The sequence below is a fragment of the Leucoraja erinacea genome, unplaced genomic scaffold (genome assembly GCF_028641065.1).
Source record: "Leucoraja erinacea ecotype New England unplaced genomic scaffold, Leri_hhj_1 Leri_801S, whole genome shotgun sequence".
Taxonomy (NCBI): domain Eukaryota; kingdom Metazoa; phylum Chordata; class Chondrichthyes; order Rajiformes; family Rajidae; genus Leucoraja; species Leucoraja erinaceus.
The window spans coordinates 77-72,165 of record NW_026576731.1 but is presented as its reverse complement, the minus strand read 5'-3'; the positions used below and the strand labels follow the sequence as shown (position 1 = coordinate 72,165).

Below are 72,089 nucleotides of genomic sequence, written 5' to 3'. Positions count from 1 at the left end.
GCCAGATCTAAAAGGACCTTTAAAATTCTTTCAAGAGCTTTAAAGACACTTGGAAACCGAAATCGATGGAGGACATTGGATAAAACTGTGATCTTTTGGGGTTTTTTTTTTTTTTTTTTTTTTTTTTTTTTTTTTGCTTTTTTTTTTTTACTAATCATTAGTATCATATGTATATTCATATCTAACTATATAGGTAACAACTAATACTTATTAAATATCCATATTTCCACTAAAATTATTAACATTAACATTTCTTATAAAAAGTTAATACTGTATATGATTGATAACAATGATCAATAATTAATAGTCTTCGATTAACGTAGAAATGAATTACATACTTATATTATATAGGAAGATATGTAAGAGGTAAATTAACCTATATCATAATAAAGTTTGACGGTTTTTTTTTGCTTTATTTTTCAATTTAAAATTATTTTGCTGTTCTTGAACCTTTCTGCAGGGTTACGTGTTTATATATGTATGCATATGGGTATATATATATATATATATATATATATATATGTGTGTATATATATTGTGTGTGTGTATGTATGGCTAGGTAAATAAGTTTGTTACTCCCAAAGAAGTTGATTGAATGTTAGAAATAATCTTTTTTTTTTCTCTTCTTCGGGCACGGAGCTGGGAATTTTTTCTTTTTACAAAGGCTACGGAAGTCTTTAGAATTCTAGCCACGTTAGTGTGGCTATCACTAACTACACTAATTGTAGATGTAGTTCTTTTTCCTTCACCCTACACTAACCAACTCTATCACTTTTCTCACTTTAAATATTTTTATAACTTAATGTTTGAATGGAAAAATAAGACTAATACAAGGAGATGTGATCGGAAGAACGATGTAATCGATTTTAAATTCATCTATTTGAGGTTCGGGAGCAGGGTCAGGTTCTATGTGTTGTACCTTCTGCTCGGTTATAGACCACCTTAGAAGCAATATGCAAGATGCTAACATGACAAGAAGGGGTCAGGGAATAACATTTTGTAGTTGGAATGTCAAGGGAATCAATGAACCAATTAAGAGAAGTAAAGTTTTGGCACACCTAAATTTAATCAAAACAGATATAATATTTCTTCAAGAAACACACCTTAAAAAGGAATCTCAACATAGACTTAAAGCTAAGTGGATCGCTGAATCATATCATTCCTCTTTTTCCCACAAGTCCAGAGGAGTTACAATAGTAATTCGTAAAGGAATACCTTTTACAATCTCTTCAACAATAGTGGATATTGATGGTAGATATATTATATTAGTTGGAGAGTTAAATGGAGAAAAAGTGATCCTTCTTAATGTTTATGGGCCTAATTTCGATAACCCCACTTTTTTTAACAAAACATTTAATAAAATTCCTGAATTTACACAATATAAATTAATAATTGGAGGAGACTTCAATTGTACATTAGACTCATACTTAGATAGATCATCAAGGCAAAAAAAAGCAACATCTCAATCAAGTGTATTTTTAAATTCATTTATTAATACCACTAATATTAAGGATGTCTGGAGAATAGAAAACCCAACCGGACGGGAATATTCATTTTACTCACCAGTACACAAAACATACTCAAGAATAGATTATTTTTTAGTTGACTCTACGTTTATCCCATTTACTTATAATTCAAAATACCATAACATTATAATCTCAGATCACGCACCGGTAACATTCATGATTAAATTAAATGGAATGTCCGAGAAACAAGCATATTGGAGATTTAACCCACAAATTTTGAACGAAAGATCATGCCAGGAATATATTATTAAACAGATTCAAATATTTTTTGAGGTAAATGACAACCCTGACACACCTATTTCTCTTATGTGGGAAACGTTCAAAGCGTATGTTCGAGGTACATTAATTTCTGCCCAAGCATTTTATAATAAAGAAAACAGGATTAAACAACAAGCACTGGAAAGTGAAATCAAGCAACTAGATATAGAAAATGCGAGAATACCATCTACGTTAAAACATAATAAAATTGCTGTATTGAAATATAAATTAAATAAAATGTATTCAGAACAAGTAATAAAACTTTATCAAAAAACCAAACAATTACATTTTGAATTTGGAGACAAACCACAAAAATTATTAGCACGCCAGTTACGAAAAATGGAAGGGGAAAAAATAATTCATAAAATTAGAACAGAGACAGGAGAATTATTAAAAATGCCCAAGGATATAAATGATAGATTTCTCCAATACTATCATAACCTTTATTCAACTAAAACCGTAGCACAATCAGAAGGAATAGCAGATTTTTTAATAAAATGTAATCTAAAAGGTTTAGATTCAAACGATAGAGAACTATTAGAAAGGGAGATTACGATAAAGGATATTGAGGAGTCTATTGGCTCTCTAAAAAATGGTAAAGCAGTAGGACCAGATGGTTTAGGTTCCGAATTTTACAAAAAAATTTATGATTTGCTTTGCCCACGCTTACAAAGACTGTATGAGTATATCTATACTCAACAGAAACTTCCAGACACTTTAAATGAATCTATAATAACACTTATTCCTAAAGCTGATAAAGATCCGGAAGACCCGGGATCATACAGAGCAATTGCACTTCTGAATACAGACCAGAAAATATTAACTAAAATACTAGCGCGTAGATTAAGTACAGTGATGAATAAATTAATACACCCTGACCAAACAGGCTTTATTCAGAAACGGTATTCATATTATAATCTAAGAAGATTATTTAATATTATATATTCCAAGAGAATTATTAATGAAGATCTAGCAATAATCTCACTTGACGCTGAAAAAGCATTTGATCAGGTCGAATGGCCTTATTTATTTTCGGTGATGGAAAAGATGCAGCTAGGGGAGAAATTTTGTACATGGATAAAACTGTTATATACAAATCCCACGGCTAGAATACTTACTAACCAAAGGTTGTCATCTAAATTTAGTCTATCTAGAGGTTGTAGACAAGGATGCCCGTTATCTCCATTATTATTTGCACTTGCTATTGAGCCACTGGCAGAAAGAATTAGGGGGCATCCGGAAATACACGGGTATAACACTAAGGACACAGTGAATAAAATTTCTCTATACGCAGATGACGTATTAATTTACATTACAAAACCAGAAATTAGTATCCCAAACTTATTAAAGCTAATAAACCAATTCGGTGCACTTTCAGGATACAGAATAAATTGGAATAAAAGTGAAATTATGCCAATAAGGGAACATAACAAACAGATAATACAACAATTTCCATTTAAAATAGTAAATGAAAAATTTAAATATCTAGGTATTTATGTAACTAAGATATATACATCATTATTTAAAGCAAATTTCCCCCCATTATTGAATAAACTACATAAGAATATCCAATACTGGAAAACACTACCTATTTCAATGGTTGGCAAAATTAATGCCATAAAAATGATTTTTTTACCGCAAATATTATACCTTTTTCAGACGATTCCGATATACCTGGCAAAAAACTTTTTTTTTAAATTGGACTCTATTGTTAATGATTTTATCTGGGATTATAAGAATCACAGGATAAACAAAAGACACCTGTGTAAATCAAAAAGTAATGGAGGCTTGGTTTTACCTAACTTTTTGTTTTATTTCTGGGCAGTTAATATTAAAAATATGAATTTCTGGTTGGAAGAAATAGACCAGCAACCAGACTGGTTAAAAATGGAAAAGGAAGATTGTCTACCTTTTGATATTGGTTCGATATTATTTGCTACGTCTAAATTAAACAAAAAAATTTATAGGGAAAACCCTATAATATTTAGTGCTATAAGAATTTGGAAACAATTAAAAAAGACATTAAAATTAGATAACTTATCACTTTTTCTTCCAATTGTGAATAATCCTTTGTTTAAGCCTTCATGGTTAGACGGGGGTTTTACACAATGGAAGAATTATGGAATTAAAAATATGGGACAACTTTACAAGGAAGGCACCTTTCTGACATTTCAGGAGTTGCAACAGACTTATGGACTTCGAGGAAATGATTATTTCAGATATCTTCAACTTAGAGATTATGTAAAATCGAATTCTCAAAATTTTCGAATTAGAAACTCAGAAATTCTTGATGAATGTTGGAACAAACATCCTAATACAGAAAAATTAATATCTTATATATATAATATCTTATTAGACAGTGACATTCCTTCGACGGACTTACACAGACAAACATGGGAAAAAGAATTAAATCAAGTAATAACGAAAGACACTTGGGAAGAAAGTTTACAACACATACATCAGTGTTCACTAAACGCCAGACATTCTCTAATACAATTTAAAGTAATACATAGGTTACATTATTCAAAAACAAAATTACATAAAATTTTTCAACATATCTCACCTATATGTGATAAATGTCAACATTTAGAAGCTACATTATCGCATATGTTTGCAAACTGTACAAAAATTAAAAAATTCTGGGTAAATATTTTTAGTATAATATCCAAAGTAACCAACACACAATTGGAACCAAATCCAAAATTAATAATACTCGGAATATTAGAATTAAATCAAACATTTAGAATAACACAAAGAAACTTTATTGATTATAGTTTAATAACAGGAAAAAAATTAATTCTAAAATTTTGGAAAGGCCCTACGGCCCCCACAATCAAAATGTGGATTATAGAAATGACGGAGACCTTAAACGTGGAAAGAATCAGATTTTCCCTGTTGGACAAACAGGAATTATTCGTTGGAACATGGTCTCCTTTTATTGATTACTTAAAGGGTCAGAATAGTTCAGCACAGGAACCTGACTAGCACTCGGGCTAAAGATTGGATGAAATGCTACACTCTGAAATGTACGAACATATCTCGAACGATGTTTTTTATTTTTAATAAATTTTTCCATTCTTCTTTAACTATCTCTTTCCCCCTTTTTTTTTTTTTTTTTTTTTTTTTTTTTTTTCCTTTTTTTTTCTTCCTTTACTTCTTCTATCTCTTTAGTTTTATCTAGTTTAAAAAAAATGAAGAAAAAGGCAAAAAGTATTGGAGACAATGTAATAATAACTGACAATATTATCAATTTAAAAATGTAAGACAGTAATGATGTAATAGTCTCTTGGTGCATCTTCCTTCCTTCCAACATCGAGATGTGGCCTTGCAGAACGGCCCATGGATCATGTGCTTGAGTACCAATTTATGCAGCTCAGGATCTGCTTGTGGGTCTGGAATTTCAGCTTGCACAAATCTTTCATATTGTTGAGGTCTTCGCTTACTCGCTTCATCAAGCCAAAGCAGACAATGGAAACGAGGCAGGCCACTCTTCTGATATTCCATAGTCAAGATGAAAGCAATACAGTTTCCAAAGAAGCCATCTGGTCCGGTGATGGTCTTGATGAATATTTTTCATTTCAGCTCGAATACTCTTGCTACTAATTCCGGTCTATCAGACGGCTGCTGATTTGGAAAGAGGCGCTGTCGAATCTCGCTCCAATTGGATTTGCAGGTCATTGTAATGAGAAATGCAGCAGTGCCATACTTCCGAACATACATCATGGCGTCCTGGCATCGTCCCATCATATATCTGGGACCACCGACAAATGTTGAAGAGAGGATGATGCGCCTTCCAATGTTTTCCAAGTCATCATCATCATGTAATGCATCCGTCAGTCCTTTGTACGTCGTTGACCTCAACGATACCTGATTCATGTGAATATAATTCAGTCTATCACCTTCCATTTTAGCCGCCATATCTACAAGATATTGTTGGAAGAGTCGTCCTCCTCTCAAAAGCTGGTTGAATTCATTGTCACGATTCATGATCCTATATGCATAATATCGCATTAGTGTCAATTTTCTGCCGGTACTCATTTGGAGTTGTGAATGCCATCCGTCATCACCAAGTGGAAAGAAAAGGATGTATTGAAAACTGTCATAAGACCTATGGGACTGAAATGATTTGCAGACCTCCTTCTGCTCCTCCTCTTCCTCTCAAGACAATGTGGCGTGAGGTTGCCACAGGCTCATTACTGTTTGCTATGAGGACGGCAACTTCATTTGCAGTTTGCGTGTTAAAACCTCGTTCATGTTGGAAAGGTGGCCGATAATTGGGATCAATAACGATTGATGCCTCTGGTAAATCTCTAATTCTCTCCATCGCCATCACAAGTGAATGAATGTAAGGGTTGTTTAGTCTTATCATGTTTTCAAACATTTCAACAGTGTCCCTTTGAATACCAGCATCTTGGAGTATACTCATTCGCAACTCAATGCTATCTTGTGGGTCCATGAAATAGATTTATAAGAATTTACTTTGTTGATCTTGGTCAGGCATCAAAGAACCAATGAAATGATGAATCTGGCCTTGAATGATCACTGAAGGATTCCATCCATGTGATACCACTTCCTTGGCACCAAATGACGTGAATTGAAAGAGACAATTGTATTGTCTAATATTCTTTTGGAACTCATGTGCTTGTGGCGTGTCACCTGTATACAAATTAATGAGTGCATTCGGGAGTGTTTTCAGAGGAGCAATGTTGACCTTACCCTTCATGCAGCAAAAGTTGGTCGTTTCTGCTGAGTAGCGTTCAGCTCGACAATGAAGGCAAACATTGGTCATTTGACCAACATCAGCATTAATATTTCTTATGTCGTGCATTTTGTTGTTCATCCAGCCTTCTAGTTCTTTCATCTCCCATCTCTGCACCACTTCTCATTTGTATTCTTTCTTGATGTTCCTCAAGATGTTGAGTTGTTTCTTGATGCATTTCTTGAGTTCTTCTCTCCTGCTCCCTCTCTCATTTATTTCTGCGACCGTTGATTTATTTCTGGCTCTGTCTCTAGAGTTCTTCTCTGCTGCTCCCTCTCTCATTTATTACTGAGACGTTGACTTGTTTCCGGCTCTGTCTCTCGAGTCCTTCTCTCCTGCTCCCTCTCTTGTTTATCTCTGAGACGTTGAGTTCTTTCTGGCTGCGTCTCTTTATCCCTTCTCTCCTCCTCCCTCTCTCGTTTATCACTGAGACTTTGAGTTCTTTCTTGATGCATCTCTTCAGCCTTTCTCTTGCGCTCTCTCTCTCGTTTTTCTCTGAGACGTTGAGTTGTTTTTTGCTGCATCTCATGTGAAATTCTCTCCCGCTGTCTCCCCTGACTATCTTGCAGACACTGAGATGTTTCAGGCTGTGTCTCTTGTGCCCTTCTCTCCTGGTTCGTTTCATGTGTACTTATTTCCCGCTGTGTAACCTGACTATCTTGGAGACACTGAGATGTTTCTGGCTGTGTCTGTTGTGCCCTTCTCTCCTTGTTTATCTCTGGATTATATCGGAGATGTTGTGTTCTTTCTTGCTGAGTCAGTTGTTCTTTTCTCCTCTTCATTACTTCTCGATGTCTCATTTTCTCATCACACGACCGCCCTGTATGTTTATTCCTTCCTCTTGGCATGATTTGAAAACAGAATCTCAGTTGGCAATGAAGACTGGATTAAGTTATTCAAAATGGAATTTTTCCAAATTAAAAAAAGCTCAAACACACTCTCAGTTACCAATGATGACAGATGAATTTATTCAAAATGGTAGCTTTCAGATCAAATGAAATAAATCGCAAAGAAATTGTTTTGAAATCTCAGTTGTCAATGAAAACAGATAAACTTCTTGAAAATTGAGCCTTTCCTCTAGAATGAAATCAATCACAATGAAACCTGTTGTCAATTACAATGAAATGTTTTTTTAAATATGTTATTTATTTTAAATAAATTTAAACGTCAATTAAAAATCAAAAAAATGCTGTATATGAAATGAAATGTCTTTAAGAATTAAAGACAATCGTTAAGAATTTTAAAATTTCAAAATTGTAAAGATGTAACAAACTGGGAAAATTTAATGAAAATGTTTTAACTATATTTTTTAAAAATCAAAAAAAATTAAACGTTGACAAAGTGAAAAAGCAATGATTTAGAATCTAAGCTGTCAATGAAAAGACAGAACATTTATTTAAAAAAACGGTATTTAAAAGTCAATCAAAAATTTTAAAAATGCTGTTTTTGAAATTGAATGTTGTCTTTAAGAATTAAAGACAATCGTTAAGAATTTAGAAATTTCAAAATGTTAAAGATGTAACAAATGGGGAAACTTTAAAACTATCTTTAAGAAAAACAAAAAAGTCAACGATGACAGTGAAAAAACAATGATTTTGAAACTAAGATGTCAATGAAAAGACAGCAAATTTATTTTAAAAAAAAACCTTATTTAAAATTAAAAGTTTGTGTTAAAAAGTAGTAATGTTAAGTGAGAAATAATTCAATTCAATGAAAAACAAATAAAGAATTTAACAATGAAATGAAATCAAATGTTAATGTAAAAAAATAATCTTTTAAATGAAATGCACTTTTCACCAAGCATTCGCCCCCACAAAGATCAGAGCGTCTGCTTGAATGGAGAGCGCGTGTCCGCCTCCACAAACAGTGACTGACACGAAACTAACTTTAAAAAAAAGTCAACCATGACAAGGTGAAATAACAATGATTTTACTTCGGAGTCACGTGAGTGACTACGTGAAGAACCCACCCAGCGCGCAGGCGCGGCATTACGTCAGCAGTGCAACAGCGGCAGCAGCTGGAGCCAGGCTCTCCAGCTGCAGCATAAAGACGAGACCTCAGGTAAGTGCCTTTTTTGTTTCAGAGTCGCGCTAGAGAGAATAATGGCCTCTCGCAAGCGACCAGCCAGGAGGACTGCCTGCCCTACTCCACCCGAGGACGGGTCCATAGCGGGACGGCAGCCTCTCGCAGCGGAGGAGCTTTTTCAACGCTCCCGCTCACCCGACACCGAGCCGCCCCCAGTGCTGCAAATCTCGACGCCCCGCACAGGGAGGAAGGCGACACAGAAAACCGACCGGCCGGTGTCCTCCGATGATTCGGAGGAACGGGAACACTCTCCCCCACCGAAAAGGGGAGACGTTCGGATGAGCTGCATGAGGCAGCTCCTCGAACGTTATGATTAATGAGGAGATGCGGCATCTCCCAGGAGGACGGGCTTTGGCCTCCTCCTCTCCACACCCTTCTGTACCCTCTATATTCGAGGGCAGTAAGGGAGGCCAGGACTGGGCTGGCCTATCCCAAGGGCAGGCGGAGGATATCGTCAGCATGCCGGGCGTGCCGGAAGAAGAGCTACTGGGTGTAGTGGGCCGATATGCGGCACCACCAACAACTGGGATGGTGTTGCCACCCAGAATGGCGGCAACTATAAACAGGCTGTCCAACAACCCGCTGCAGGACAAGGCTGTCCAGCAGGCCCTTGACAACTACATCGCGCCCGAAAAATTGCGAGGCGCTGAAGGTCAAGACGGTAAATGGGCAGATCTGGAACCAGCTGGGGCAGCACATAAGGGCTCAGGAGGTAAAAATGCAGCGAGTCCTGAAGCTACACTCAGCAGCCCGTCACCGCCCGCCTTTGCTCGGTCAGTTGGGGAGGAAGACCTGACCATACCCCAGCAAGATGCCCTCGCACTGATGTGCGGCACCACGTACGAGCTAAACAACCTACGGCGGGACAACATCAGGCCTGCCCTCAACCCAACATATGCGGGCCTCTGTAAAGCTCCAGCGCCCGAACGACAGGCGCTGCTATTTGGTGCGGATCTGCCCAAAAGGCTCAAGGAGTTGGAAGAGGCGGCAAAACCAGTAGGCCTCATGAGGGCAGGGCCAGGACCGAGCAGGGCGAAGACACCCAGTTGGCCGCACGCCTCGGCAGCCACCAGCAGATACCGAGCTGGTGAAAGCCTGGTGACCGCCTCCCACTACCCCCAGTGCTCTTTTTTAGAGCGGGGCCCAGGGCGGAGCCGTGGGAAGATGCGCCGCCCCACCGCAGCACCAACACGGACAACCTTGGGCCAGACCCACCGGAAACGACCCCACAAGTGAACATGGAGGTAGGTGGGTCTGGTTCCTGTCAACATACACAGACAAAGGGTGTAGTATTAACAGGGGGACGTTTGAGGTTCTTCAAGCATGTTTGGTGCTCCCTTACTAACAATCAGTTTATACTCAACAGTATTAGTGGATACAAGATTGAATTCAAACCAGGCGTAGAACCGCCAGTTCAGCACATGCCCCAAAGGGTGTTCCTTCCCTCGGCAGTTGAGAAGGTAGAAGGACAAGCTGAACTTGATCGGCTCGTGGCTAAAGGCATCATAGAAATGACCACACACGAGCCGCAAGAATTTGTATCAAATATTTTTCTCAAAACTAAAAAAGATGGTGGATGTCGCATTATTATTGACCTGACATCACTTAATCAGTCTGTTGAGTATCAACATTTCAAAATGGAGACATTTGTCACTGCCAGACAACTGATCTCCAAGGGATACTACATGGCAAGCATAGATATCAAAGATGCTTACTCTTTGGTACCCATTCATAAAGATTACTTTAAATATCTGAAATTTATCTGGAGGGGCCAGCTATGGCAGTACCGAGCTTTGCCCAATGGTTTAACGACAGCTCCCAGACTATTTACGAAAATTCTTAAAGTGGCCATGAAGAAATTGAGAGAATTAAAACATTTAGTAGTGGCCTATCTGGACGATGTTCTCATATTAGGAAGAACACGGGATCAAGCTGTCGCAGGAGTGTTAGCCACTAAACAACTCCTTGAAACTTTGGGTTTTATCCTCCACCCAGATAAATCAATATTGGAGCCTACTACTAACATGGATTACTTAGGCTTCACTATTGACACGATTCACATGACTGTCACTCTGCCCAGAAACAAAACAGTTTCACTCATTGAAGCTTGTAGCCATTTAATTGCCACACCGCAACCTAGAATACGGCATGTAGCCAGAGTTATTGGCTCTATAGTAGCAGCATTTCCGGCTGCCCAACATGGGCCCTTGCATTATCAAAATCTCCAAAGAGCAAGGACTCATGCATTACGCCTTCATAGGGGGCATTATGATCGCAAAATGGATTTACCCGCTGAAGCCAAATTAGAACTTCAGTGGTGGGTTGACAATATTTGGCACAGTCACAGTCCTATCACCGTAACCAATCCTAACATAACCATTGCAACGGATGCCAGTGCTTTAGGCTGGGGAGCTACTAACTCCAAAGACAGCACAGGTGGCAGATGGACTAATTCAGAGGCATCGCTACTACACTCACTGGGCATTAACTTTTTGGAAATGCTCGCCGCCTTTTATGGGCTAAAAGCATATGCATCTGGTATGCGACACGTGCATGTTAGAATTATGATCGACAACACTACGGCAGTATCTTATATCCAGCACATGGGTGGCATTAAATCAGTATCATGCGACAAATTAACTGCTATAATCTGGCAATGGTGTGTCGAGAGACATATTTGGCTATCAGCTGCCTATTTACCAGGCAAGCTAAATTTAGTGGCGGACACCAGGTCACGAAAATTCAACGACAACATCGAATGGATGTTGGACCCAAAATCATTTGCTAAAATTATCAAGCAATATGGTACGCCAGATATAGATTTGTTTGCGTCTAGGTTAAATCACCAACTACCCATGTATGTGGCTTGGGAACCAGACCCAGAGGCAGCAGCGGTAGATGCCTTCACGCTGGACTGGGGAAATTTTCTTTTCCTATGCTTTCCCTCCCTTCTGCCTCATCAGTCGGGTACTCCAGAAAATTCAGGCAGACTCAGCCTCTGGCATTCTGGTCGTGCCCGACTGGCCTACCCAACCATGGTTCCCAATGTTCCACGACATGGTGGTAGAGACACCAATGGTCCTTCAACACCACCCCCAATTATTGACTCACCCGGTAACTGGCATTAGCCATCCATGCCACCAAAAATTGAAACTCCTGGTTTCCAGATTTTGAACAGGCCTTACCGGGGATTGGGGTTATCAGACAGAACAATCACCACCATGTCGGCATCCCTGCGAGTTTCCACCAAGAAACAGTACCTGACCTTCATCAGGAAATGGGAACAGTACTGTCTGGACGCAGGGACATCCTACACGACGACTTCGATCTCGGATGTGCTGGAGTTCCTGGCCCACCTGCACCATGATCTCAAGATGAGCTACAGTGCCATCAACACGGCTCGGAGCGCACTGTCCGCATATCTAATGCCGATAGAACAGCATAGTGTGGGATCCCACCCTCTAGTCATCAGACTCCTTAAGGGGATCTTTAATACCAAACCCCCTACGCCTAGATACACTCACATGTGGGATGTGAGTGTAGTTCTCACACACCTTCGAGGTTGGCCTCCGGTGGGATCCCTGAGCCTGGAACAGGCCACTTACAAAACCCTCATGCTCATGGCGCTTGTCTCAGCTCAAAGGGTCCAGTCGCTCCATCAGCTTAATCTAAACTACATGGTGACCACCCCCCAGATACCATTACTTTCACTATGCCGGGGTTGGTAAAACAAAGTAGACCAGGTACATCAAACTCCCCGATGATCTTCCGGGCTTACCCTCCAGAACCTAGGCTGTGTGTGGTGACCCACCTTCAACATTATCTAGACACTACCCAAACGCTAAGAGGGAGAGAGAAAGCCTTATGGGTTAGCCACAGGAAGCCTTTTGGACGGGTAACCAGCCAAACATTATCCAGATGGTTGAAACAGGTCCTCAGCATGGCAGGGATTAACACTAATGTTTTTAAATCCCATTCAACCAGGGCAGCGTCCACCTCAGCGGCGGATAGGATGCAGGTTCCCCTCTCGACCACATCCTCAGAGCAGCGGGATGGTCAAGGGAATCGACATTCCAACGATTTTACAACAAACCGCTGATGGAACAGGACGTCTTTGCGGATACTGTTTTACAAACCGCAAAGTTATGATTTAAAGCCCATGGGAGCTATTTTGTTTTTGTTATAGTTAATAAATATTTCTTTTATAACTAAACAAACTTGTTGGTCTCTAGCTACCACTTCCTCCCGCGATGACCTTTCGGCAGTGAGTGATATAACTGTTACACGGTTTGAAATCACAGACCTTTGAAGTCTTCACGTAGTCACTCACGTGACTCCGAAGTAAAATAGTAAGATTAAACGAGTACTTACCAGTACGAAGTTTGATCTGTATTTTATGAGGAGTTACGATGAGGGATTACGTGCCCTCCGCTCCCACCCTCATTATATAGATCAAATTCGGACTAATGTCTCGTTGGTCTTCACTATCTTTACTTCAACTAGTGTCTATCTGTGATTCCACACCGCTGCTTGGAAGTATGCCGCGCCTGCGCGCTGGGTGGGTTCTTCACGTAATCCCTCATCGTAACTCCTCATAAAATACAGATCAAACTTCGTACTGGTAAGTACTCGTTTAATCTTACTATTTTCGTTAACAAAGACAATCGTTAAGAATTTAGAAATGTCAAAATGGTAAAGATGTAACAAATGGGGAAAAGTTTACGTTAGAAAAAGTTTTTTTGAGAGGAAGGGGAGGAAGAGGGGGAGAGGAAGGGGGGAGAGAGGGAGGGAGGGAGGGGAGTTGACATTATTAATGTTAAAAAGTAATGTTAAGTGAGAAATAATTCAATTTAATGAAAAACAAATAAAGAATGTAACAATAAAATGTTAATGTTAAAAATGAAATGCACTCTTGAAGATTTATAATGAAGTTAAATGAGAAAATTCAATGTAATAAAAATAAGGAAATTAACAATGAAATGCAATCAAATGTTAATTAAAAAAAATCTTTAAAATAAAATGCACTCTAAGATTTATAATGATCAGGTAAATGAGAAACAAATAAATTCAATCCAATAAAATTAAAGCTGATTCTTATCGTCAGACAAATGCAATTCAGGACTTTTCTCTTCACAAGCAAAGTCAGAATCAAAGATCCTAGAGGATCCTCTATAATCTTTGGTCAGAATGACGGTTGGTGAAGAATTCGAATAATCGCTGTGCGTTCTGATGTTGCGCGCGCCTCCTGCACCAAAGGGAGGGGGAGCGGGGGGGGGGGGGGGGGGGAGGGGCGTGTGTCGTCACACACTAAGCACGCGCCGCCACAAACTTGAATGGAGAGCGCGTGCTCGCCTCAACAAACAGTCACTGAGGACCCGCCCCCACAAATGATGTCGCCCAAAAACACAACAAGCTGTCAATGAAAAGGCAGCAAATTTATTTTTAAAAACGGTTTTTGAAATGAAATGTTGTCTTTAAGAATTAAGGACAATCGTTAAGAATTTAGATATTTCAAAATGGTAAAGATGTAACGAATAGGGGGGGGGGGGGCGGAGAGAAAGAGGGGGACAGTGGTGAGGGGGGGGAAGAGGGGGACAGAGGTGAAGGGGGGAGAGAAGAGGGGGAGAGAGGTGAAGGGGGGAGAAGAGGGGAGAGAGAGGGAGGGGGGGGGAGAGAGGAGGGGGAGAGAGGTGAAGGGGGGAGGGGGGAGAGAGGGGGGGGGGGAGAGAGGGGGACAGAGGTGAAGGGGGGAGAGGAGAAGGGGGGGAGGTGAGGGGGGGAGGGAGAGGGGGAGGAGGGGAGGGGGGGGGGGGGGGGGGAGAGAGGGGGGGAGGGGGGGAGGGGGGGAGGGGGGGGGGGGGAGAGAGGGGAGGAGGGGGGGGGGGGGGGGGGGGGAGGGGGAGAGGGGGAGAGGTGAGGGGGGGAGAAGAGGGGGACAGAGGTGAAGGGGGGGGGGGGAGAAGAGGGGGAGAGGTGAAGGGGGGGGAGAGGAGGGGGGTTGGAGCGGGCGTGCATGAGTCGAGCTGTGGGCTGTGAAGAGAGAAGGGCAGAGAGAAAGAGAGAGGCTGGTACAACAACAAAAAAGCTGGAGAAACTCTGCGGGTGCAGCAGCATCTATGGACCAAAGGAAATAGACAACGTTTTAGGCTGAAAACCTTCTTCCGGGTTTCGGCACAAAAAAGTTGCCTATTAACCCTTTGCTCCATAGATGCTGATGCAACCGCTGGGTGTATCCAGCTTTTTTTTTTGTCTACCTTCGATTTTCCAACATCTGTAGTTCCTTCTTAAAGACAGAGACTGTGTGCGGGCTGTTTCCCCAACGTGCGTTTGGGGGGGGGGGGGGGGGGCTGCGGCATCACACTCACACTAACCACCCCCCAAACACACAGGCGGAGGGAGGGGGGAGAGAGGGGATGGGAGGGGGGAGAGGGGTGGGGGGGGAGAGAGGGAAAGAGTGTGGGGGGGAGGAGGAGAGAGGTGGGGGGAGGGAGGGAGGGAGGGAGGGAGGGAGGGAGGGAGGGAGGGGGAGAGAGAGGTAGTGGGAGTGGTGGAAGAGGGACTAAGGGACTAAGGGGTAGGGGAAGGGTTGGGGTGAGAGGGGAAGGGAGGGGGAGACAGAGGGGTGGAGGAGGGAGAGGGGTGGGGTAAGGGGAGAGAAGTGGAAGAGGGAGGAGGGGGGGTAGAGGGGAGTGGTGGAAGAGGGACAGAGGAGTGGTGGAAGAGGAACAGAGGGAGGGGTAGGGGTAGGGGGGGGGAGAAAGGGGAAGAGAGAGGGGTGGGGGAGGAAGAGGGGGGGGGGTAAGGGGAGAGAAGTGGTAGAGTGGGGAGGGGAGGGGTAGGGGGGAGTGGTGGAAGAGGGGACAGAGGGGTAGGGGGAAGGGGGGTGGGGGGGAGAGAGGGAGAGGGGGGGTGGGGGGGAGAGAGGGAAGGGGGAGCGAGGGGGGGAGAGAGAGGGAAGGGGGGTGGGGAGAGAGGGATGGGTGGGAGAGGGAAACATAGAAATTAAGTAAAATGGCTGCTGTTGCTGTGTGAGTGTTTGACACAAGCTCTAGTCTGCTGGCTCAACTATTTGTCTACTGATGGCGTTCTGAGATTCCTTTTCACTCTAACTCTCCTGGTGTCAATGAACAACTTTTGGTGAATCTAAAAAGCAAGGTAGAACAACTTTAGCACTAAAAATAACTAATTACTGGACTATCTTCTACCTTCTACTATTTCATTGAGTGGAAAAGACTACTGGTCTTACAATGGGCGAGCCAATTGCCCTCCAAAGTGTCTTGGATAACATGCAGCAAATGCAGCTCAACATGATATTACATATGGATAATAAAATTGATCCAATTGGAGCAAGCCTGACTAACATTGAAGGCTCACTTCAAACGTTAGGAGAGCAAGTAACGGAGCTTGAGCATAGAGTTAGCTCCAACGAGGATAATATAATAGACCTGGTTGGACGTGTAAAATTACTTGAAAAAGAAAACGCTGCCCTGAAGATTTGGGCAGATGACGCTGAGAACAGAAGCAGACGTTCCAACTTACGTTTCGTCGGCATCCCCCCCCCGAGAGGGTCGAGTCCAAAGATATCACCGGATTCATGGGCTGTCTGATACCACAGCTTCTCGGTGAAGCGAATTTCCCCACTCCTCTAGTGATTGAGCGCTGTCACCGTACCGGTCGCAAGGATAACTCCAGAGCCAAGGGTCCGAGGCCGATCCTGGTGAAGTTCCACTATTTCCAGGATAAGCCGAGGATAATGAAGCTCTCCCGGGAGAAAAATGTGCCCCTTGAGTACAACGGAGCTCGGGTTCATATCTACCCAGGACTTCAGCGCTGGTCTTGTCCAGAGACGCCGGGAGTATGATGCGGCTAAGAAGAAGCTACGCGACCGTGACATCAAATACGCATTGATCTTTCCCTGCACACTGAGAGTTGTCCACGCTGGCAAGACACAGTTCTTTCGCACTCCTGATGAAGTTGAGACATTTCTTGGTGAGCTCTCCTCCATTAACTCCTCCATGGACTCTGATATAACAGCCTAATCTGTCGCCTAGGGGCGACAGATAGCACAATGGGCTAAGAGTTCGGCTGGCAACCTGAAGGTAGCCGGTTCAAATCCCGCTTAGCATACTGTCGTTGTGTCCTTTGGGCAATAATGTTGTAATTGTAATTACCGGCCGATGAACTTTGTGTGTTCCCTTTCAGGGAGATGCTAAAAAGCATTTTGGTCTCTGTATTACACTGACAATCAATAAATAATCATTTCATTTCATTTCTTTCATTTCTAATGTTGGTGGCCAGTGGCTGGTGATATCGTTAGCACAATAATGTTGTTTGCTGATGAACTTTGTGTTTAGCTGGTTTTGGTTGTATTTCTCTATAATTTTCCTACTCAACTCTTGATAAAATGATGCCGGCGGCTCCTCTTGTAATTATTTAACCGCTGGACCAGCATTGATTTTTCTGTCTTATTTGCAAAGTTGTAGCTGGCATGAGAGTTGTTATGATTGATGCTGCTTTACTACTGTTGCCGTAAAAAGTGTCGCAATTGCCGTAAAACGTCGTAACACTAAGAGTTGAGTTTTCTTTTTCTATACGAAATGTAAAAGGTTGTTTGAATGGTAAAGGATTGGTCCCTATAAACAATTGATTATAATCAATTACCAATTATTTGAATATTGAAATGGACAAATTTGATAAATTGACAATTAAAGGCATATGAAGTTTAATCTAGATTTTTTCTCTTTTTATTTTTATTTTTTATTAACCATATGAGATAATATGAGTTGTTATTTTGGGCCTCATAATGCCCCATTAAGTTAAACATAAATGGTCCAGGAACTCATACTTGATCTATTTGCATAAATATGAGCTATGCAGACTGAGGTGTGTATGCTCGCTTTTTAAAAAAAATTTCTCTCTCTCTCTCTCTCTCAATGACGCAGCCTGATCTTGTGTGCTTTGTCTGTCCTGTCTTCTGTGTGTGTGTGTTTGTGTCAATCTGTGTATGTGGCTCTCTCGTCCCCTTTCTCATGCTATTTCCCTGCCCCACTCCCCCAACCTTATCCACACCCAATTGATCAACAATTGATACAGCTAAAGGTCTAAAAATCATCCATTTGAACATTAGGAGTCTTCTTCCAAAGATAGATTTAATTAGAGTTTGGATTGCACAGAATAAACCTGGCATAATAACATTTTCAGAAACGTGGTTACATAGTGAAATTTGTGACAATGATATTCATATTGATAATTTTGTATTATATAGAGCAGATAGGACTACGAGAGCTGGAGGTGTGACTTGTTATGTGTCAACTAGCTTTGTATCTGAACCTGCCATCCCTAAAGTAACCTCATTCCTCTTTGAAAGCCTTTTTATTAGGTTAAACCTTCATGAGGATAAACATCTAATTATCGGCACTATCTATCGATCTCCCCCTGTTCATCCTGACTCAACTAAGTCCCTAATTTCCACTCTCAACTCTATTGAACACCCATGTGAATTAGTGCTTCTTGGTGACTTCAATAAAAACTGGCTCGATCGCTCCTCTTCTAACGACAAAAACTTGCTTAAAAGTATAAACCTGACCCAGTTAATCAACGAACCCACCAGAGTTCATGGAAATTCTACATCACTATTAGATTGGATTCTTGTTACCCATCCTGACCGGATCTTAACATCTGGTGTTTTGTCAGATTGCTTTAGCGATCATTCTGCTATTTTCTGTGTGTGGAAGATTAAACCTTCCCGTCTCCCTCCTAAACATATTCGTGTTAGACAATGTAGAAAATTTAATTATGATAATTATATGCATGACCTGATTGCAATAAACTGGGACAGGTTTCAACATACCAACTGTCGAGGATGCCTGGAATTATTTATACACTGAAGTCACAAGAGTTATCGATAAGCATGCCCCCTGGAGAGAAATAAAAGTCAAGGGAAAAACATTTACCATGGATTAGTGCTGATTTGATCAACCTTTTTAATGAGCGGGATAAAGTCTGGAAGACTTTCAGGGAAACAAAGGACCCTACTGATTGGGAAAAATATAGGTCCTTAAGGAATCAGTGTACGACAAAAACACGTAATGCTAAATCAAGTCATTTTAAAAAACATCTTTCTGAAGACATGCATAATTACTGGGATGTCAGGACTTTCATATGAAGAAAGACTGGATAGACTCGGTTTGTACTCGCTAGAATTTAGAAGATTGAGGGGGGATCTTATAGAAACTTACAAAATTCTTAAGGGGTTGGACAGGCTAGATGCAGGAAGATTGTTCCCGATGTTGGGGAAGTCCAGAACAAGGGGTCATAGTTTAAGGATAGGGGGGAAATCTTTTAGGACCGAGATGAGGAAAACTTTTTTCACACAGAGAGTGGTGAATCTCTGGAATTCTCTGCCGCAGAAGGTAGTTGAGGCCAGTTCATTGGCTATATTTAAGAGGGAGTTAGATGTGGTCCTTGTGGCTAAAGGGATCAGGGGGTATGGAGAGAAGGCAGGAACAGGATACTGAGTTGGATGATCAGCCATGATCATATTGAATGGCGGTGCAGGCTCGAAGGGCCGAATGGCCTACTCCTGCACCTATTTTCTATGTTTCTATGTTTCTAAATGTAGAGCAACCGGGAGATCCATTAAGCCTTGGAAGTGTAAATATTCGGTAAGTAAGTAAGTAAGTAAGTTTTTATTTATATAGCACGTTTAAATCAACTCGCGTTGAGACCAAAGTGCTTTAAATAGAAAAAAATAATTAAACTTCCGTACATCCATAGAAAAATTAAAATTAAGAAAAATGACACAACATATTGTATAATTCAACACAAGCGTCCCCCCACAACAGAATAAAAATTTCCACTGTGGGGAAAGGCATCAGAAAGTTCAGTCCTCTCCCTCTGTGATCACCCGAGGTCGGGGCCTATTTGTGGCCTCCGCAGCCAGTCCGATGTTTTCAGGCCCTCTTGCCAGAAAGCTGGAATGCCGGCATCGGGTGAACACTCCTCGGCGGCTTGGAAATGTCTGGAGCGGCCGCTTCCTCACCGGAGACCGCGGCACCCGAAGTCTTCAGACCGCGCTGGTTGGAGCTCCAACTGGTGATCTCGAATCCCAGGCACCGCAGTGTTGAAATCCAGCGCCGCCCGCGACCGGACGCTCCGCAGCCACAGCTCCTCGGATGTTGGTCGGCGGTCACAGTACACCGGAGCATACCGCACGGTGACCCGGTAAGGCATCACCCGCTCCGTGTTGGTGTCCCAGCGCTGCACCGCCGCTGAAGCTGTAGTCCCGGCCGATCCCGACAGGAAACGCCGCAACAGTCTGATGGTAGGCCGCGAGGAAGGGGCGAAGAAGCAGCTCGGAGGGAAACCGCCTCTCCGACCAGGTAGGGACCAGGAAAAGTTTCCCCCTTCCCCTGCCCCCACCCACCACATAAAAGAAGACCTCCAACAAACATTTTGTAGTAACAGGACTAAAAATAAAAATAAAAAAGGGTGAAAGGACGGACTGCAGGCGGAGCAGCCATACACAACGGCGCCCCACTCCTGCAGTCCCCTGCAGGTAAAGGTTGTCAAGTCCATGCTATGAATCTATGAATCTATTCTCTTAAGAATGATCTTCTGTTCTCAGCATAATTGCTTTTAAAACATTATTGTATTGGAGCAAGTGGTGGACTAAGTGGGCTGAAGGGCCTGTTTCCACACTGTATCTCTAAACTCTAAACAACTAAACCTTAACTGATTCCTCAGCGCCCAATGAAAAGAAAACAACATGAAGTTGCACCCTTTAACCAGAGTTTTCAGCATGACCTTCCAGTCACTAACCATTTCTTTAAGTTTTGCTCGTGAATGTCAGATGTGAAACCCATGAAAATCTCTGAAGGTATTGAAAAATCTCACTTCAAATGTTTTGCAAGATTCTTATAAAAAGGCCTTGCCCTTAGTCTGTGGTATTAATAGACTCACCAGTAAGATATACATCTCCAGTCTTACTGATTGTGATAGTCTTGTTTTTCACTGATCACATTTGGCCATATAGCTCGAGCTTGCATCTCCTCCCAGGATCCCAGTGTCATTTTTGTTTCCAAGAACATCTGCACATGTTGCGCGTACAAGCCAAATGTTTGTGACCTCCCATGTATCTCCAGCTCACCAACCTAGCCAGGTGGTGGAATAGCTGCCAACTACCAAGTTAATGCAGTTGTCACTGTTCCAGCAATCCAGACCTCATCTCTGGTTAGAGTTTGAATATACTCCACACGACCATATGGATTTCTTTCAAGTACTCTAAGACCACCTGCTTTAGTGTCATCTGCAAACGTACTAACCATGCCATCTCTCCTGCACATTTTTCCATCTAATTCCTGTTGACTATTCGGGTGTCAAAAGTACAACTCCCAGCAAGGTGATCATTCTCTTCTTATTTCTCAGCTCCACCCAGAAAGCCTCACGATAATGTTGCTTTGGACAACTGCCTTGATGTTCTTCTCAATCAATAAAACAACTCCCCCTCCTCTTTTACCCCCACTTGTATCCTGCCTGCCAGGGATGCAGCTGCCACTTATAACCACCCTGTTAAATGTTCATTGGTTGGCATCGTGCCATCCTTCTCCTTATGAGATACAATTTAATTCTACATCTGAAATAAATGGGATGAAAGAACCTTCAGGGTTACGACTGGGTATGACTGGAGATTACACATTATGAGGTGATTTCAATGAGATGTGTGTCATTTTGAGGAACTACAGAAGAAATGCTCAGAGGCCTGGAGAAAATCTTTATGGCACTGGGGTAGAGTGCAGTCATTAAGCAGTACACACAGTAGGAACAACATTCAACACTACCCAGTGACCAAGACCTTGACTGTTACTAAATGGCCATCATCCATGTTCCTTCACATACTGTACTGTTACAGAATTGCAAAGTATGCAATCAGGTTAGGCCAGGTTCATTATTGTCACATGTACCAATGTACAATGCAAAGCTTTATTTTGCATGCTGTCCAATTAAATCAGATAATATTACATGTCAATACCATCAAACCAAACTCAAGTACAATAGGTAAAGTGAAGGGAAAAATCCAGAGTGCAGAATATAGTTTTCAGCATTGTAGTGCACCCGTTCCAGAGACAAGGTCCAATGTTCGCAATGAGGTAGAGGGGAATTAGACAGTTCCCCAGCCTATGGAAGGTTTTTCCCGATACCAAAGGAGAAGAAGCTGTTCCTGAGAATGGCGGTGAGCGCGTTCAACCTTCTGTATCTTCTGCCCGAGTGAGGATAAGAATGAATGGCTTGGGTGGGAAAGGTCTTAGATCATGTTGACTGCTTCCCCCCCTCCTTCCCCCACACCCCCCTTCCCCACACACCCCCCACCTACACCACACACACCCCCATATACCCCCACCCTCCTATCCCCCACACACACCGCCTATCCCATACACCGCCTCTCCCCCACACACTCTCCCCCCCCACACATACACCCACAACCCCACACCCCCCTACCCCACATGCCCCTACCCCACAGCCCCCCTCCCCCACAGCACCCGCAACAGCCTCCTCCCCCACAAACCCCCTCCCCCACATCCCCTCCCCACACCCCCCCTCCCCCACAACCCGCCTCCCCTCCCCCATACCCCCTCTCTCCCACACACATCCACTCCCCCACACCTCCCGTCCCCTGCACCCCCCACACACCCCCACCCCCCCGTTGGGGAATGGTTTGCGTTGGGGACCAGGTTCCAGTGTAACTGTGACCCAACGGGTCCCACTTAGTCTGGTTTTCCTTTAATTTCCCACCAAATTAATTTCTTCCACACAAACAAAGATTTAATATCAAAGCTAACATTATTAATATCAGGTAATAGTTAAGAATTATAACTAATTAAAATAATAGAATCGAATCAAAAGATACAGTGACAAAAGATGAATTCAAAACATAGAAATCAAAATGTTCAAAATATTTAAAATTACATTCAGTTTTAGACGGGTAGATCTATGATTTGCAATGTAATTGTGGTGATGCATGGTAAGCAGATGTCGTTACCACTTATTGGAAGGGCACACGTATGAAAGAAACACATCTATTTCATTCTTTATTATGATTTGTTGAGGGTGAATGTTATGGGGCAGGTAGTGGGCTATGGTCATTTCCCATGCATCCACAAATGCTACGTTGATGCCGGCAAACATCCTTCTCAACACTAAATCAAGTTGAAAAGAGTACCAGTCACTGTAGTTAAGAATTACATCTTGTATAAGGGCCCGTACATTAACAGTCTTTATAACGACCACCGTATCTGGATTCCTGCTGAGCAGCTGTAGAACCGATCTTCGAATATGCTGCAGCCTTCTGATGTACACTTCCACTGGGAAAATGCAGAAATGGGCACAGATACAAATGGTAATAACTGTGTTTTTCCCTCCTTCAATTTCATTCAGTTTATTTGAAATGTAGAACACATGCCGGCTTGAAAAGGGGACGAAATAGATTGGCGGGCCATGAGCAAAATATTCCAGCATGATGTTGTTTTGCATGTCGAGGGCACGCAGAGGGCCAGTTGATTTTGGATTGCCAAGGTCAAACCTTCTAATACCTAAACAGAAAAATACCTGAACACTTAAATTGTTAAGTCACAATATTGGTAATGTTAATATTGAAGAAACTAGGATGGGCACTTCAATCCAAACAACATCACACCAAAGGGAGCTGTCAATTTACCTGCCACCCAAGGTAAAGGTTGAACAAAGGGAGATAGTTTTCACAGTGGATTGGTGGGGAGAACAGTATCTGTAATGGGCTAAACAATGTCCACCACTTACTGCTGCATCCTCCTTCGTTCTTGAGCGCTTGAAATACCAAACTAAAAAGTGATGCAACCATCTTTATGTTCCCCATCTAACACTGCCATTGCATCAGAGGCATCTATATTCCACCTAGGCTCCATAGAGGATGCACTTGGTCAGGCTATTGGGAATTATCCACCTTTAAGTGCTTTAAAACAAATCAATACTTTCTCTTTGATAAATCATATATGGTCCAAGACATCAACATCTATGTCCCAATTCTTTAGCTTCCATGACTGTCTCCTCAGTAAATAAACTGATTAGACATTTTTATTTAATACCTACCTCAACTCTTGTGGCACTACACAAAGATGGCTATGTTAATACCTAAATGGACCTATTCTCTCTCTAGCCTCCTTTTTCCTCTTAATACACCTGTGGAATATCTTGGATTTGCCTTTATCTTGACTGCCAGATCATGTCCTCTTTTTGCCTTTCTGATTGATTTCAGTATGCTCTTGCGCTTCTTATACTCACTGAGGGATTTGCTTGATCCCGACTGCCTATAGCCAATATATATCTCCCCAAATGTCCTTGCACCTCCAACCTTGGCTTTGTCCAGGGACCCCGACAGTCCTTTCATCTGAGACGGAGGTTCACATGTACTTCTTCTAAAATCTGGTGTTCCCAATGTGGGCTCCAATGTACATCAGTGAAAGCAAATGTAGACTTGGCGACTTAACATGCTTGTTATACTTGACGAAACATAGACTTATTTTGCTGAATACTTACACACTGAGACCAACAGGATATCCTGATTGCCAACCATTTCAACACCCTTCCCATTCCCACACTGACCTTTCCGTCCTGGGCCTCCTCCATTGCCAGAGTGAGGCCACACGCAAATTGGAGGATCAGCACCTCATATTTCACTTGGGTAGCTTACATCCCAATGGTATGAATGCTTCAGGAAGTCTAGGGGCGGCACGCACACCCCCATCCACATCAACGGGACGGAGGTGGAACGTGTTTCCAGCTTCAGGTTCCTGGGGGTCAACATCTCCGATGACCTCTCTTGGACCCACAATACCTCAACTCTGGTCAAGAAGGCTCACCAGCGTCTCCTCTTCCTGAGGAGACTGAAGAAGGTCCATCTGTCTCCTCAGATCCTGGTGAACTTCTACCGCTGCACCATCGAGAGCATCCTTACCAACTGTATCACAGTATGGTATGGCAACTGCTCTGTTTCCGACCGGAAAGCACTGCAGAGGGTGGTGAAAATTGCCCAACGCATCACCGGTTCCTCGCTCCCCTCCATTGAGTCTGTCCAAAGCAAGCGTTGTCTGCGGAGGGTGCTCAGCATCGCCAAGGACTGCTCTCACCCCAACCATAGACTGTTTACCCTCCTACCATCCGGGAGGCGCTACACCACACCCCCCCCCCCCCCCCCCCCCCCCCCCCCCCCCCCCCCCCCCATTCCTCCCACAGGAAATACACTATGTCTGTATACATGTAAATAGAATATGATTTCAATAAATAAATCTATGTCGCTCTTCCAGGGAGATGCTAACTGCATTTTGTTGTCTCTGTACTATACACTGACAATGACAATTAAAGTTGAATCTGATCTGATCTGATCTGAATCTGATTTGCTAATTTTAAGTAACTTATACTTCACTCCACTCCCCTCTCCCCTGCTTCCTCAACCTAGTCATTTAACCATTTCCCCAGTCTCCACATTGCTTCCCTCTTGAGATCACACCTTCCCTAGCCAACAATGGGCCTACTAAGGTACCGCCCTGTCTGAGGGTCATCTGTGGCCAGCCCTGATTGGTCCTGGTCTTTTCATGGCTCCAGGTCTTCATAACACCTACCCCTACTCTCAGTCTGAAGAAGGTTCCCCACTCGGTAGGTCACTCACCCTTTTTCACCAGAGATGCTGCCTGGCCCACTGAGTTACATAGAAACATAGCAAATGGGTGCAGGAGTAGTCCATTTGACCCTTCGAGCCTGCACCGCCATTCAATATGATCATGGCTGATCATCCAACTCAGTATCCCATACCTGCCTTCTCTCCATACCCCCTGATCCCTTTAGCCACAAGGGCCACATCTAACTCCCTCTTAAATATAGCCAATGAACTGGCCTCAACTACCTTCTGTGGCAGAGGATGAGAGGAGATCTTAGAAACATAGAAACATAGAAATTAGGTGCAGGAGTAGGCCATTCGGCCCTTCGAGCCTGCACCGCTATTCAATATGATCATGGCTGATCATCCAACTCAGTATCCCGTACCTGCCTTCTCTCCATGCCCCCTGATCCCCTTAGCCACAAGGGCCACATCTAACTCCCTCTTAAATATAGCCAATGAACTGGCCTCAACTACCCTCTGTGGCAGAGAGTTCCAGAGATTCACCACTCTCTGCGTTAAAAAAGTTCTTCTCATCTCGGTTTTAAAGGATTTCCCCTTTATGCTTAAGCTGTGACCCCTTGTCCTGGACTTCCCTAACATCGGGAACAATCTTCCTGCATCTAGCCTGTCCAACCCCTTAAGAATTTTGTAAGTTTTTATAAGATCCCCTCTCAATCTTCTAAATTCTAGAGAGTATAAACCAAGTCTATCCAGTCTTTCTTCATAAGTCCTGACATCCCAGGAATCAGTCTGGTGAACCGTCTCTGCACTCTTATTGAAACACGTAAGATTATTAAGGGTTTGGACACACTAGAGGCAGGAAACATGTTCCCGATGTTGGGGGAGTCCTGAACCAAGGGCCACAGTTTAATAAGGGGTAAAGCATTTAGAACGGAGATGAGGAAACACTTGTGTCTGTGGAATTTTCTGCCTCAGATGGTGGTGGAGGCAGGTTCTCTGGATACTTTCAAGAGAGAGCTTGATAGGGCGCTTAAAGATAGTGGAGTCAGGGGATATGGGGTGAAGGCAGGAACAGGGTACTGATTGTGGATGATCAGCCATGATCACATTGAATGGCGGTACTGACTCGAAGGGCCAAATGGCCTACTCCAGCACCTATTGTCTATTGTCTATCTGACCTTGACTATGCTCCTGAGGTCATATAACTTTCTACACCATTGCGTCAGTGTCCTTGGCATTTCACCTCTAAATCACTTCTACACCCATCTCCGCCCTGTTCCACACTATTTCAGTAAGATGATTTTCTACAAATACTTTGGTTCATTTCACTGATCCACGCACTCTTTTAGCACCACATTTAAGACTGGCTACTCACACAATTGCTGACATTTCTCATTTCCTTTCTCATTTAACTCTTTTCCTTATTTCAGTTTTGTACTTGGATATAAAACGGATAGGCAAATAAGCCAGACAAATCTGTATAGAGTGATAAATCATACTAACCTGGAACAAATGCAGTCAAGTATTCAAACCACTGACGCATAGTGGAATCTCCAAACAGATGAACTTTTTTCCTACGAAGGCACTCGGTAACTTTTGCAGGAGTGTTGAAGCTATGAATTTTGCAGGTCAGTGACATCCACTGATTCTTATAATAAAAGCCAGACGGTGTAGACATTGGTTTTCCCCGGATGCATTCGTCAAGAACTGTGGCTGAAAATAAGGGGACAAAGAGAAACATTTTGCCTTTGGTTATCAATACATTTTTGAGTGGTTAGGTATAATTTTCATGGACAGAATGTACAAAGTAAACTAATCTGAGCAGTACGTGAACAATCTTGTGTCAATTACGTTGGCACCAGCCCATCTTTGTTAAGATGCATTAGCCAGAAATGAGTTTCTGAAAGCAGGGAGGGTGGCCAATGTTGCACCATTATTTGAGAAAGGCTCTAGGACAAATCAGGGAACTGCAGGCCAGCGAGCCACTGCCAGTGGTGGGAGAGTTGTTGGAAGGGATTCTAGGGGACAGAATTGGTGAGAATAGTCAGCAAGGCTTTGGTTGCGGGAAATCGTGTCTCATGAATCTGTCAGGTTTTTATCAATGTCAACACTGGATATACTTGGTTTATACTCTCTAGAATTTAGGAGATTGAGAGGGGATCTTATAGAAATTTACAAAATTCTTAAGGGGTTGGACAGGCTAGATGCAGGAAGATTGTTCCCGATGTTGGGGAAGTCCAGGACAAGGGGTCACAGCTTAAGGATAATGGGGAAATCCTTTAAAACCGAGATGAGGAGAACTTTTTTTCACACAGAGAGTGGTGAATCTCTGGAACTCTCTGCCACAGAGGGTAGTTGAGGCCAGTTAATTGGCTATATTTAAGAGGGAGTTAGATGTGGCCCTTGTGGCTAAGGGGATCAGAGGGTATGGAGAGAAGGCAGGAACGGGATACTGAGTTGGATGATCAGCCATGATCATATTGAATGGCAGTGCAGGCTCGAAGGGCCGAATGGCCTACTCCTGCACCTAATTTCTATGTTTCTATGTTTCTATGTAATATACGACTGATGATGTCAGGGCAGTGAATGTTCTCTTTCTGGACTTCAGCAAAGCCTTTAACAAGATCACACATTGGTAAGCTTGTTTGCAAGATCAGATCATATGGATTCCAAGGTAGGCTAGACATTGGATTCAAAATTGGTTTGGATGACATAGGGTAATAATAATAATAATACATTTTATTTGTATAGCGCTTTTCAAGGACACAAAGTTGCTTTACATGTTGAGTCAAGAACAAAACAAAATAGAGCAGTAAGACAGAGATGCAAAGGGGAGGGGACATGGGACTAAGGGTATGCAGAGGTGAAGAGATGGGTCTTGAGGCGGGACTGGAAGATGGTGAGGGACTCAGAAGTTCGGATCAATTGTGGGAGGGAGTTTCAGAGCCTGGGAGCTGACCTGGAGAAGGCTCTGTCTCCAAAAGTGCAGAGGTTGGATTTCAGAATGGAGAGGAGACCGGATGAAATGGATCTGAGGGACCGTGAGGGTTGGTAGGGGGAGAGGAGGTCAGTGAGATATGGGGGCGGCAAGTGGTTGAGGGCTTTGTAGGTGAGGACCAGGATTTTGTAGATGATCCGGTGGGAAATGGGAAGCCAGTGAAGTTCTTTGAGGACTGGAGTGATGTGGTGCCAGGATTTGGTGTGGGTCATGAGCCGGGCGGCTGCGTTCTGGACCAGTTGGAGTCGGTTGATGTTGCTGGAATTAATGCCAAAGAGAAGAGTTACAGTAGTCCAGTCGGGAGGAGATGAAGGCATGGATGAGTCTTTCAGCAGCGGGGGGTGTGAGAGAGGGTCTGATTTTGGCAATGTTGCGGAGGTGAAAAAATGATGTTTTGACAACATGGCGGATGTGAGGCTCAAGGGAGAGGGTTGAGTCAAAGATCACGCCAAGGTTGCGGGCCTGAGGAGATGGGGAGACAGTGGTGCCGTCAATAGTGAGAGTGGGGTTGTTAATTTTGGTAAGTGTTGATTTGGAGCCAATGAGGAGATATTCTGTCTTGTTACTGTTTAATTTAAGGAAGTTGAGTTGCATCCAAGATTTGATGGCTGAAAGGCAGGAGTTGATATGGGAGAGAGGGGGGTGATGGGGGGACTTGGTGCTGTGTTAGATCTGGGTGTCATCAGCATAGCAATGGAAGTCCAGTTTGAGGTGACGGAGTATATGACCAAGGGGGAGGATGTAGATGATGAAGAGGAGGGGACCGAGAACAGAGTCTTGGGGAACGCCTTGGACTTTCTCACCGCCAGGCCCCATGTAGTCAAGATGGGAGGGAATACATCGGAGTCCCTCACCCTGAGCACAGGATCGCCCCAGGGTTACGTCCTCAGCCCCCTATTGTACTCCCTGTACACACATGACTGTGTGGCTAGGTTCAGCTCCAATTCAATAATTAAGTTTGCTGAGGTGGAGGATAAATGCGTGGCTGAAAGACTGGTGCAGAGGGCAGGGATTCAAGTTTCTGGATCATTGGGACTTCTTTTGGGGAAGGTGGGACCTGTACAGAAAGGATGGGTTGCACTTGAACCCGAGGCGGACCAATATCCTAGCGGGGAGATTTGCAAAGGCAGCTGGGGAGACTTTAAACTAGAATGGTTGGGGCGAGGGACTCAAATAGCGAAAGGGTACTCCAGAATGGGAGGCAAGAAGCAGAAATGGGAAGCACTCGGACACAAGAGGAGAAAGGAAATAAAGGAAATAAACAGAGAATAAGAGACGGGGGTTTTCTTAAATGTGCATATTTTAATGCTAGGAGCATTGTAAGAAAGGTGGATGAGCTTAGAGTCTGGATAGACACCTGGAAGTATGATGTTGTGGCGATCAGTGAAACGTGGTTGCAGGAGGGCTGTGATTGGAAACTAAATATTCCAGGATTTCGTTGCTTCAGGTGTGATAGAATTGGAGGGGCAAGAGGTGGAAGTGTTGCATTGCTAGTCAGGGAAGATATTACAGCAGTGCTTTGGCAGGATAGATTGGAGGGCTCATCTAGTGAGGCTATTTGGGTGGAATTGAGAAGTGGGAAAGGTGTAGCAACACTTATAGGGGTGTATTATAGACTGCCAAACGGGGAACGAGAATTGGAAGAGCAAATATGTAAGGAGATAGCAGAGATTAGTAGTAAGCACAAGGTAGTGATTGGGGGAGATTTCAACTTTCCACACATAGACTGGGAAACACATTCTGTAAATGGGCTGGATGGGTTGGAGTTTGTAAAATGTGTGCAGGATAGTTTTTTGCAGCAATACATAGAGGTACCTACTAGAGGAGGGGCAGTGCTGGACCTCCTGTTAGGAAATGAGACTGGACAGGTGGCGGAGGTATGCGTTGGGGAGCACTTTGGGTCCAGTGATCACAATACCATTAGTTTCAATATAACTATGGAGAGGGTCAGAACTGGACCTAGGGTTGAGATTTTTGATTGGAGAAAGGCTAACTTTGATGCGATGCGAGATGATTTAAAAGGAGTGAACTGGGACATTTTGTTTTATGGGAAAGATGTAGAAGAGAAATGGAGGACATTTAAAGGGGAAATTTTAAGAGTACAGAATCTTTATGTTCCTGTTCGGTTGAAAGGAAACAGTAAAAATTGGAAAGAGCCCTGGTTTTCAAGGGAAATTGGACATCTTGTTCGGAAAAAGGGGGAGATCTACAATAATTATAGGCAGCATGAAGTAAATGAGGTGCTTGAGGAGTATAAGGAATGTAAAAAGAATCTTAAGAAAGAAATTAGAAAAGCTAAAAACAAGATATGAGGTTGCTTTGGCAAGTAAGGTGAAAGTCAATCCAAAGGGTTTCTACAGCTATATTAATAGCAAAAGGATAAGGAGGGATAAAATTGGTCCATTGGAGAGACAGAGTGGACAGCTATCTGCAGAGCCAAAAGAGATGGGGGAGATATTGAACAATTTTTTTTCTTCGGTATTCACCAAGGAGAAGGATATGGAATTATGTGAGGTAAGGGAAACTAGTAGAGTAGCTATGGATACTATGAGGTTCAAAGTAAAAGAAGTACTGACACTTTTGAAAAATATAAAAGTGGATAAGTCTCCAGGTCCTGACAGGATATTCCATAGGACATTGAGGGAAGTTAGTGTAGAAATAGCCGGGGCTATGACAGAAATATTTCAAATGTCATTAGAAACGGGAATAGTCCCCGAGGATTGGCGTACTGCGCATGTTGTTCCATTGTTTAAAAAGGGTTCTAAGAGTAAACCTAGCAATTATAGACCTGTTAGTTTGACTTCAGTGGTGGGCAAATTAATGGAAAAGATACAGAGACAATATATATAAGCGTCTAGATAAACAGGGTCTGATTAGGAACAGTCAACATGGATTTGTGCCTGGAAGGTCATGTTTGACTAATCTTCTTGAATTTTTTGAAGAGGTTGTTCCTAGGGAAATTGACGAGGGTAAAGCAGTGGATGTTGTCTATATGGACTTTAGTAAGGCCTTTGACAAGGTTCCTCATGGAAGGTTGGTTAAGAAGGTTCAACTGTTGGGTATAAATGCAGGAATAGCAAGATGGATTCAACAGTGGCTGAATGGGAGAAGCCAGAGGGTAATGGTGGATGGCTGTTTATCGGGTTGGAGGCAGGTGACTAGTGGGGTGCCCCAGGGATCTGTGTTGGGTCCTTTGTTGTTTGTCATGTACATCAATGATCTGGATGAAGGTGTGGTAAATTGGATTAGTAAGTATGCAGATGATACCAAGATAGGGGGTGTTGTGGATAATGAAGAGGATTTCCAAAGTCTACAGAGTGATTTAGGCCATTTGGAAAAAATGGGCTGAAAGATGGCAGATGGAGTTTAATGCTGATAAATGTGAGGTGCTACACCTTGGCAGGACAAATCAAAATAGGACGTACATGGTAAATGGTAGGGAATTGAAGAATACAGTTGAACAGAGGGATCTGGGTATAACCGTGCATAGTTCCTTGAAGGTGGAATCTCATATAGATAGGGTGGTAAAGAAAGCTTTTGGTATGCTAGCCTTTATAAATCAGAGCATTGAGTATAGAAGCTGGGATGTAATGTTAAAATTGTACAAGGCATTGGTGAGACCAAATCTGGAGTATGGTGTACAATTTTGGTCGCCAAATTATAGGAAGGATGTCAACAAAATAGAGAGAGTACAGAGGAGATTTACTAGAATGTTGCCTGGGTTTCAACAACTAAGTTACAGAGATAGGTTGAATAAGTTAGGTCTTTATTCTCTGGAGCACAGAAGGTTAAGGGGGCACCTGATAGAGGTCTTTAAAATGATGAGAGGGATAGACCGAGTTGATGTGGACAAGCTTTTCCCTTTGAGAATAGGGAAGATTCAAACAAGAGGACATGACTTCAGAATTAAGGGACAGAAGTTTAGGGGTAATATGAGGGGGAACTTCTTCACGCAGAGAGTGGTGGCGGTGTGGAATGAGCTCCCAGTGGAAGTGGTGGAGGCAGGTTCATTGGTATCATTTAAAAATAAATTGGATAGGCATATGGATGAGAAGGGAATGGAGGGTTATGGTACGAGTGCAGGCAGGTGGGACTAAGGGGAAAAAAATTTGTTCGGCATGGACTTGTAGGGCCGAGATGGCCTGTTTCCGTGTTGTAATTGTTATATGGTGTTATATGATGACACTGTGGTGGTGGGCCTGATCTGGGACAATGATGAGAAGGCCTACCGGGAGGAGGTGGCTGATCTAGCACTCTGGTGCCAGGATAACAGCCTCCTCTTGAACATCAAAAAAACGAAGGAGCTGATCATGGACTTTAGGAGGGCACATCATCCGAGGACGTACACTCCATTGAGGATAAATGGGGATCCTGTGGATTGGGTGAACTGTTTTAAATATCTGGGAGTCCACATCTCTGAGGATATGACATGGGCATCACACGCCTCAGCACTCGTGAATAAGGCAAGGCAGCGCCTTTACCACCTCAGGCAATTGAGGAAATTCAGAGTGTCTCCGAGGATCCTCCAGTGCTTCTACGCAGCGGCAGTGGAAAGCATCTTGTCCGGGAACATTACCATCTGGTTCGGGAATTGCTCTGCCAAGGACAAGAAGGCTCTGCAGAGAGTAGTGCGTTCGGCCGAACGCACTATGGGAACTTCACTCACCCCCCTGCAGGAACTATACAACAGGAGGTGCAACTCCAGAGCAAATAAAATCATGGGAGACCCCTTCCACCCCTGCAACGGACTGTTCCAGCTGCTATGGTCAGGCAAACGCCTCCGTTGCCATGCGGTGAGAACGGAGAGGTTGAGAAGGAGTTTCTTCCCAGAGGCAATTCGGACTGTAAATGCCTATCTCACCAGGGACTAACTCTACAGAACGTTTTTCCTTCCATTATTTATTATATAAAAGAATATGTGTGTTATGATTGCGTTTATAATTTGTTTGGTTGTTTCGTTGTTTGTCTTTTGCACAAAAGTCCGCGAGCATTGCCACTTTCATTTCACTGCACATCTCGTATGTGTATGTGACAAATAAACTTGACTTGACTTGACTTGAGTGACAGTGGCTGTAGCGGAGGTGTGGTTATGGAGAGAGATGAAGTGGGATCGGTTGGAAAGGTAGGAACGGAGCCAGCTGAGTGCAGAACCTTCAATGCCAAGGTCTTTAAGTCTGGTAAGCAGGATGTTATGGTTCACGGTATCGAAGACTGCACTCAGATCGAGGAGGATGAAGATGTTGAGGGAACCAGTGTCAGCAGAGGTGAGGAGGTCGTTGAGGACTTTGTGGAGAGCAGTTTCTGTGTTATGGAGGGGGAAAAATCCAGATTGGAGGTGTTTGAATAGGTTATACGCGAGGAGGTGGGAATGAAGTTTCGACGCAACTATGCGCTCCAGGGTTTTTGAAAGAAAGGGGAGGTTTGAGATTGGGCGGTAGTTAATGAGAGAGGAGGGATCAAGACCAGGTTTCTTTAAGATTGGTGTGACAGCAGCAGTTTTGAAAGCAGAGGGGACAATTCCTAGGGACAATGAGGAGTTGAAGAGATTAATGAGGGAGGGGCAGAGAACGGGGAGGCAGGACTTCAGCAGGGGAGTGGGGAGAGGGTCGAGGGAGCAAGTAGTGGGTTTGGAAGAGCTAATGAGTTTGGAGATTTCAGTAGGGGTGACCAGGTCAAACTGGGAGAGGAAGCAGTGTGGAGGAGGGGTAAGGAGGTCAGTGGAGATAGAAATGGTAGTTGTGGAGGTTGTTTTTCTGATTGAAGGCCTGTGACCAGTTGTGTATGGCCGGGGTCAGTGTGGATCCACTGCTGTTAGTTAACATTGTTAGTAAATTTATACCCAAATTGCTGATATGGTGGACAGTGAGTAATACTTACACAACAGAGCTCATTTTCTCCATATTCTACTGAATCACAGAGCTATAGAGCATGGCAACAGATTCTTCGGACTACTTTGTCCATGTTGATCATTCTGGGATTCTGAGCTAGTCCCACATTTAGCCTGTAACTGTTCCTATCAATTTCTATCTTATTAAAGTAGCAATTGTATCTTCTTCTGTAGCCTTATCTGGCAGCTCATTCAAGAGTGAAAATGATGCCCGAGATCCTTCTTACCCTATGCTCTCTCAAACCTCACGGTAATATTGAAGTACACAACAGAATAGCTCAGTTGGGGAGGTGAGCTAACGAGTGGCCAATGGAATTTAACTGTGATCAGTGTGATACATTGTATTTTGGTCTGTCAACCAGGGTTGGACTTGCACAGTAAATAGTAGAACCGTGTAAAATGGTGCAGATGGAGTTACTACAGATAAATTATATCAAATTATGAGAGGCAGCAATAAAGTGAACACCCAGTATTTATCCCAACTTAGAGGATTCTAAAGTTAGAGAGCAAAGGGAAAGAAAGATCTCAGAGGCATATTTTTCACATCTGGAATGAACTGCCAGGAGGTCACAGAATTGCTACTTTAAAATTTCATATCACCCAAGTGATTAGTAGCAGGTTAACCAATAGTACTTCAAGCCCATACCTTTTCTGTTCAAAAAGTTAACACCTTCATTTATTGGTACAGTTGCTGTTGAGAGCTGGCTCGGTGAACTCAATGGAAGAGCTGCACTGACTAGATGTATTTTGGGTGATGATCTGCCTCCACTACAGATGGTCCACACCAGAAAAGAGGGTTCAGTCCCAGAAAAATGCAGTTTTATCTTAGATTATATTTTCAACCATCTATTAAAATTATAAAAATACAATTGGCAACCATATCTCCTATAAGAATAAATGGATTGTATTGGTTGAGAAGTGACAGGTGCATAATATTGAATCAATACTAGCCCTGGAAAATACTACATTTTGCTGAATAAATTATAACATAAATGATCTTCAAATTCAAGAAAGAACTACATGTGCTATAATGTTATATTTTGTTTGTAAGGTCTGCATATTTATTCTGCGAGGAACTGCTTCACTATTCTAGTATTATTTCCTCCAATACACTAGACTATAATTTTTTTAGACATGATTGAAAATGATCTTACTTGGTTGAGGTGACGACTCTACGATTATATAACCCATGGCACAGGGTAATATGGGCTTCTTGACGTTGACTTTACTGCAAATGTTAATACCATTCATTAAGTCACTGTGTCAATATAAAATGCATACAAAGGACAGTCCATGAAAGTCATCAAATAATCTACTTATCCAACCTAGCACATTGCAATTAATGTAGCTTCCACAATATTAGCTTCAAATGTCATCTTCTGAATAGTATGGAACCTGTAATTTAGCAAATCCATCTAAATCCAAATTGATCTACGTTAAATTACTTTATTCTACTGGTAACAATTGATTTTCTTAAAATATCAGACTCTGTAACTAACAACTAAAACATCAGGTTAGAGGATAATCAGAGATTATTCACAATTCAAGCAAAACTCGTTTTCTAGAACAAGGTCCTGAGCCTGGCAGGTCATAGCTTTTCATGCACATGAGGGTGACAAAACTTCTCATATCCAGTCATTGTTCCAGTAACTCATTTACATTTTTATGGTTTGCTAAGAAAAGAGTCTCTTTCTATTTCCTCATCCAGGGCCTTCATAATTTAATCCATCTCAAATAAATCGCCCCTCAGTCTCATGTTCCATGGAAACAACTGAATTTGATTCATTTTTTGAAGAAGCAACTATGAATGTTAATGAGGGCAGGGTTGTAGATGTAAACTATATAGACAATATCAAGTGTTTAAGAGGGAACTGCAGATGCTGGAGAATCGAAGGTTACACAAAAAAGCTGGAGAAACTCAGCGGGTGCAGCAGCATCTATGGAGCGAAGGAAATAGGCAACGTTTCGGGACGAAACCCTTCTTCAGACTGATCGGGGGCGGGGGTGGGTGGGGACAAGAAAGGGAAAAGGAGGAGGAGCCCGAAGGCTGGGGGATGGGAGGAGACAGCAGGGGGGCTGAGGAAGAGGAGACAGCAAGGACTAACAAAATTGGGAGAATTCGATGTTCATGCCCCCAGGATGCAGACTCCCCAAACGGAATATGAGGTGCTGTTCCTCCAATTTCCGGTGCTGCTCGTGTGGCCATGGAGGAGACCCAGGACAGAGAGGTCGGAGACGGAGTGGGAGGGGGAGTTAAAGTGCTGAGCCACCGGGAGGTCAGCTTGGTTATTGCGGACCGAGCGGAGGTGTTCGGCGAAACGATCGCCCAACCTCCGCTTGGTCTCACCGATATAGATCTGCTGACATCCAGAACAGCGGACGCAATAGATGAGGTTGGAAGAGATGCAGGTAAACCTCTGTCGCACCTGGAACGATTGCTTGGGTCCTTGAACGGAGTCGAGGGGGGAGGTAAAGGGACAAGTGTTGCATCTCTTGCGGTTGCAAGGGAAAGCGCCCGGGGAGGGGGTGGACCGAGAGGGAAGGGAAGAATTGACAAGGGAGTTATGGAGGGAGCGGTCTTTGCGGAAGGCACAGACATGTACCATTTGCATGTTCAACTTCAGGTCAACAACACAACTGCGGTAGCTTATATTAATCGCATGGGTGGAATTAAGTCGATATCCTGTGATTATTTGGCTAAACTTATTTGGCACTGGTGCATCAAGAAAAATATTTGGGGATCAGCTACTTACCTTCCAGTAAACTTAACACATTGGCGGACACCAGGTCATGACTATTTAATGACAACACCGAATGGATGTTGGACCACAAAGTGTTTACTGACATTGTAGCCGGATATCGACCTGTTTGCATCCAGGCTCAATCACCAATTGCCAACATATGTTGCTTGGCAGCCAGATCCTGGGGCAGTGGAGATGTATGCATTCTCGCTGCATTGGGGAGGACTGTTTTTCTATGCATTTCCTCCCTTCTGCCTCATCAGTCGGGTCTTGCAAAAATGCAAAAAGACTCCGCTTCGGGTATTTTGGCAGTACCCAACTGGCCTCCTCAACCATGGTTCCCTGTGGTTCTGGGTATGGTATCAGAACCCTGCATGGCAAATCCCAAATACTATAGTTTGTTGGTTCATCCTGTGACAGGTAAGAGTCACCCGTGCCATGACCGGTCAAATTTGTTCATTTGCAGAATCTGATGAGACCGTTTTTGGGAATTGGACTAGCGGATCGAACCGTGGATATGATCACAGCGGCATGGAGAGATTCCACCAAAAAACAATATATCTCCTATATCAGAAAATGGGAGACGTTCTGTGAACGAACTGACATAACGTAAAATACGCCTTGCATGACTGATGTATTAGAAATCTTGACCGGTCTGTACTTTGATGAAGGTCTGTCCTACAGTGCCATTAACTGTGCCAGAAGTGCACTGTCATCCTACTTTTGGAAGTTCCCATGGACCATATCCTTGCGACAGCAGGATGATCTAGTGAAAGAACTTTTCAAACATATTATAATAAACACATAGACAAGCCTGGGTTATTTGCTGACTCAATTCTAAACTCTGTCTTATAATTTGCCCCGACTGTAAGGGGTCATTATTATTTTTGTTAATAAAGCATCAGCATGTTCAAATAACTGTTATGTCTGAGTGCATTTTACAGTTACTCCTCCTCAGTCAGTTATTACAGTGTGTGACACATGGACTTGTTCCACGGCATGAAATCACAGAGCTTTGAAATCTTCACGAAGTCACTCACGTGACTCCTGAAGTTAAATAGGAAGATTAAACGAGAACTTCCCAGTTTGAAGTTTGATCTTTATTTTATGAGGAGTTACGTTGAGGGATTACATGCCCTCCACTCCCAACCCTTATCATAAAGGTCAGCTGGTATGCTAGTTCTCTAATCTTACTATATTTAGTTCACCAACTATCATCTGTGATTTCACACCGCTGCTTTGAAGATTGATGCGCATGCGGGCTGGCGGGTTCTTCACATAATCCCTCAACGTAACTCCTCATAAAATAAAGTTCAAACTTCAAACTGGTAAATTCTCGTTTAATCTTACTATCATTTTCCATTTGATTACTTCACACATGCTCGCCTCATGATCTATAAAGTTTACCGAGAAGATTAAAATAATTAACAACAATTTAACTGGAAGAATATTGACACAGAATAGAGAATCAGGAACTGTTGCAAAAGGCCATCGATGGCGATTAAACTATGTGGGACAAACTGTAATCAGATCTTCATGATAGAAGGAAAAGCAGAAGCAAGTAACATCCTATCTTCTCATCATTCTCACAGGGTTTCCAGGCTCAGAGGCAAAATGAAGTGAAAGCACAACAGTGACCATTTAGTTGTATTAAGGCAAGAAAATCCGATAGTAACGAAGGCATCAAACTCAGGAAAAAGGGTTTTATCACTATGGCAATAAGGAATAACCAGATGTACAGTTTAAAATGATGAAATAGCAATGTAGGAAGACTTAGTTATGATACCAATGTGAGAATATTGTCAGGAGCAATCAAATCCAAGCTCCAATTTCCAATTGTCTCATTTGGGATTTGAGGACCCCCAGCCTTCTAGAAGATTGATGTGAAAACATCAAAGAAACATCAAGTACACCAGGAGTGAGTGATATTACTCAAGGACAACTGACACAGAAGGCGAACCCTGACATCTTAACTCGGAGAAGATTATAACCCATTGAAGTAATCCCAACCAGTTAATTTTACATCTGGAATCCAAGTCTTGGTTGTTTCAATTATTGGGCAGCAAGATGGGAAAAGTATATTAGTAAATTAGGCGATTAAGAGTTACAAAGCTCTTGTTGAATGGTTTAGTCAAATGCCTGTAAATTTAGAAACATAGAACAGAGAAAACAGGTGCAGGAGTAGACCATTTGGTCCTTCGAGCCAGCACCACCATTCAATATGATCATGGCTGCTCATCTAAAATCAGTACCCCTTTGCTGTTTTTTCCCCATATCTCTTGATTCCTTTAGCCCTAAGAGCTAGATCTAACTATCTTTATAATAGTTTAACTAATTTAAAACTGATATGAATATTAATAAAGATTGAGTTGTGTCAGTGCCTTCTTTGTCACCACATCAATTGAGCCCCCACATTGCAGAGGTTTCAGTCAGTCAGCATCCTTGGATGGGCATGTCAAGTGATCATCTCATCATTACAATGCAGATGTCTTAACAACAAAAAGGAGTTGCAGAGAAGTTAGTTAGGGTAAGCTGGATGAGTTAGCGTAAACTCTGCAAGTCAGCCTCAACCAGTGCTCAGTATAACTTCCCTGCTTTGACAGAGGGATCAAACAACAAAGTTAATAACGTAAGTCTGTGATTAAAGGTCAAAAGGGTTTGCCAGTATAAACCTATCCCTGCAAAGACTAGATTTGCTGCATTCCAACTGGATGTCTGTTGGTGATAAGGTGCAACATTGTGGTGAGAAAGACTGAAACGTTTTGGAGCATCAATGTGGCCTTGTTTGGACATTGCTCTCCATGGAGATTACTTCTGTTTGTGAATACATCAGATAGATCCATGGCTTGTGTGCCATTGTGGGGAAAATGCAGGCTGCATATTAATTTCTGTAGACACCTAGGGAGAAGGAACCAGTTCAATATGGATAGGCTTGCTGGCTTTGTGCTGGAAAATAAAATACCTCCCTATAATACTTCAAGGAGTGGACCAAGGTAGTGGGGGTTCAACTGAGGAACCATTTAGAAAATTAAAGACAAATTACAAGATGGTTGTGCAAGGTAACAAATGTGTAATAAGACCAATATTATCAGGATGGATCAGAACCTCTGCATGTAAAAAGTACCCTCCAAATAGAGAGTAGAGAAAAACGATAAACAGACAAAATAAAAATACATTTTCCCTGAACCCATGAAGCATTCATTATAATATCATCACATTGGTAGCATAAATAAAAATAAACAATATCATTTAAATATAAAGACCATTGGTTATAAGAAGAGGTTGGACAAACTGGGATTGTTTTCTCTGGAATGTCAGAAGCTGACGGGCTACCTGAGAGAATTATGTCGGGGTGGGAGATTGCAACTTTCACGTGGTCCACCCTATTGCAACGAATGCAATCAACCCAGCGTGCACAAACAGATCAAACAGAACAAGTTGTCTTACAACTTTAGGCTGTGCACGCCATATGCAAGAAAAATATAGAATTATGTTAATTTATGAGAGATAACGATAGGCCAGATTATCAGAATCTTTTTCCAGGGTGAGATACTTAGCACTTGTCCGACTTAAATTCCATCTGTCAGTCCCCAGCCCAAGCTAATACAGATCCTGTTGTAATCTTAGATAACCTTCTTCACTTCACTATACCAAAAATGTTGGTCTCATCCATAATCTTAGAAACCATGCCACCTACACGTTCAACCAAATCATATAGTTGAGAAACAACAAATCCCTGTGGCATATCGCTGGTCACAGGCCGCTAATTTGATCAACAACACTCCACTATCACTCTCTGACTTCTACCACCAAGCCAATTTTGTGTTCAATTTTGCCAGCTCACCCTGGATCCTATGTGATCTAACCTTCAAGACCAGCCTACCATGTGGGAGCTAATCAAAGACCTCACTAAATACCCTGCAGTCAATGTCTACTAACCTGTCCTCTTCAATCCTCTGCCACCTCTTGAAAACACTCAATCAAATTTAGGAGATGCGATTTCCCATGCATAAAGCCATGCTGGCTATCCATAAATCAGTCCATGACTTTCCGAATGCTGGTGGATCCAATCTCTCAGAATTCCTTTCAGTAACTTTCCCACCACTGATGTTGGGCTCTCCAGGCTATAGTTCCCTAGCCTATCCTCTTCTTAAATAAAGGCACAGCTTTAGCCACCCTTCTGTCTTCCGATACCTTACCTATGGTTAACGATTAATTAAATATCTCTGCCCTAACCCCTGCAATTTATTTCCTCCCATCCCACAATGTTCTAGGATACACTCGGTCAGGCTCCAGGGATTTATCCCCCTTTATGTGTTTTAAGGCAGCCTTAATAATAAGCAACTGACCGACCTACCAACAGATTCAGATTCAGATTCAGATTCAATTTTAATTGTCATTGTCAGTGTACAGTACAGAGACAACGAAATGCATTTAGCATCTCCCTTGAAGAGCGACATAGCAAACGATTTGAATAAAAAAATAAATAATAATCGTGTCCGGGGGGGGGGGGGGGGGGGGGGGGGGGGGGTGATTGGCAGTCACCGAGGTACGTTGTTTAGTAGAGTGACAGCCGCCGGAAAGAAGCGTGTACTTGGGATACGAGAGGAAACTGGACTACCTAAATTTTTAGTAATAAGATAATACTCTAAATACTTTAAATCACTAAGAACTCCATAAATAAAGAACCAAAATGAATTGTAACTTAAAAGCAAAAAGCTGCAGATGCTAGATATCTGAAATTAAAACAGAAAACACTAAATGGAAATATCATAGAAACATAGAAACATAGAAATTAGGTGCAGGAGTAGGCCATTCGGCCCTTCGAGCCTGCACCGCCATTCAATATGATCATGGCTGATCATCCAACTCAGTATCCCGTACCTGCCTTCTCTCCATACCCCCTGATCCCCTTAGCCACAAGGGCCACAACTAACTCACTCTTAAATATACCCAATGAACTGGCCTCAACTACCCTCTGTGGCAGAGAGTTCCAGAGATTCACCACTCTCTGTGTGAAAAAAGTTCTTCTCATCTCGGTTTTAAAGGATTTCCCCTTTGTCCTTAAGCTGTGACCCCTTGTCCTGGACTTCCCTAACATCGGGAACAATCTTCCTGCATCTAGCCTGTCCAACCCCTTAAGAATTTTGTAAGTTTCTATAAGATCCCCTCTCAATCTTCTAAATTCTAGAGAGTATAAACCAAGTCTATTCAGTCTTTCTTCATAAGACAGTCCTGACATCCCAGGAATCAGTCCGGTGAACCTTCTCTGCACTCCCTCTATGGCAATAATGTCCTTCCTCAGATTTGGAGACCAAAACTGTACGCAATACTCCAGGTGTGGTCTCACCAAGACCCTGTACAACTGCAGTAGAACCTCTCTGCTCCTATACTCAAATCCTTTTGCAAAATATCAAAATATAAAAGATAAAATGTAGGTGGAATACCTTTGGATAAACAGCCTCTCTTCTCCAATTAAAATATCTGTCAAATATCCACCTCCAGCATGATTGATTCGAGTAGAACATGGAAGATTTTCTGGTTTGTAACAGAACCAAGGCTCTCCTGTCCTGAGATCAGTAAAGTTACATAGTGGTTTAGTTGGAGTTAAAAACAGATTGCAAACAGTAGTGTTTGAAATTGCTCCAGCCTTGAAAGTGCTTTTCATATAAATTCGATCTGGCCGTTCTTCACGTAGCCGTTTTAGTACTTTGATCCCTTCACTGGGATGAACGAGGGAAACTGACACTTGGACTTTTCCCGGCCAGGATAAAGTAAAGTTAATGTAATAATATCCATTTTGGTTATCTATAACTGTCCCTGCTGAACCAGCCTTTACGTCTGGGGTGTGAATCCGCGCTTGCAGATAGTCACCTCCATATTGTTTTGGATTTCCGTCAAAGTCAAACATTCGCAGCATCACCTGCAATTGATCTCCAACGTGGAAAGTCTTCTCAGGATTTAAAATGATAAAGCAAGTATGCAATGGGTCGCTGCTTTTCCTATAGGTCACACTGGGATCGGGAATCTTTGGCCATTCAATCATTTTCATCAATACTGTCCCCTCTGTTCTTTCTTCAAGGGTGAAACTATGATTGAATGATAGCCATACTGCATCAGCTTGTGGATCCATTCAGTCTTCGGCATTTTTACTTCCTGCTGTAGTGTGGAATGATTCTTCGGAGCTGGGTATCTGATCCACACTGACTTTGCTCCGGAAATTGAAAATTGCGCAAACTATGGAAAACAGCAAATTCAATTAAAAAAAAAATTCAAATTGTTTTACAGCATTTATAATCATCAAGACTAAAAATTTCAAATTTTAGTTTCAATCACAGAATTTTAACAACGTGATTAGAATATTATTATTCAAGATTGAAGTGTTTTCTTGTCATATGTATTAGAACGCAACAATGACATTCTTACTGGCAGCAGCAGCACAACAGGTTTGCAACACTGTACTCAATAGATCAAATCATAAACAAACAAACAAAGATAGACAATAGACAATAGGTGCAGTAGGCCATTCGGACCTTCCAGCCAGCACCGCCATTCAATGTGACCATGGCTAACCATCCACAATCAGTACCCCGTTCCTGCCTTCTCTCCATATCCCTTAATTTCGCTATCCCTAAGAGCTCTATCTAACTCTCTCTTGAAAGCATCCGGAGAACCAGCCTCCACCACTTCTGAGGCCGAGAATTCCACACACTAACAACTCTCTGTGTGAAAAGGTTTTTTCTCATCTCCGTTCTAAATGGCTTACTACTTATTCTTAAACTGTGACTCCTGGTTCTGGACTCCCCCAACATTGGGAACATGTTTCCTGCATCTAATGTGTCCAAACCCATATTATCTTATATGTTTCAATATGAATCCCTCTCATCCTAAATTCCAGAGTATACAAGCCCAGCCGCTCCAATCTATCAACATATGACAGTCCTGCCATCCTGAGAATTAACCTGTGAACCTACGCTGCACTCCCTCAATAGCAAGAATGTCCTTCCTCAAGTTTTGAGAGCAAAACTGCACTCAATACTCCAGGTCTGGTCTCACTAGGGCCCTGTACAACTGCAGGAGGACCTCTTTGCTCCTGTACTCAACTCCTCTTTGAAGGCCAACATGCCATTCGTTTTCTTCTCTGCCTGCTGTACCTGCATGCTTACTTCCAGTAAGTAATGAAGAAGGACCCTCAGATCCCGTTATACTTCCCCTTTTCTTGACACCATTTAGATAATAATCTGCCTCCCTGTCACCAAAGTGGATAACCTCACATTTATCCACATTAAACTGCATCTGCCATGCATCTGCCCACTCACCCAACCTGTCCAAGTCACCCTGCATCCTCATAGCATCCTCCTCACAGTTCACACTGCCACCCAGCTTTTTGTCATCTGCAAATTTGCTAATGTTACTTTTAATCCCGTCATCCAAATCGTTAATATATATTGTAAATAGCTGCGATCCCAGCACCAAGCCTTGTGGTACCCCACTAGTCACTGCCTGCTATTCTGAAAGGTACCCGTAAATGATGGCGCTTGCCTGTGGCGACATTTTGTCAGCAGTTCAACAGAAGAGAATTATTTATAACTTCACTCAACTCACCTGGATCAGAGAAACGGCAGAAATCAGTGCCGTAACGGACAAGCTGCTTGTGCACTTGAAGGCACTAGCGATATCGCGATCTCCTGCAGCTGCGGGAGCCCCCGACTGTAAAGGATCCCTCGATCGCTGGAGAACACCCGACCCAACTAAGGATCACAGGCACCGTACGTGGAAACAGCGGGAAGACCTCCGGAGCTGATAGGCAGGATCTCCCAGGGGCAACCGAGCTGGAGCTGCCAACTGTGTGGAAATACCTGATCACAACGGAGCTGGAGCTGCTCTGTAGAAGGGGATTCCCGTTCCAGCGCAGTTTCACAGAAACAGCAGGTACAGTAAGCAACGGAGAGGCTTCCATTGTGCAGCAATGTTACAAAACTTACCTTCAGCAGTGCTGCAGCTCTGCCACTGGCCGTGTGCGGGACTTTGCGCTTGGGGAGGGGGGGGGGGGCGGGATTAAAATGATGTCTTCTCCTGTCTGTCGGAGGCGGACTTCCTTGGGCTGCTAGCTGATGAAGAAAAATCGATCGGACTTCACCAGACTGATTCCTGGGATGTCAGGACTGTCTTATGAAGAAAGACTGGATAGACTTGGTCTATACTCTCTAGAATTTAGAAGATTGAGAGGGGATCTTATAGAAACTTACAAAATTCTTAAGGGGTTGGACAGGCTAGATGCAGGAAGATTGTTCCCGATGTTGGGGAAGTCCAGGACAAGGGGTCACAGCTTAAGGATAAGGGGGAAATCCTTTAAAACCGAGATGGGAAGAACTTTTTTCACACAGAGAGTGGTGAATCTCTGGAACTCTCTGCCACAGAGGGTAGTTGAGGCCAGTTCATTGGCTATATTTAAGAGGGAGTTAGATGTGGCCCTTGTGGCTAAGGGGATCAGGGGGTATGGAGAGAAGGCAGGTACGGGATACTGAGTTGGATGATCAGCCATGATCATATTGAATGGCGGTGCAGGCTCGAAGGGCCGAATGGCCTACTCCTGCACCTAATTTCTATGTTTCTATGTTTCTATGACTTGCGTTCCCGTTTGTTTTTTCTTTGTTAATCGCGAGACAATTTAATGATTTGATTAAAATAAAAAGTGACTTCTAACGCCCTCACCACTTACAACGTGACGGATCGCATGAACGGGACAAAACTCCGGGTAAGTCGTCTATTTTACATATAAACTTGCTTCTTGGGATGGCTTTAATCAAATTTGATGTTGCGAAAATGTGTCTTGGCCCCATATGAACTGGCATTGTTTTTCCTGCCGATATGTGGTTCAAATTCACCGCAAATGCAACGATCCAATCGATCGCGTTCCAGAAAAACCCACTCGCAAGATGATTTAAATGCACTTTTTTTTAGGACAATCATGTCATAAGAGCATCTAAATCGTCTATATTTTGTGTTATTGTCTATCCATAATCAATATATTCACTAAATATCAGTTTTAGTCACATGTATTGTGCAAAAAAATTAAAATTTTGATTATATTGAGTGGATGTTTCTAGATTAATTTATGGGAATTAAACATCAAATTCATTCCATTTGGAATATGAATTTATGACAGTGAGATTTAAAAATCATGTTATATTGTGAATTCTTGTGTGAATGGGATTAGTTTGTTATTTGGATACTTAGGCTATTTAAAAAACATATCCTTTTCTTAAGAAATTGAATCTACAGGACATTCTTAATGGGAAAGTAGTGGGCAGAAGGCATATCATGCGTGGTTTGAAGAGCAAAAACCTGTAGTTTACAATGCCAAAATTGAAAAGTTGAGGAAAAACAAGGTGTACAGAGTTGCTTATTGTTTACAATCTGAGGAGTATGATGATGCTACTGATTATGAGATGTCAATGTACCAGCTAGCAACTGATCTTCTCCATAAAGACTTGGTCTATTGCTAGAAATTGTAATTTATTTACCTATCTGTTACAGACTTACAGCATATAATACATTATATAATATATTAAAGTTCTGATCTTGAAAATATCACATTTTGAATTTTCAAGGCAGTCTGGGTGTTTATCATTATTTCCGTCACAACGGTCAATTTTGTAATTAACTACAATAAGGTAATTAACTAATTATATTTCAGGTCATCCAAGTAAGATGTTTTATATTTGTTTCAGAATGCTTCAATCTATAATAACTGAAAATTTCATGAATTTCTCTTAATTTTTAAGAAATGTATGGGCTTTTGACTGTCCTCGATCACAGCTTTTGTGTTGTCAATGCAAAAGCAATAGGGAACAAGGTGCTAATTTCCGAGTATGAAAATGGCCATAACTTTTTTAATACTGAAGATATGAAAGTGAATTTGGTGTCAAATTAAACTTATGTTTATGCTTTATCTGATGGGATAAATTGCAGATTTGATTTTTTAAATCTCAAAATTTTGTAACGTTGCTAAATTGTGGCCGACGGGCAGGATTTCAGGTCAGACTGAAGTGCAGGGGACTTCGATCCCCTCTCCCTACTATCCTACTGGCCAATGTACAGTCCCTTGAAAATAAAGTGGAGGAATTAAGGGCAAGACTGCATTACCAAAGGGAGCTGAGGGAATGCTCTGTGTTCTGTTTCACAGATACATGGCTCACCCCCAGCTCCCCAGACTCAGCGGTCCAGCCTGATGGGTTTCTCCATCCACCGTATGGACCGTTCCCTGGCATCTGGGAAAGGGAGAGGAGGGGGTATCTGCCTCATAGTCAACTCTGTGTGGTGCTCAAACGTGGCAGTCCTGTCCAACTCATGCTCTCCACACCTGGAACTTCTGGCTGTGAAATGCCATCCTGTCTACCTAACGAGGGAATTCACCTCCATCATCCTGACCGCGGTCTACATCCCACCCCAGGCTGATGCCCATCTGGCACTTCAAGATCAAACTCCATCGGTAAGTTCTCAGTTAATCTTACTATTTTACATAGTTATCAATTTAATGCGTGGTGGCATGAGCGTTAGTTTTACCTTTTTACACACCTTTATATGCCGCAAGTTTAGAAACACCAATGCCAGTGCCAGCAACAACACAATCAGGAATCGTCCGACATGAGTGGGGGTTTTTGTAGCTTGTTTGTCCATGTTGGAGGGCCCCGCACTCCCGTGTACATCTACAACTAAGAAAACAATTAACAGCTCGAGAGTTTCCGCCCGTGGCTTCACACGTTAACTTTACAAAATGACAGTGGGAGTTTATTTATTTAGCGAATGCAAAGTCCTTTAGCCAAGCAGTTGCCTCTTGATTTGCTGTATGAAGGGTGACAAGTCCTCCTTTGAGTCTTTGTTGAGGGCAAGCTTCAATGATGTGTTGCATTGTTTGCTGCTCTCCACAAGCACGCCGTGGGGTTGAACTGCTGCCCCATTTGTGAAGGCTGGCCAAGCAGGGGCCATGTCCAGTCCTGAATCTATTCAGCGTCGTCCACTGCTTCCTTGGGAGATTGGTGCCAGGGACCGGTAGGGTGGGGTCTGACACCAGATGTTTATTTGGGATGTCCTTGGACTCCCATTCTATTTTCCAAGCTGATTGGATGGTGAAATCAGCTGGTGGTGGGTTCTTCCAAATTGGTCGTCTAGATTGAAGTTGAGCAGTGGGTGGGTTGAAGATGTCCATGTGAATTGGCAGGTGAGGGGAGTTTTTGGTCTTTTGGAGCATCCTTTGAGTGAGGACTCATCGCCGGATGTGTGGAGGGGCTATGTTGGATTGGACAGGGAGCCAGGGGAGTGGTGTTGAGCGGATTGTTCCTGTGATGATCCTCATTGTTGAGTTCAATTGAGTGTCCACATGGTGTGTGTGGGATGACCTGGACCAAACAGGGGCACAATATTCGGCTGAAGAAAATGCAAGGGCTGGTGCTGAAATGCGCAGTGTTTCACTTTGAGCCAACAAGCTTACTGAGGAGATTGTTTCTGGACTTCTCCTTAGCTGCTGTTCTTTTGAGATGTTCCTTGAAGGATAGGGTCCTGTCAAGGGTCACTCCGAGGTAGGTTAGAGTGGGGGCATACAGTGGGAGTAAAACTGTGGCAAAGGACTGGAGGAACATCATTGGTATGAAGTTAGTTATGTTTCGTATGTAATTGTCGCTTCACTACGTTAAGTACAGCGTTCTGTTAGGAAAATTGTCACCCGGCCGTCGCGTATATTTCATGACTTCTGCTGAAGCTCTCAAGTTTTGCAATTGTCAATATAATCGAATATTCTGGTCCCTGAACGGCTGAAGCCATGAAGACCCCGGGTAAAACACCCGCACGCATCCTCCGCAATGTTCCGCCCGTCATCGGATTTATTGATCAACCTGTGATATTGATTTAGCGTTACGTCATTCATCGTGAGTCAATCTATAATCTGCCCCGTACTTTAAATAAATTTGTCAAAAACACATGAAATAATAGTTCTATGAATCAGCCCTCCATCGACCAGTTTACTTCCGAGAGTTTAAAGCCGCAGCCTTTATCTGGCGGCATCTCTGGAGAATATCGATAAGATGGAGTTTGTCGTCGAGTCCCTTCTTCAGACTGATTGTGGTGGTTGGAGAGGTTGTGGTGGTGGTTGGTCGGATATTACTGTTTCTAGGGCTAACAATATCTACCAAAGATACTAATATCTACCCCTCAAAAAACCCTCCACGCCACACTCAGTCTGATGAAGGGTCCTGACCACAATCCATGTTCTCCAGAGATGCTGCCTGACCTGCTGAGTTACTCCAGCACTTCCTGTCTTTTTCTTTGTCAACCAGCATCTGCGGTTCCTTGTATCTGCTTTTATCGCGAGGGTGGTTTCTCAGGCACCAACAGTTCATTTGATTCTAAAACATAATAACATAAACGAGTTCGCGACGGCGTTGAATTACCTGTGATTCGCAATTATTTTGTTTTCATTGATGTCGAGAAGTTTTGAAATTATCTGCAGGAGACAGATTGCTGTTGGTATTACCTGGTCACATTTAGCACGAATGAATGCGTCAAACTGAATGATCTCTTCCCACGTTCGCTGACCCAAAGATCTTAGCGCTGACCTTCCGCATATATGTCCTTATATAATGGCACACCCATTACACATTCGGCACGTACTCCTGTTCCGTGTGCAACAAGTAATCAGACGCTTCTTCAGACGAAATAAACTTGACTCTCATTTTTATAAAAATTAAAGTATCAGTAAAAGTTATTTAGTTTGGCCATTGACATCATGAACAACACGGAGTAAAACTGTGTCTTGAACTTCTATGAGAGCATTTCTGAATTCCTCCTCAGGAGGTGAAAGGCAAGAACAATAATACAAAAATATAAAAAGCAGGACATCAGTGTTCACATTGAGCAAAACGAATTCATGGTTTTGCAAGAAGTGGGTCGAAATGTTCCGCTGCCAAGTCAGGATTAGAGTTCAAACACTTGACATTTGTGGGAAAGTAGCTGAAGCTGGCGGAAGCATTAAGAAGTGGGCATGGACTTGATGGTAGATGGCCCATACTTGAGATGATTCAAATAGATGCTATCAATTGTGACGTGTGTGGTTTGCATGATAGATCGGGATGAGACCAACACCCGCTGCAGCCTCCGGCGTTTGCATTGCCACACCATACAATTATACCATCAGTCAAGGTGCTTTCTCAATATCTCTTTAAACCAAAGAAAGTTTAAGGAGATCAGAGAGTGAAACAAAATTGATTTTTCAGATCAACGACTCTTCATTGGAATGAAAAAAAAAAAGAAACCAATTATAAAAGTCTCTTTCCCAAAGAACTTGAAAGGGACTGCACAATGGATAGATCACCCTTAAAGATGGCCACAAACTCTTTCAAGTGATTTGGGATCAGCGCCAGACTTAATGATACCGTTAAAAGCTAAAAGATATCTAGTTATGTAAGAGAGTACAGAGGTTATGCCATTTTATGTTACGAAAATAAATTAGTCAAATTCAGATTAGTTTGTGGTTATATATATAGGTTGCAATTCATTTCCTTGTTCAGATGAATTTTACACAGCAATTCAATTCAATTCAACTTTATTGTCATTGCACAGATACGAGTATAGGTAAAACGCAATGCAGTTTAGCGTCTGGACAGAGTCATAGTGCAAGATAGAAGAAGTAAAAATAATGGTGTAATGGTGTTATTGAAAAAGCTTTTCCTCAGCCTACTAGTACGTGACCTGAGGCTCCTGTACCGCCTCCCTGATGGGAGGAGGGCAAACAGTTCATGGTTAGGGTGAGAGGGGTCCTTGATGATTTTCCCGGCCCGTCTCAGACATCGTTTTCGGTGGAGGGCATCCATGGCAGGGAGTGGGGCACCGATGATGTGCTGAGCGGTTTTCACCATCCGTTGCAGTGCCTTCCTGTCAAACAGTATATGGCAATGATAGATACACCTATAAATACAACAACAAATGCAAAGCAGCAGATTGGGGAAAGGATGGCTGTACTCTTTGAAGTGGAGCAAAGAATCAAAGTGCAATCGTGGAATAACTGTATCAGGTAGTGTTAAGAATAAAAATATGTCAGCAGAAGGGAGTGTGAAATAGGTGGTTGCGTTGGTTCAGGGGATGAAGCTGTTTTTAAATCTGCACGATAGGCTTTCAAGCTCCTGTCTCTTCTCCCAGAATGAAGAAAAGAAACACAAATATTTCAGGTTTGTCACTTGGACAGAGGTACCGTGAAAAGCTTTATTTAGATGCTATTCAATCAAATCAGAAAGTACACACATCAGTACAATCGAGTTAAACTCAAGTACAATAAGTAGGGCAAAGAGAAATTGGCTTCTCCAATCTCATCCAACACATGTTCCAGAGAAAATTGCAATGTCCAGATTGGCGTTGTTTGGAGAATTGGAACTGTAATCTATCTTATGAATGGACCGTTCAGAAGCCTAATAACAGGGGGAAGTAGCTATTTGTGAGTCTGATGGTGCGCGCTTGCAAGCTTCTATTTCTCTGCCTAATCAAAGAGCGGGGCCAGGGTGCTTGCTTATGTTGGCTACTTTCCTGAGGTATAGTGAAATGTCGAGTCAATGGTGGGGAGACTGGTCTGTGTGATAGTCTCAGCTTCTTCCACAACACTTTGCAATTTTTTGTGGTCTTGGGCAGAGCTGTTCCAAACCAAGCTGTGACACAACCCTCTGACATTTTATTGGTGCATCTGTGGAAGTTTGTAAGAGTCATTGGAGAATGCTGAATTGTCTCAGTCTATTGAGGAAGCAGAGGTGTTAATGTGCCTAATTGGTTGTCGCCTCAATGACATTGGTCCACGACAGCTTTTTGATAATATTTACCCTAAGGAACTTGAAGCTCTCAACCATTTCCACTTTGGCATCATTGATGCTGGTTGGGGCATCTACTTCACCGCACCTTCTGTGGTTGATAAATATTTTCTTTGTCTCGCTGATATTGAGGGGATGGATATTGTCCTCCATCCTCTAACTATGCTTTCTATCTTTTGAAGAGGTTACTAGGGAAATTGACGAGGGTAAAGCAGTGGATGTTGTCTATATGGACTTTAGTAAGGCCTTTGACAAGGTTCCTCATGGAAGGTTGGTTTAGAAGGTTCAACTGTTGGGTATAAATGGTGGAGTAGCAAGATGGATTCAACAGTGGCTGAATGGGAGAAGCCAGAGGGTAATGGTCGATGGCTATGTATCGGGTTGAAGGCAGGTGACTAGTGGGGTGCCTCAGGGATCTGTGTTGGGTCCTTTGTTGTTTGTCATGTACATCAATGATCTGGATGAAGGTGTGGTAAATTGGATTAGTAATATGCAGATGATACCAAGATAGGGAGTGTTGTGGATAATGAAGAGGATTTCTAAAGTCTACAGAGTGATTTTAGGCCATTTGGAAAAATGGGCTGAAAGATGGCAGATGGAGTTTAATGCTGATAAATGTGAGGTGCTACACCTTGGCAGGACAAATCAAAATAGGACGTACATGGTAAATGGTAGGGAATTGAAGAATACAGTTGAACAGAGGGATCTGGGTATAACCGTGCATAGTTCCTCGAAGGTGGAATCTCATATAGATAGGGTGGTAAAGAAAGCTTTTGGTATGCTAGCCTTTATAAATCAGAGCATTGAGTATAGAAGCTGGGACGTAATGTTAAAATGTTAAAGGCATTGGTGAGACCAAATCTGGAGCATGGTGTACAATTTTGGTCGCCCAATTATAGGAAGGATGTCAACAAAATAGAGAGAGTACAGAGGAGATTTACTAGAATGTTGCCTGGGTTTCAACAACTAAGTTACAGAGATAGGTTGAATAAGTTAGGTCTTTATTCTCTGGAGCGCAGAAGGTTAAGGGGGGACTTGATAGAGGTCTTTAAAATGATGAGAGGATAGACAGAGATGATGTGGACAAGCTTTTCCCTTTGAGAATAGGGAAGATTCAAATAAGAGGACATGACTTCAGAATTAAGGGACAGAAGTTTAGGGGTAATATGAGGGGGAACTTCTTTACTCAGAGAGTGGTAGCGGTGTGGAATGAGATTCCAGTGGAAGTGGTGGAGGCAGGTTCATTGGTATCATTTAAAAATAAATTGGATAGGCATATGAATGAGAAGGGAATGGAGGGTTATGGTATGAGTGCAGGCAGGTGGGACTAAGGGGAAAAAAAATTTGTTCGGCACGGACTTGTAGGGCCGAGATGGCCTGTTTCCGTGCTGTAATTGTTATATGGTTATATGGTTATGGTTATCTCCTTTCCGTATTCTGTCTCTTCATTGTGCATGATACAACCCACCACAGTGGCGTCATCTACAAACTTGTAGTTGGAATTAGAGTAGAGTTTCCCCAAAGTAGTTGTGAGTGTATGGAGAGTACAGTAAGGGACTGAGATGACATCCTTGAGGGGCACCGGTGTTGATGATTATTGTGGAGTACGTGTTGTTGACTATCCTCACTTATTGTGGTCTATGGATCAGAAGGTCGAGGATCCAGGAGCAGGGAAGTATGCTGTGTCTTTGGTCCAGATTTTGGAGATGAGGACACGGGCCAGTGGCATTCTGCCGAATCACTCTCAGGAAAGCCGATCTTACAACTGCCACAGTAACCAGTTTAGGTGGGATTATGGTGATGAAGGTGAATCTATCGGTGATAAATGGGAGTTTGGCATATGTGTCTATGTTGTCCAAGTGTTCCAGAGATGAGTTTTGGGCCAGCGAGCTGGAGTCTGCTCTGCTGCCGTGTAAACAAACTGCAATGAATCAAGGCTGGTGGCTGGTGTTAATGTGCGTTACCACCAACATCTCTGAGCACTTCATGATGGTGGATGTTAAAGCCACTGGATGATAGTTATTGAGGCACACTACCTTGCTTTGCATTGGCCCCACGATGATAGTGGTTGTCTAAAAGCTTTGATCGCTCCGACGTGGGAGCTTCGATCACCGGCTGCGGATGGTTCGACAGCCCGAACTGCGGAAAAAAGGAGGGAAGAAGCTAATATGTTGTTGCCTTCCATCACAGTGCGCTGTGGTGGATGTTTATGTTAATTTTTATGTAGTTGTGTGTCTTGCTGCTTTTTTGGTATGACTGTATGACAAATCAAATTCCTTGTATGTTCTTACATACTTGGCTAATAAATTATTTGCATCTCTTGTAAAAGCAGGTGTGGATTTCAGAATGGAGTAGTGAAAGATTAAAGATGTCTGTAAATATTTCTGGCAGCTGGTCCATGGAGGCCCAAACAACGTGACTGGAGACTTCATCCAGGCCAGTGGCTTTCTGCTGAATCACTCTCAGGCCGATCTTATGTCAGCCACAGTAATCATTGGTTCAGCCACACCCGAGACTGATGGGGTGGGTGACGTTCTTCCACTGACCTTCTGATCAAAGCTGGCCTATGTAAAAATGACTTATTGCACACACAAGTCTTGTACTGTAACTGTTTATTAAACTAACTCTTTTACACTATGCTGTAGCTGTCCGTGGTCATCACTGGAGCTAGAGAGCGAGCTAGAGGTGGGGACACTACAATTATACTGGAGACAATGGGAAGTGGTTAGTAGTGGGGAGGTCACTATGGTTAAAGGAACATGCACTGATCTACAGCCTAGAATTGAGCACATTGGGGAGGGGCCCATTTACCAGCGATACAATCTGACTTCACTTTGTAGCCTTTTATAACATGTAAGCCTCGCCACAATCTACAGGTGAGTGTTATTGCCTGGGGACTCCAGCTTGGTCTGGAATTCCCTCTTGACATCCTTAATGTTTTTGCAAAACTGCTGGATAGATTTCTTGTACCTTTTGGGATTGTTTGACCCGTTTGATTACAGAATTGGATTTCAACGTGTTCCTTGCGGTTCATCTATGGTTTCCGGTTGGGGCACACACGTATTGTGTTTGGTATGCATTCCTCTGCACACTTGTTGATGCAGTTTGCGACATGTGTGGCACACTCATTTTGGTTAGCGACAGACTCCTTGAATAAGGATCAGTCCATCAACTCAAAGCAGTCGCCTAGAATCTCACTTGTTTCTTCAGACCGGCACTGCATGACTTCCTGTACTTGGTCCTTCAACGTCAAAGTCAGATTTACCAAAGTGTGGTTGGGGGATGGAGTCTTTGCTGGTTCTGCAGCAGTTGTTGAAGGTGTTTAGATCTCTGGTTGGACAGGAGGTGTGCTGATAGCATTTTGAAGTCAAGCTCCTGGGTTTGGCCAGATTGAATTCCTCAGCTATTATGAACAAAGCCTCAGGTAACTTTGCTTCAACACTAATGGGGATTGTGTGCAGTTCCTCAGGTGCAAGCTTAGCATCAGCATGGGGTGGAATGTAGACTGCGAACAGGATAGTCAATATACATTTCTATGGCAGGTAGTAGGAATGGCATTTCACTGTGAGGTATTCTTGGTCTGGGGAGTAGCGGTTCATCAGGATGGTAGGCATCCTTGAGGATCAATCAATCAATCAACCTTAATTCTCATCTTGCAAAGCAACAGTTGTACAGTCCAAAATGAGAAGACGTTTAACAGGGAATAGCGGAGCATCGCACATAAAACTTAAACATTTCACACATAATAACAGTACAAACAATCCAGTCCCTGATGAAACAGTATAAATAGTTAAAAGCAGGTAAAACAGCAACATTAAAATACAGTAAAAACAGTCATTAAAATGAGAAAGTGAATTAATTCGAGAGAATCCTTGGGTAAATCTTCTCATGCACCTACTGTAAGAAATGAAACATGCTGATTCACTTTCTTGATCACTAGATCAGTGTAAAGGGACCTGGTAAAGTGGCTTGTGACAGGGATACCAAGAAACCTGAAGCTGTTAACCCTCTCTGCTGTTGATCTGTACCCATTCCATTGATGAGTACAATGCTGCAACAGAGGAGGTGCAGACAGACAGGTGGTGATGGGGGTGAAATTGAGAATAAATGTGGCAGGCTACAGGAAATTCAGGTCATCCTTGCCGACAGCGTGCAAGTGGCCAGCAAAACGACCACTCGATCTGCGTTTCATTTCTCCAGTGTAAACAATAGTCAATAGTCAATTTAATTGTCATTTGGACCCCTTGAGGTCCAAACGAAATGCCGTTTCTGCAGCCATACATTACAAACAAATAGACCCGAGACACAACATAATTTACATTTTACATAAACATCCATCACATTGCTGTGATGGAAGGCCAAAAAAAAAAACTTATCTCTCCACTGCACTCTCCCCCCCCCCCCCCCCGATGACAGAGTCAAAGTCAAAGCCCCCGGCTGGCGATGGTGATTGTCCCGCGGCCATTAAAGCCACGCCGGGTGATGCGAGGTCGCACACCGGGTCTTGGTGTTGGAGCCCCCGGCGGGCGCTCGCAGAGTCCCGCGGCCATTCCAAGCCGTGCGGGGCAGTGATGTTAGGCCCCGCTCCAGGAGCTCTTCGACCCCCGCAACTCGGGCGGGAGAAGTCGCCGTTGCAGGAGCCCTGAAAAGCGGTCTCCCTCCAGGGACCCGCGGGCTCCCAGTGCCGCCGTCCGCAGACCCGCAGTTGGAGCCTCCGACTCAGCAGCAGCAGCAGCAGCGTTCCACCACCGCTCCACCCGCTCCGGACTCGGCCAGCTCCGCGACGGTGAGGTGAGTCGGCACCAGAGCCCCCGACTTCTTCTGTTGGAGGCCGCTCCTCATTGCAGCCCCAACGACAACTGAGACCCGACAAGAAAAGGTCGGGTCTCCAGTGCAGGGAGAGATTTAAAAGTTACCCCCGAAACGATCGCCAAGCCTCCGCTTGGTCTCACCGATGTAGATCAGTTGACATCTAGCGCAGCGGATGCAATGGATGAGGTTGGAGGAGATACAGGTGAACCTTTGTCGCACCTGGAACGATTGCTTGGGTCCTTGAATGGAGTCGAGGTGGGAGGTAAAGGGACAAGTGTTGCATCTCTTGCGGTTGCAACGGAAAGTGCCCGGGGAGGGGGTGGTACAGGAGGGAAGGGAAGAATTGACAAGGGAGTTATGGAGTGAGCGGTCTTTGCGGAAGGCAGACATGGGGGGAGATGGGAAGATGTGGCGAGTGGTGGGGTCACATTGGAGGTGGCGGAAATGGCCGAGGATTACTTGTTGTATGTGACGGCTGGTGGGGTGAAAGGTGAGGACTAGGGGGACTCTGCCCTTGTTGCGAGTGGGGGGATGGGGAGAGAGAGCAGTGTTGCGGGGTATGGAAGAGACCCTGGTGTGAGCCTCACCTACGTTTCGGGTCGAGTCCGTTATTCAGACGAGAGGGGTGGGTGGGGTGGGAATGGAGATCTGGAGGCGAGGACCAATTCGAGCTGGCTGTAAGTGTAGTTTACATTAGTTTATTGTCCCGTGTACCGAGATGCAGTGAAAAGCTTTTGGTTGCGTGCTATCCAGTCGCCGGAAAGAAGGATCGACCCAGGGTCACCAATGAGGAAGATACTAGTTCAGCGTTGCTCTCTAGTTGTATAGGATGATTCAGTTGCCTGATAACCGCTGGGAAGAACCTGTCCTTGAATCTGGGGGAGTGCGTTTTCACACTTCTACATCATTTGCTTGATGGGAAAGGGGAGAAGGGAACAGGGCAAGTGACAAATGGTGCCTAGGTAGACCCATTGTCGGCGAGGGTAGGTGTGAGCTGAAGACTGGTGTATGAGAAGCAGGTGCAGTGACGGGGATTAGAATGAAGCCGGAGGGAGGACTGGGTCCATCCTGATCCCGGGCTGTGAACGGAGGTACGGGTGGCGGGTTCCACTGCCCAACAGGAGCAAGTCAGTCACACCCGAGGTCTCGTTAGCGCCGGCCCTGTCCCTTCCTCACAGAGTCATATAGTCACACTGCACGGAAACAGGCCTTTCGGCCCAACTTGCCCATGCAGACCAAGATGCCGGATTACCATGTTGTACCTCTTTTCAAGAAGGGCTGCAGGGAAAAAGCTGGGAAGTATAGGCTGGTGAGCTTAACATCTGTAGTTGGTAAGTTAATGGAGCGTATTCTGAGGGATAGGATATACAGACATTTGGATGGGCCATGGCTGTTTAGGGATAGTCAGCATGGTTTTGTACATGGGAGGTCATGTGTCACAAATCTGATTGATTTTTTTGAAGACGTGACCAAAAATGTTGATGAAGGCAAAGCTGTAGATGTTGTGTACATGGACTTCATTCAGTAAGGCGTTCAACAAGGTTCAACATGGTAGGCTGCTCTGGAAGGTTAGATCGCATGGGATCCAAGGAAGATAGCTGAATGGATAGCAAATTGACTCCATGGAAGGAAGCAGAGGGTGGTGGAAGGTTGCTCCACAGACTGGAGGCCTGTGACTAGTGGTGTGCCTCAGGGTTCAGTGCTGGGCCCGTTACTGTTTGTCATCTACATCAATGATTTGGATGAGAACATACAGGGCATGATTAGTAAGTTTGCTGATGATACAAAAGTAAGTGGTTTTGCAGATAGTGAAGATGGTTGTGAAAGATTGCAGCAGGATCTGGATCAATTGGCCAGGTGGGCGGAGGAATGGTTGATGGAATTTAATACAGAGAAGTGTGAGGTGTTGCATTTTGGGACATCGAACAAGGGCAGGACCTACACAGTGAATGGTCGGCCTCTGGGTAGTGTTGTAGAGCAGAGGGATCTAGGAGTACAGGTGCATGGTTCCTTGAAGGTGGAGTCACAGGTAGATAAGGTGGTCAACAAGGCTTTTGGCACTTTGGCCTTCATCAGTCAGAGTATTGAGTATAGAAGTTGGGAGGTCATGTTGCAGTTGTATAAGATGTTCGTGAGACCGCATTTGGAATATTGTGTTCAATTCTGGGCACCATGTTATAGGAAATATATTGTCAAGCTCAGAAAAGATTCATGAGGATGTTGCCAGGACTAGAGGGTGTAAGCTATAGGGAGAGGTTGAGTAGGCTGGGTCTGTATTCCATGGTGTGCAGGAGGATAAGGGGTGATCTGATAGAGGTGTATAAGATCGTGAGAGGAATAGATCGGGTAGATGTGTTGTTTTTTGCCCTGAGTAGGGGAATTGAAGACCAGAGGACATAGGTTCAAGGTGAAAGGGAAAAGGTTTAATAGGAATCCGAGGGATAACGTTTTCATACAAAGGGTGGTGAGTGTATGGAACGAGCTGCCAGAGGAGGTAGTTGAGGCTGGAACTATCCCATCATTTAAGAAACAGTTGGACAGGTACATTGACAGGACAGGTTTGGAGGGATATGGACTGAGCGCAGGCAAGTGGGATAGTGTAGCTATGACATTGTTGGCCGGTGTGGCGAGTTGGGCCGAAGGCCCTGTTTCCACACTGTATCACTCTATGGCTGACTCTATGGCCTATTCCACTTCTTGCTGCTCACAAGTGGTAGTAGCAAGACTCGACTTAATATGAAGCTGAAGAACCCACGCAAGTCACATATATCAGTCAGGGCCGGATTTACGTACAAGCTAGACAAGCTTAAGCTTAGGGCCTCGAGCTCTAGGGGGGCCTCGGCCAGCTCCACCAAGCTGTATAAAACTTTTGACATATTCGTATTTTCTGAGCCTTGTCCTTTCAACAGTCAGGAGTGTTCGAGTCGGTGCGCGGCTGTAAGTTTAACAATGTCAGAACCAGCTGTGACTGTGCCCGACCTGCCTGCTTCAGGGGATAAGAGATAAGGCTCTGGGGGCGGGGTAAAGGGTGGATGGGAACGAGCATCCACCCGCTACGATAGGCGGAATGGTCCTTTCTATAGTTAACCCTGCTCATCATCTCTGATGGGGCTGGTTTCCCGCCCACCGGGACCTCCCACCCTTTGCCTGCTGGCCCTCGCCAGGCCACCGCCCTCCAGCAGTCCGCAGTCATCGCCTTACCTGCAGCCTGGACTCAGCACTGGGCCTGAAGTTTCCATGCTGCAGACTCCGACTCCCCTCAGTTTGACTGCGCTGGGTCATAAACATAGACATAGAAAATAGATGCAGGAGGAGGCCATTCGGCCCTTCGAGCCAGCACCACCATTCGTTGTGATCATGGCTGATCGTCCCCTATCAATAACCCGTGCCTGCCTTCTGCCCATATCCCTTGAATACACTAGCCCCTAGAGCTCTATCTAACTCTCTCTTAAATCCATCCAGTGATTTGGCCTCCACTTCCCTCTGTGGCAGGGAATTCCATAAATTCACAACTCTCTGGGTGAAAAAGTTTTTTCTCACCTCAGTCTTAAATGACCTCCCCTTTATTCTCAGACTGTGGTCCCTGGTTCTGGACTCGCCCAACATTAGGAACATTTTCCTGCATCTAGCTTGTCCAGTCCTTTCATAATTTTATATGTTTCTATAAGCTCCCCCTCATCCTTCTAAACTCCAGTGAATACAAGCCTAGTCTTTTTAATCTTTCCTCATATGACAGTCCCGCCATCCCAGGGATTAATCTCGTGAACCTATGCTGCACTGCCTCAATCACAAGGATGTCCTTCCTCAAATTAGGAGACCAAAACTGTACACAATACTCCAGGTATGGTCTCACCAGAGCCCTATACAACTGCAGAAGAACCTCTTTACTCCTATACTGAAATCCTCTTGTTATGAAGGCCAACATTCCATGAGCTTTCTTCACTGCCTGCTGTACCTGTCAGCCAACTTTCAGTGACTGGTGTACAAGGACACCCAGTTCTCGCTGTACCTCCCCCTTACCTAACTTAACGCCATTGAGATAATAATCTGCCCCTTGTTTTTGCTGCCAAAGTGGATAACCCCACATTTATCTATATTATACTGCATCTGCCATGCATCTGCCCACTCACTCAACCTGTCCAGGTCACCCTGCAACCTCGTAACATCCTCTTCACAGTTCACACTGCCACCCAGCTTTGTATCATCCGCAAACTTGCTCGTGTTGCTCCTAATTCCCTCTTCCAAATCATTAATATATATGGTAAACAGTTGTGGCCCCAACACCGAGCCTTGCGGCACTCCACTCGCCACTGCCTGCCATTCTGAAAAGGACCCGTTCACTCCCACTCTTTGCTTCCGGTCTGCCAACCAATTTTCTATCCATGTCAACACCCTACCCCCAAAACCATGTGCTCTAATTTTAATCTCCCGTGCGGGACCTTATCAAAGGCTTTCTGAAAGTCTAGATACACTACATCCACTAGCACCACTTCATCTATTTTACTTGTCACATCCTCAAAAAATTCCAGAAGATTAGTCAAGCATGATTTCCCTTTCATAAATCCATGTTGACTTGGACTAATCCTTAAATTAAATCCTTAAAATTAAAATAGATTGGTCTGCCCCAACAGCTGCCGACAACGTTCTACCGCTGCACCACAGAGAGCATATTAACGTATGGCATCTCTGTGTGGTATCCCAGCTGCACGGAGGCGGAGAGGAGAGCTCTTCAGCGCGTCGTCCACAGAGCGCAGAGGATCATTGGGACAGAGCTACCAGCCTTGGAGGGCATCTACCACACACGGTGCCTCAGGAAGGCCGTCAGCATCCATAAAGGCTCCTCACACCCCTGTAACGGACTGTTTGAACTACTTCCCTCGGGCAGACGTTACAAGGCCTTCTACGCCCGAACCTCCAGACTCAGAAACAGCTTTATCCCCAGAGCTATAGCGGCTCTGAACCGGCCCTGCTGAGTGCCCCCCACCCCCCCTGGACTGTCTCCCTCGGATGGTCACGACACACAGCTTATTTATTTATTTTACTTTTCTTTTACATCGGTTGGAAACTGCAACTAAATCCCGTTGCACTGACGTGCAATGACAATAAAATATTATTATTATTATTATTATTATTATTATTATTATTATTATTATTATTATTATTATTATTATTATTATTATTATTATTATTATTATCCTTTTACTGCTATCCAAATGCCCCATTATTACCTCTTCAATAATTGACTCCAGCATCTTTCCCACCACCGAAGACAGGCTAACTGGTCTGTAATTCCCCGTTTTCTCTCTTGCTTCTTTTTTGAAAAGTGGGATAACAATAGCTATCCTCCAATCCACAGGAACTGATCCTGAATCTATTGAACATTGGAAAATGATCACCAATGCGTCCACTATTTCTAGAGCCACCTCCCTGAGGACCCTTGGGATGCAGATCATCAGGTCCAGAGGATTTATCATCCTTCAGTCCCATTAGGCTACCCAAACTATTTCTCGCTTAATGAAAATTTATTTCAGTTCCTTACCTCCTTAGACCCTCTGTCCTCCAGTACATCTGGGAGATTGTTTGTGACTTCCTTAGTGAAGACAGATCCGAAGTACCTATTCAACTCTTCTGACATTTCCTTGTTCCCCATAATAATTCCACCCGTGTCTGCCTTCAAGGGACCCACATTTGACTTTGCTACTCTTTTCCCCTTTACATATCTAAAGAAACTTTTACTGTCCTTCTTTATATTCCTGGCCAGCTTCCCCTCGTACTTCATCTTTTCAGCCCGTTTTGTTTCCTTCTGTTGTCCTATGAAAGTTTCCCAATCCTCTGGCTTCCGGCTACTCTTTGCTGTGTTACACATCTTTTCTTTTAGTTTTATTCTATCCCTAACTTCTCTTGTCAGCCACGGTTGCCTCCTACTCCCCTTAGAATCTTTCTTCCTTTTTGGAATTAAATGATCCTGTGTCTCCCGGATTATGCCCAGAAATTCCTGCCATCACTGTTCCACCGTCATTCCTGCTAGGATCCCTTTCCAGTCTACCTTGGCCAGCTCCCATCTCATGCCTTCATAGTCCCCTTTGTTCAACTGCATCACTGACACTTCCAAATTAACCTTCTCCTTCTCAAATTGCAGATTAAAAATAATCATATTATGATCACTACCTCCATGCGGTTCCTTTACCTCGAGTTCTCTTATCATATCTGGTTCATTGGACAACACTAAATCCAGAATTGCCCTTTCTCTGGTCGGCTCCATTACAAGCTGCTCTAAGAATCCATCTCAGAGGCATTCTACAAATATTTTCTTAGGGTCCTGAACCAACCTGATTTTCCCAGTCTACCTGCATATTGAAATCCCCCATCACCATAGTGGCATTACCTTTGTTACATGCCAGTTTTAACTCCTGCTGCAACTTACACCCTACTATTTGGGGGTCTGTAGATAACACCAATTAGTGTCTGCTTGCCTTTACAATTCCTCAACTCAATCCACAGTGACTCTACCTCGTCAGTCCCTATGTCTTCCCTCGCAAGGGACTGAATTCCATCCCTCACCAGCAGAGCTACCCCCCTGCTCTGCCCACCTGCCTGTCCTTTCTATAGGATGTATAACCCTGAATATTAAGTTCCCAGGCCCGATCCTCCTGCAGCCATGTCTCAGTAATCCCCACAATGTCATATCTACAAACCTCTGACTGAGCCTCAAGCTCATCTACTTTACTTCTTATACTTCGCGCATTCATATACAATACTTTTAATTCCTTACGTATCTTATCTTTCACATCGATCCCTATTACACTTGGCCACACTCTCCTATCCCTTTGTGAGCTTCTTTTCCCGCTAATTCTGGGATCATTAACCATCCCTTTACTCTCTTTCCCTTTAACTCCGTCCACCACTATCCCATTTGACACCCCCACCCCCCTTATTCAGTTTAAAACTACCCGTGTAGCAGTGGCAAACCTGCCTGCCAGAATGCTGATCCTCCACCTGTTAAGATGCAATCCGCCCCTTTTGTACAGTTCCCCCTTTATCCAAAACAGATCCCAGTGATCTAAGAATCTAAATCCTTGCCCCCTGTACCAATTCCTCAGCCACACATTCAGGTCCCGTATCTCCCTGTTCCTGCTCTCGCCAGCACGGGGAACTGGAAGCAAACCGGTGATAACAACCCTGGAGGTCCAGCATTTCTGCATTTTTATGAGCTCTCTAAAGTCGCGCTGCAGAATATTCATCCCCTTCTTTCCGACATCGTTTGTGCCGACATGCACTACCACTTCCGGATGTTCACCCTCGCCCTTGAGGATTTTCTGCACTCTGTCTGTGACATCCTGGATCCTGGCACCGGGAAGGCAGCACACCTTCCTCGCATCCCGTCTGTTGCCGCAGAAACCCCTGTCCGTACCGCTCACAATGGAGTCTCCCACTACAATGGCGTTGCCTGACGTTGGCCTCTTTGGTTTTGGCTCAACAGCACTTTTTGCTTCGCAAGCCAGTCCGCCGCTCAGTGTGATAACGTCTTCTGTCTCGACGGCTTCTAAGTGGTGAACATGTTCACAAGAGGTACAACACCCAGGGACCTTTACATTCCAAGTTTCCCTCCCTTTCTATCTATCTCATTGGTGACCCTCGGTCGATCCTTGATCGGATTTTACTAGCTTTGCCTTGCAATAAACGTTAGCCACTTATCATGTAAATGGCTCAATTGTAATCGTGTATTGTCTTTCAGCTGACTGGATAGCACACAACCAATAGATTTTCACTGGACCTCGGTACACGTGACAATAAATTAGACTGAACTAAAGTTGCGGCCAGCTCTGATTGATCTTGGACTTTCCTCGCCTCCAGCTCTTCACCCCCATCCCACTCCCCCCACTAGTCTGAAGGGCCCCGACCCGATCCATTACGTTCCTCCTGACCCGCGGAGTTACTCCTGGTATAAACCAGCATCTGCAGTTCTTTGTTTCAACACCAAGTCTCAGAGCTTCTTATGTCAGGGTAGAGGGCGGCCTTCAAAGTCCGACCTCGAGGATTAGGGAGAAGGAGGGAAGCAACAGGGGAAGATGATCAGGGTTGTAAAAATGTCAAGGTATTGGACCTTGGAGATGAAATGTACTTGCAGTATCATTAATTCCATTCAATTTAATAGATAAATTCAATGGAGATATTCAATGTCACTTGACTGAATTTGGATAATTTGCACAACATGTAACATGCACATGAATCTAATCGAAGAATGGTTTTCATCTGCCTTGGTATTTCTAATATGGTGTTGGAAATAATACCCAAAATGATTGGACTGTACTGCTTGCTTTTAAACTCCGATTTTGAATATCACAACATTTCCTACATTGCAAAATAGTGGTTGCATTTCATAATTATTTTGTCAGTAAAGTACTTTGCAGTCTCCTATGTGAGATGAGATGAATGCAAGAAGGTTGTTCGTTGCACAAATTCGAGCTTGGAAGAAAAAACTCCAGTTCCAATGCTGAAAAGTCGTGAGTGGACAAAGTAGCCGAAGGTGTCCGTGGGCTTGGATTGGAAACTGGTCGCCCGCCCTAGCCCAGAATTGGAGACAGAGTCGCTGAGAAATGGAGGGGGACATTTGGAAATATTTGTGGGGGATATGAAATCATAAAGCGATGAACGGGGTAGCAACCTTCGCGTGGTCCACCCTGTTTCGACGAATGCAATCAACCCGGTGTGCACAATCAAATAAGATCAAATAGAACAAGTTGTCCGACAACTTTAGGCTGTGGACGCCATAGGCAAGAAGAAGAAGAAGAAAGCGATGAACGACAGTGTGAAGCAGCAACGATATCATATAGGACTGAGATGAGGGAGAACATTTTCACCTGGACAGTTGTGTATCAGCGACATTCTCTGCCACAGAAGGCAGTAGAGGCCAATTCAATGGGCGTATTTAAGAGAGAGTTAGATATAGCTCTTACGGTTAACGGAATCAAGGGATATGGGGAGAAAGCAGGAATGGGGTACTGATTTTGGATGAACAGCATGATCATGTGTCTCTATGTTTCTATCTTCTCTATGGTGACATTTTGTAGTGTGAATACATTTATCTGGGATGGAACAAGATTTTCATGAACTGGGCCAATGGGCAGATTAAAGGCTGATTTATTTAACTCGGATAAAAGTGATGCAAGTTGGTAAAACATGCCAGGGCAGATTATACACATTAAAAAGTTACACCATGTGTTGTTTTTAGCAGACAAGAGAGACATTGGAATGCAGGCACACAGCTCCATGAAAATTGTATCAGGGATGGGTAGGGTGGTGACGAATGCGGTTGGCACATTTGCTGGGTCCGTGAGGGAATGAAATACAGGATTTGACACAACTGTACAAGACACTAGTAAGATCCACAGCTCCATATTCAGGGACAGTTTCTTCCCAGCTAATATCAGGCAACTGAATCATACTTCCTCAACCAAAGAGCAGGCTGAACTACAATCTACCTCTTTGGTGACCGTTGGACTGTACTTGATCGGACTTTGCTGGCTTTACTTGGCACTAAACGTTCTACCCCTATCATGTATCGAAACACTGGAAATGGCTTGATTTTCTTCTGACTGGACAGCACACAACAAAAGCTTTTCACTGTAGCTCGGTACATGTGACAATAAACTAAACTGAACAACGAAACTGACTGCATTTATAGTATCTTCCCCTTCACCTCCATCCAGGGATCACAGCCATCCTTCCAAATGAGACAGAGGTTCATGGTCACCTCATCTACTGCATCCTGTGATGTGAAAGTCCAGAGTCGCCGACCATTTGGCTGAACAGTTGCACTCGGTCCGCCAAGGGCTGCCGGATGCCAACCATTTTAACTCCTCTTCCCATTTCCACGTTGACCTTTCTGTCCTGGGCCTTCTCCGTTGCCAGACTGAGGCCACGCACAAACTGGAGGAACAGTGCCTCATATTCTCAACAACATCAATAACTGTTTTTTTATGTGCAGCAGGACTGACAGGGTCAGGGAAAATTTCGCCCAGAGACACGGAAGCGAACTCATGTCCTCTCTCCACAGATCCTGCCTGACCAACTGCGGACCCATGCCAAGCCCACTTGACTATCTCAGCTTTGTCTACCCACACACAACAGAGGTCTGGGCTCAGGCAAAAATGTCTGAGTCAGAGATTTTGCAACCCACTTTGTTGGGAGTTGGGAATGCTGATTACAAATCCGGAAGATTACGGACATGGGGGATGGAATAGCAGTGACTCTTGACTCTTGACTCTCTTGACTTGAATGAGGAGTGAGGATCATTTACTAACATTGAAGTCAGGAAGAGAAGTGTGTCCCGCAGTTTAAGGGGGAAAGTTGTGAGGAATGATTTCGATGCAAACTCAGAATAAGGACAAGTAAATATGTCATTACTCTGCCTCGGTACATATGACAATTAACAACTCATGACTATTTCTCTCTCTTGGGCTGAGGGCGGTGATTAAAGTTTCACCTGATGTATTGGGGTGAAAGAAGGGAAGAAACAGAGGTAGATAATCAGAGAGAAAAACATATAAAAAAGGGTTGCTTCATTGAATTCAAACCCATTTCCAATATTGTAGGTCAGTAGATTAATACAACAGATAAATTTAATACCCTGTCGCTTAAGTTGGATAATTTTCACGACCAGTAACATTCACAAGAACCGAATTGAAAGATTGTGTTTATTCGAATGATGTGCTTGATGCTTCCAATTCTGCAATGGAAATAAACACAAATCACTTTGGACAGTATAGCTTGCTTTTGAACTCTGTTTGTGAATGTACCTGTCAGCAAATTGACTCCTGCATTTCAGTTGACATTCCTGGCTGCACTTCAAAGAGAATTCCACCAGTAAAGCACTTTGGGGTCTCCTAAAAGAAATGCGAGGGCATTGTGTAAATGTAAGCGGGTTGTTGCTGTACGCACTCGATCTTGGATGGAATAATCCATTTCCGATGCGCAAACAGGGGTAGTGGATGGACAAAGTAGCTGATGGTGTCCGCGGGCTTGGAATGGACTTTGGTCACTCGCGGTTTTCTCTGAAACGGAGACAGAGACGGTGAGAAATCGAAGGGAAGAGTCGGGGCTCGAGCAGAGGAAAGTGGGAGCTGGTTGGAAACTGGCAGTGAGGGAAATGAAACGTTAAAGTGGTGAACGAGAGCAGGAAGCAGCACCGATACAGGCATGATGTACCTGAGAGAGAGGTGAGGGAGGGGTCTGGCGGCAACTGAAACAAGGAATGATCTACGTATCCTACAGAGAGACAGGCAGAGCCTCAGCACAACAGGCTCCCACCTGGAACCGGGAATTCGGTTTGAACCCATTCTTCCAAAGATCCGTTCCACAGTAAACGAGTCTGTTGTGTGGAGAGCAAATGCTGCAAACACGCTATGAATTATCTGAGCCGGCGGACTTTAGGACCTGGGGGAGCCCGGAGCTCAGGACCCGAGGCTGCTGCTGAACCCGTGGGAAGGGAGATTGTTTCAATCTTTATATGTTCACAAAAGTAATTTCTGTTCCGTTGCCGGACGCGGTTTACGCGTTAAAACGAACGGATCGACAGACAGACAGCTCTGATTTCAGTTGCTGTTTATTTCACTCTTCCCACATTTACATTCCCCCTGGTTTTATTTCCGCGCTCACTGGGGTTTCACGACGCGGAATTTGGGGATTAAATGGGAGCCGTTCAGCGCCGACCTGTTGTCCACCGGGTTTCTGCCCCACAGCCCGAGCCCCACTCCTGACACCGGTCCCAGGACCCGACCCTTTTACACACCCGGAGCGGAACCGGAGCAGATTCTCAGCCACTGGTTTTCATCCCAAGTCCAGAAGGAAGGATAAAGTTTCTCCGTTAATTTATTCCCATTGAAGGTGTGGAGATGGGACTTGGTGTCCGCGTCGTAAAATGAAACTGTCCTGGACTTGTAACTGAGATAAACTCCCACCCCCCGGGGATGGGACGGGCAGGGAGATGGAATGGAGGGAGGTGATTGCATCAAACCCGTCAAACCACCCCTGCCTGATCCTCCAGACTCCAGTCTCCGGGGTCAATGTGACCGGTCTCTTCCTCTCCACAGATTCTGCGGCGACTCCCAGACTCCACCACCAACTACCCGCCACCTCCACCTCCCAGGAAGCCTAGTGTAAACAAACTAGCCGAATGCTGGCAGCGTTAGCAGCCAGCTGCTAAAAACAAGAAGGCAGAGACCAGATCACAAACCACAAAGTGGGTCCCTTAAGCCCAATTTTATAGCATGTGCAGGTGAAGAACCTTTCAAGTATGATTACACATAAACATTATAAGGAAAAGTTGGTATAAGATAGTCACGAATCGTGGTGAATTCTTACCAGCCTCATACATTTCAAGACAGGGGTCTAGTATAATCAGCAAGGCCGAGCGCTAGCAATGGCTAGTTGCTAAGAGCAGTCAAGCTAAAGTTAGTCCATAGTGTAACCGTAGATTAACCGGACCCCTGTGCCACTCGGATATAGACGTACCGAGCAAAGTCAGTCGTCTGTGGGTCCCGGTCTGCGTCGACGGTAAGATGAGATGGAATTCTGAGTGTCCTCAGGAGATGTTAGTCGTCGCCTCTTTCCTTCCCTGGCCATGATGAACAGCTTGGCTGGATAATGAAGGGAGGGTTTCAGACCCAGGTTGTACAGCTCCTTCATAACGTCTCGGTACGCGGAGCGTTGTTCAACTATCTCAGGACAGTAGTCTTCGAAAATGTGGGTCGGGATATCCTTGTACTTCAGCTTACCCCTCTGCCTCCGAGCCTCACGCACCACCAACTCACGGGTCTGGTATCTATGGAAGCAGATCACAACTGCTCGGGTTTTCTCACCAGGGCTTGGCTTGGCTGTTAGCGTGCGGTGGGCTCGGTCTAGCTCCGGGGCTGATTCCAGTGTGTGTTCGCCAAGTGTCTCGAGCAGGAGTTGAGAGAAAAAAGCTGTTGTTTGGGGGCCTTCGATGTACTCGGGGAGACTGACTATCCTTATGTTATTTCGGCGACTCCTGCCTTCCGGGTCGATAAGCTTAGACTTTAGCTTGCCGTTCTCTTCGGTCACCGTAGTTAGCATTGTCGCTATAGCTCGTATGTCTTGGCTGGTGGTATCAGCAAAAGACTCTAATGACGAAAGACGGTGTTGGTGATCTAAAATTGTGGTCTGGATATTGTCCAGCTTCGTTTCCAGTTTGGTGAACGCTGCATTGAATTCTGCCAGTAGTGATACCTTGTGCTCTGTTAACAAGGCTGCTAGCGTGGCCATGCCGGTGCTGGTCGTCGGGTCTTCCGTCTTTTACTCCTCTTTCTTTCCTCTGCTTGGCATCTTTACGGCGTGGAGAGGTGCTGTCAATGGTGTTTAAATATTTATGGGTAATTATAAAACTTAGGCTGAGCTATAATAAAAGTTGGAGGTGAACAGGTCGGGAGCGTGGAAAAGTGCACTACTCCAACATGTCGCCCCCAGCGGTTCTCCGAACAGCTTCTTTAACGGTGATCACTGTGTTCCCGCGCATCTCGACAAACCAGGCAGATCAGCTTCTTGCCCGTTTCACAAAACAGCTTCAGTTCTTCCTGATGTTCCTCGCACTGAAGTTCACTTTCCTTCTCTGTCCGATTCAGGCTCAGTGTTCGAGCTTTCTCAGACAGTCTCGCCAAGGCCCGGTTCACCCTGAGGCTGTGGTCTGTAAACTCCTCTCTACAATCCGGGCAGAGGTTTCTCCCATCCTTGTCCCAACTCTGTGTGATACAGGAGCGGCAGAAGTTGTGCCCACACTCCAGTATAACCGGATCGGTGAAGAAATCCAGGCAGATGAGACAAATTGCCTCCTCAGTTAAACTCTCGATGGCAGAACAGATAGCTGGAAAGAGAGCAGGAAAGATTTACAAGGATGTTGCCAGGACTCGAGGTCACGAGCGAAAGGGACACATCGAAGGCGGTGGGTGTATGAAACAAACTACTAGAGAAGGGAGATGAGCTCGGAACTATAACAGCATTATAGGAAAGGATACAGGGACATGGACCAAACACGGGCTGGTGGGACTTGTGGTAATCCGGCGTCTTGGTCTGCATGGGCAAGTTGGGCCGAAAGGACTGTTTCCGTGCAGTGTGACTATATGACTCTGTGAGGAAGGGACAGGGCCGGCGCTAACGAGGCCTCGGGTGTGACTGACTTGCTCCTGTTGGGCAGTGGAACCCGCCACCCGTACCTCCGTTCACAGCCCGGGATCAGGATGGACCCAGACCTCCCTCCGGCTTCATTCTAATCCCCGTCACTGCACCTGCTTCTCATACACCATATATCAGCTCACACCTACCCTCGCCGACAATGGGTCTACCTAGGCACCATTTGCCATTTGCCCTGTTCCCTTCTCCCCTTTCCCATCAAGCAAATGATGTAGAAGTGTGAAAACGCACTCCCCCAGATTCAGGGACAGGTTCTTCCCAGCGGTTATCAGGCAACTGAATCATCCTATACAACTAGAGAGCAGCGCTGAACTAGTATCTTCCTCATTGGTGACCCTGGGTCGATCCTTCTTTCCGCTGACTGGATAGCACGCAACCAAAAGCTTTTCACTGCATCTCGGTACACGGGACAATAAACTAATGTAAACTACACTTACAGTCAGCTCGAATTGGTCCTCGCCTCCAGATCTCCATTCCCACCCCACCCACCCCCCTCTCGTCTGAATAACGGACTCGACCCGAAAATAGGTGAGGCTCACACCAGGGTCTCTTCCATACCCCGCAACACTGCTCTCTCTCCCCATCCCCCCACTCGCAACAAGGGCAGAGTCCCCCTAGTCCTCACCTTTCACCCCACCAGCCGTCACATACAACAAGTAATCCTCCGTCAGTTTCGCCACCTCCAACGTGACCCCACCACTCGCCACATCTTCCCATCTCCCCTCATGTCTGCCTTCCGCAAAGACCGCTCCCTCCGTACCTCCCTTGTCGATTCTTCCCTTCCCTCCCGTACCACCCCCTCCCCGGGCACTTTCCGTTGCAACCGCAAGAGATGCAACACCTGTCTCGTTACCTCCCCCCTCGACTCCATTCAAGGACCCAAGCAGTCATTCCAGGTGCGACAGAGGTTCACCTGTATCTCCTCCAACCTCTGTAATACCAAAGGAAGCTATTCTTGCTCCACTTATACGTTGGCTTGCTTATTCAGTATCACCATTTTGTTAATTTGCTTTGTCTTATTATTATTATCATCATTACAACCATTAACCAAATATGAACCCTGTTCAAAATGACATACAAAAAACTTTTTTCACAAGGTACAAGGATGAAGTGGATGGGTGACAAACAGGGTTAATGTTTATTTATTATTTTATTTATTATTAATTTATGTTTTTGGTTACTTCATACATATTACTTGTATGTGTATATCAGTTGTATGTATATATATGTCTGTATGCATCTCTAAAAATTGTCTGGGGTATTATTATTATTAATTAATTAATTATTAAATATGGAAGAAGGGTTTAGGGAGAAGGGG

At 44.0% G+C, this 72,089-nt stretch overlaps 1 pseudogene; it reads right to left on the bottom strand.

The window, feature by feature from the left end:
• Nucleotides 1-22,470: 22,470 nt before the first annotated feature.
• On the bottom strand, nucleotides 22,471-50,187 carry LOC129694798 (NXPE family member 3-like; annotated as a pseudogene).
• Between the last annotated feature and the right edge of the window lie 21,902 nt (nucleotides 50,188-72,089).